Genomic DNA, 72,089 nt, shown 5'->3' with positions numbered 1-72,089 from the left:
GTTCTCTTCCTACATTATTGTGATATTATTATGCACTGCTTTATATTAAAACCAATATATTCACTCCCTTATATTGACCTTTAAACAAACAACAAAAGTTATTTGTATTTGATTGATTGGATGATGGATAAGATGCAGTTGATTGATTTCACATATATACCGTAGGATCAATCAATACCACCACGGCTGCTTCACTCATACTGGATTGACTGCAATCCAATTACTCAGAAGTATAATAAAATCACTGCATACTGTGTTTAGATATTGAAATATAGAATATTTTGCATTCGTATATAAATACTTGTTTCTAGGTTCTCCTTAAATTAAGCATAGAGAGGATTAACAGATGTAATTTATGATTATATTTCTATTAATGCACCAACATAACTACCTCAATCTTTTTAATCCTGTCTGTTGACTAAACAGGGTTTCAGTCCCGTTGTTTATTTATGCAAAGGTGTCATTAATCCTCCAGCAGTTTTGCTGTGTTTGTATTAATCAGTCAGATTAATCAGGTCGTGCTTGTGGGTACAGTTCAATCAATTAATTATCTTTTTGCAATGGTGACGAGCATATAAACAACAAAGACAGTACAGACTGTCTAAATAACCACAGCCACGTCAACAAACAGCTGTTCGATATGATGCAGAGGCAGCTGGAAGTGAAGCAGCCATGGAAACTTAAATACACTATTTTCAGTCAGTAATTTCTACATACAAGCTCTTTGTCAGTTCGTATTATATCTTAGATAAAAGATGACTTCTTATTTTTAATTCAGCAACACGTGTCAATTTCCACTCGTTACACATACAGCCATTTCAAAATAATTTTCAGTCCTCACAGGAAACAACTAAGACAAAACTACTTAGTTAGGTTTAGTAAAAGATGGTGAAATACTTAATTAGGTTTAGTGAAAAGATGGTGAAATACTTAGTTAGGTTTAGTAAAAATGGTGAAATCGTGAAATACCTAGTTAAAATACTAAGTTAGGGTTAGGAAAGATTGTGAAATACTGCAGAAGAGCCGTTACTTATATACGTAAGTAAACGACAAATAAATCAACATTTACTTCTTGTTTCCCACGGACCATGTAAAAAAACAGTTTTCTTTTTTAAATATTTGCAGTATTTTGCATTTTTCATGTTGTTTATTTGTCATTGTCCCAGTGTGTAAAGGCCTTAAGAAGCTGAATACTGTTTCTGAATGAGAATAATTACAATATTTATTGCAGTGAAGCTTACACAAAGCCTCACCAGTTACAATGACTATAAGTGTCCAAATTAGGTTTGCAGCATTTATGCAATAACATTAAATGACGGCCCATCAAAAGAGAAGCAGTGAAGCCGCAAATATCTGTGATGACAAGTTCAGGAAAAGTAAAACAGAACAGCGATGAAACGTGTCAGACAGGAAGGAAAGAGCAGAACGAGGAGGAAGTAACACCTTTCTCTCCGTCTCCTCCTTTTTTCCTCCCTCTTGTTGCTCTCTCTGCACATAACAACACCCTCCGGCGTTTTTATCATCACTGCTCTCCTCTTATCATGAATTGTACACAAAACCCTTTTTCCTGGATTTCCTCTGCAGCTTCAGCATGTGTGAAGAGTCTCCCGCTGAACATGTCCTGTATACTGATAACGAGCATTTTTCAGCTCAAACGATGCATTCAGGGACTCGTAATACAAATCTGGTTCCGTTTTCAGTGAATTCAACATTTTCAGAAATGGATTTTTATTTTATAGGCAGCAAGAGCTAGAGACATTTTAATCTAGTTTTCCTGAGGGAAAACTTTTGTCTTATTTGATCATTCAGAAACTAATCACCTCTCTGTTCAGTAGAATACTAATCACTTTCTGGGTTTAGCTTGAGATGAAAAGCTTAAACATTAACACAGTCGTATTCCTTTATCTGACATCTAGAGGAAGATTTAGAAGGTTGACCTTTGACATTAAATCCTGCATTCATTCCTACCAATAGCAACATGAAAGACCACCGACTGAAAGTAACGTGAGCATAACATTAACGTTAAAACAACAATGTGCTGGTCTGTCTGATTTGTTCTGTGTTTTGTTGCCGCTTATTGTCTATTTTTTTAAACTGACTGCAGATAAATAAAGCCCATAAATCTTTTACTACCCTCCAAAAAACAGTAACGTTAGCTAATGTTACCCATTACGTCAGCTAACATTACTGGTTACGTTAGTCCAGATTACTGGTTACGTTAGCTAACATTACTTGTTATGTTAAATAATATTACTGGTTATGTTAGGCAACATTAGTTATGTTAGCTAATAATACTTTTTTTATTAAGTTATTGGTTTAATCAGCTAACATTAGATACGTTAACTAATATTACTTGTTTAGTTAATTAAGATTACTGGTTACGTTAGCTAAACAAAATTTAAGTTAGCTAACATTTGTAATGTTACGTTAGCTAAATTGGTTACATCAGCTTACATTAGTAACATTAGCTAACATTACTGGTTACGTTAGCTAATTGACGAAAGGTAAACGTTACTGAATAAAAAATAGATATAGTTTTTTGCGGCGGAGGAATCAGTTATTCTCAGGATGCATGCAGGTTCTTTAATTTGCATTAAAACACTAATTGTTTTTTATGTCCATTTGTCTGTATTTCACATTATCTTTAAGTTTTAAATCATTGATGAAATCTGTAATACATTTTCCTGTAGCTCTTGTTTTCAAAGCTACTTTTTATATGATTTACCCTTTTTTCTGTCACTAAACAACAGGTAAGAAGATTAACAAATGGTATATACACGTATATATTTTTCAATTTTTTTCGTACAGGACTTGGTTTTGTGTGTATGTGCGTAGTTACTGTATATTCCTACAGTGACAACTCAATCTCTAGCATCCAATTTTCACAGGAAATACATCAAATGAAGGAGGCATAATGGTGTTTCATGAAGTCGGGGGAGAAATATAATGGACTCAAACATAGATTACAACAATTATCTTTTCATCTCTGGAATTCATTTGCATCATTCAAAGCTGGAGGAAGGATGTCATGCAGCTGTTTCTCACATGACCCAACGGTGTTTCAGCACAAACCACCATGCTAACATCAGGCCTCGTACTACCCATCTTCACCTCCATCACTCCTCCTTCCTCACTGCATTATTCATCCATCATGGCTGCTGTCACGCTTCCTCTCCCTCAGTGACACACCGGGCAACGTGAATGTAACAAACACAAAGGAGTGGCGCTTCTCTCAAGGACACACACACACACACACACACACACACACACACACACACACACACACACACACACACACACACACACACACACACACACACACACACAGTCACACAGTCACACATCCACTTAGAGCACTTCCGTAACCCAATAGTGTCAGACAAAATGATCATCTGATAGCAGGCAGCAAAATGAATCACAAAGGTCTGTGTGTGTGTGTGTGTGTGTGTGTGTGTGTGTGTGTGTGTGTGTGTGTGTGTGTGTGAGCATGCACACACTTCTACTCTAATCGTCACTATTTGCGCAGTGTGTTCCACGTGAGATGATTCCTATGTGTGTGTGTGTGTGTGTGTGTGTGTGTGTGTGTGTGTGTGTGTGTGTGTGTGTGTGTGTGTGTGTGTGTGTGTGTCGTACCGTCTTGGGGCAGTGGACGTATCGCGCCAGGCTGATGATCAGGTCGTGCGTGATGGGGTCGACAAGGTTTCTGAAGCTGGCGTAGCGATACAACACGTCATCCAGAGATGTTGACTCCATGCCCAGGTCCTACACACACACACACACACACACATAAACACACACATTAAATAAGATCATCATATTCTCACTTATGCAACTGTGCATCAGTACTTACACAATTATATACAGTTATATGAAAGGCAAACCATTTATACACCAGTTTGCATGCACATAAACTAACAAAAAGAGATGAAAAAAGACAAATTTAAACATTTAATTACACAATACTGATACAATAATTATTTAACACACTATGTTTGTTTTCCTTTATAAGCAAACATAAAAAGGTACACATTAATTAATGCACATAGGAATCCCTGCATTGACATAAATCTCTCTTGTGTGTGGGTGCAAGTTAAAATTTGAAGTGCTGCAGAAAAAAGCCTTCACATGGCTGTAAAGCAAGTCTAATGATGAAATTGTGAAAATGTTCATTTTAATGTGGGACTTATCTTGCATTAAAAATCAGACACACACTCACATGCGCCCCCCTCAAAGGTAACCCTTCCAGCGCTGCCTGATGTTCTCTGAAAGCCCCCCCCCATGGTGTGCAGTTAAACCCCCGTTAAGAAACGCCACCCTAAAGCATTAAATTAAAGCCTGTTGCATTGCTTCCCGCTTGTCTGTCCGCTTGCTGCCGAGGGGAAAATGAAAACGTCACATCTGGAGCGCCATCAGAGCGTAGAAATCGTTAACCTGCTGGCAGAGAGCTTCATGCATGAACGGCGGCCTCGTTAAATCTTCTAAACATGAAGGACAACTCTGTTTAATAGACATTTTGGGGAGCTGAAAATAAAAGCAAAGCCTCACACCATTTGTTTGACATTAATCATTTAGATTATTATTATTATAAGCATCTTGAAAACGTTCTTTGTTTGAAAACAAGATAAAAGTTTTCCCTCAGGAAAACTAGATTAAAATGTCTTTAGCTCTTACTGCCCATAAAATAAAAATTCCATTTCTGAAAATGTTGAATTCACTGAAAATGGAACCAGATTTGTATTACGAGTCCCTGAATGCATCGTTTGAGCTGAAAAATGCTCTTTTATCAGTATACAGGACATGTTCTGCGAGAGACTCTTCACACATGCTGAAGCTGCAGAGGAAATCCAGGTTAAACCATTAGCACCTTCTAAAAGCTGTTCCTTCATCTCACAATTAAATAAAAAGGCTGGACACAATGAATGACAGCATGACATCATGGCCTTAATCATTGTACGACCAAAAAATAAAATTTGTCCTGCGTGTGTGAGTTAAGAAAAAGGTCATGAGCTCCCTCGGTAGTATGAATGTGCTCATTCATGGCAGCTGCCCAATTAGATAAAGAGAAATCCTGACATTTAGCCCGAGCTCACACAGAGCGCAAAAATGGAAATGTAGGGTTTGAATGTGGTCAGTAAAAGTCTGAGTAATCTGCTCATTACACGCTGACATTTATACAAATACAAGTGGAAGCTATAGCTGGATTGTAGGAATACAGGAAACCAAAATAATTGGCATTCACCTCACTGAGGTTTTAAAAAACCTCCTGAACAGGCGGCAACCTCCAGTTCTGAAAAGTGAAGCCAATGTTGAAGTGTCTTAAAGCTGCATTCTCTCTACTGTCCATCAGGGGGCGACTCCTCTGGTTGTATAGAAGTCTATGACAAAATGACTCTACTTCTCTCTTGATTTATTCCCTCAGTAAACATTGTAAACATGAGTTTATGGTCTCAATCTCTAGTTTCAAGTCTTCTTCAATACAGCATGATGTTCATTTAGTAAATGATGCTCCATTTAGAGTCAAACAGACCATAAAGCAGGGGATGCTTTAGGGCGGGGCTACACACTGATTGACAGGTCGACACCAGAGACGTATACGGCGTCTCTACGTCACTTCCAAATATAGTCACTTTGGTTCTCTGGTTGCAGAAAACCAAGATGGCTACGTCCAAAATCCAATATGGCGACAGCCCAAAAGCCGAAATCAAGACTTCCAAAAATCAGTCCACAAACCAATAGGTGACATCACGGCAACTACGTCCACTTCTTTTATACGGCCTATGGGTTGAATATCAAGTATTCCTAATTTCTGATATCCAATGTTAGGATAAAGTCCAGCAATATCCTGTCAATCTTTACACAAATGGAAAAGCTGGATAATTTAGTTTTATATTAGAATGAAATCAGCGTTTCGCAAACATTTAGCTATATGCGATCGATTAACTAGTGGATATTGTTAAGTTATTACTGCTACATCTTCCCCTTTGGTGAAAAGAACTACAAAATGTCAACAAACCTGTAATAATATGGCCTCTTTTTGTAGCATTTAAATCTAAATAAAATACAATACTATCACCAATACAAAAGACGCAATATACTATTTGTTAGTTTCAGGTTTTGCATGTCAGTTGAAACTTGTATTTTGATTTTCTTTGTTTGTTTCCAAGGTCCAGAATAAATGTTCAATTATAACACTGAAATAAACGAGATTCTGACTCATGCTTTCTTTATTTCCTCCTTTTATCACAAAGACAACAGCCATTGAACGCTGATCCGCCACAAACGCTCTCTAATAGGTCTCCTTTTCTATCTACACCACTGTTTTTGTATTTGTGAATGCACAATGATAATTGTGTCTGCATATATATTTTTGTTTGTGTTCGGGGGTTGGGTTTTTTTGCAGACAGTTAAGTGGCAACGAGGCCAACAACGGTCAGAAAGAGAGAGAGAGAGAGGAGGGGGAGAGACGCTCGCTCTCCCACAAAAAGGTATGACTCACTGAGGTTTCCATGCTGCCTATTGTTTTGCGTAGGAGGCGCTTTGACTGAATGACACACACACACACACACACACACACACACACACACACACACACACACACACACACACACACACACACACACACACACACAAATCAGTATTTTCCGAAGGGAGCGACATTAATAGCAACACAGCGGATGAGACAAACCTATGATTAGAGCGTCAACAGGTGTATGCTATGTCCCATTGGGGACGCCAGGGGACTCGCACCGTCACACAAGATGCATTGTGGGACTTTTTAATTGTTTTTCCGACGATGAAAGACCACCGACTAGTTATTTCTATCGGCTGCAGTTTCATGTGAATGCTTGAGGTGACGTGAGGTGAAGAGGCGGTCTGAACAGTCAGATGGATTTGAGTTTTAGAAATCTGATATTGGGCCAAAAGGGTGATAGATTCAGATTAAAATGAGGGTTAGATTGATATATTACACATTAGAATTGTATTATCAGCTAAATTGATTCTCTTTTTGATCCCTTTTAATGTTAAAATTGTGCTTGATATTTAGTGAATTTGGTGAAGAGTTAAAGGAAGATAGATACTACTCTTAGATCTGTGCATTAAAGCTACTACAGAAGACTTTCATTTTGTGTTGGTTTTGGCGGTCCCTGTGGACAAAAGTGGTAGTGTTCCCGAGCACCAGAGTCCCTTTAGAAAGCCTCTCATTTTACTGCAGCAGGGTCTGACAGTCTGCCCTAGCCAGATTAGCTATTAATAGCAATAGCAGTTGCTGAAAACACATTACAGCAACAGTAAATATGGGTCATAATAAACTGTGTGTCAGAACGACCTAAAAAGGTTCAATTTGGGGGCCGTCTCTGAAATAACGGAATACAGATTCTGAGAATACAAATGTGAGGGCGGTATCAATCTCCTCATGTCACTCTCGGTAAGAAAGCAGATACACTTTTTTCCTGAATTGTAAAACTGTTCCCTTAAATGGCTGGTGACAAATTGTAGAAATAAATCATTACAATCATTACATTTCCTTGGTGGAAACGTATATATAACAAAATATAGGATTATAAGGATTTGAGGCTCTGTGTAAATAAGTGTGAATGGAAATTAATCTTCCAACTCTCATCTAAATATGTTTGAACAGGTTAACCAACCAGCAATTCATGTATTAACAACCAAGTGCTGACAATGTACAGTCTCGAAGTGGATGGCGACACACCACCTGAAGCTCAACCTGGACAAAACCGAGCTACTGTTCCTCCCGGGGAAGGGTTGCCCGCACCGAGACCTGTCCATCACCATTGATGATGCCGTGGTGACGCCAACTCGGACTGTGAGGAATCTGGGTGTGACCCTGGACGACCAACTGTCGTTCTCAGCAAACATTGCATCGGTCACACGCTCCTGCAGATTCCTCCTCTACAACATCAGGAGGATTCTCCCCTTCCTCACTGAGGAGACGGCGCAGGTGCTCATCCAGGCTCTGGTCATCTCCCGCCTGGACTACTGCAACTCACTACTTGCTGGAGCCCCGGCGTCGGCCATCAGACCTCTGGAGCTTGTCCAGAAAGCTGCAGCACGTCTGGTGTTCAATCGCCCCAAGTTCTCCCACACAACTTCCCTTCTCCGTTCTCTACACTGGCAGTTTAAGACCCTACAGGGCAGTAAGAGCTCGCATCCAGTTTAAGACTCTGGCCTGCTCACAGCTTCTTACAGTCCTGGCAGTGAAAAGGAACAGAGTCCTTCCTCGTAGCACTTATTGCATTCGCATTAGTCTGTTGCACTTATTGTTTTCGTATTAGTTCGTTGCACTTATTGTATTCGTATTCGTTTATTGCACTTATCCTATTCGTAGTGGTTTGTAGCACTTATTGTATTCGTATTAGTCTGTTGCAATTATTGTTTTCGTAGTAATTTGCTTCTGCACTATACTTTTGCTCTGGTTTATGCTTTTAGATGCTTGTTTAAGAAAGGAGATGCACTTATGACTTCTGGTGACTAGTAGTTCTCTTGAATACCTATGTTGAATACACTTATTGTAAGTCGCTTTGGATAAAAGCGTCTGCTAAATGACTGTAATGTAATGTAATGTAATGTGTGTGTTTGGTGATAAGGTCTGCAATGGTAAAAAGCAAAAAACAGCAATGTGTTCATAAATGGTATTCACTCTCCAGAGGAGCCATACAATATTAACGGCTGCTCCCTCATGAAATAAACATGAGAAGGACAAAATAGAAACGTCCACTTCTTGAACTCTAACGTAAGAGTGTGTACACACACACACACACACACACACACACACACACACACACACACACACACACACACACACACACACACACACACACACACGGGGAGAACATAAACAGTGTGGACTTTTCTTTCATTAGGAAGCTCCGCCCACACTAATGAATGCCGGTCGGCATCAAAGCGTTTGGTCCGAGTCCAGATGAACAAAGACGGAGCTGGAGACAAAAACACGAGGGCTCTTGGGTAAATTGGATGAAAAGACCATATATAATATATATATATATATATATGAAGCTGGTATTGACCTTTATTAAAGATCACATACTGACCCAACAGACTCGTCCACCTTTGACATGATAAAGGACTGAAGTAGCTGAATAATTATTATTGATATTCATATTTCCATATTAAAAGGTCTGGGATTACTCTGACTGATTAAACCTTTTTTCAGTTTGACATTTTGATGTTCTGCATGGTGTCACTGACATGGATCTCTTAGCCCATAATAAATGTTATTAGTTTCACTTAAAATAATATGACAAATGAAAATGTCTGCAATGAAAAAGGTCGGTATCCGTCTCTGAGATGACATTGTGGAAAAAAAGCTTTAGTTTTTATGAATATTAATACTTTTTTAATGAAGTTTTATTTATTCAATTGAAGTATCGCATTAAGGCTTAATATTGGTAATAAAATGTATCTGGCGATCAAATACATATGATTGTGTTACGATATATTGCGACACTGTATGCAAGGTGGTTCATTAAATTAGTGTAAAGAACACATCGCCATATGCATAAAAACTAATTAAGAAGAAGTGGACGGTGCATATCTGTGCAAATGAAATAAAGTAATGACTGAGTGACTATTACTTTTTCCTTTCACCATCAAATAAGAAGCATCTATCCAATGCAGCAAAAAAGCCAAGGAGCAATACAGAAATCAATCAGAGTCAAGGGTGAATATTAGTGAAGATATTGGTTTTACACTATAGAAGCAACTTATGAAATAAAAATCGAGGCTAGCTCAGCGAAATAACAAGTTGTGTGAGTCAGATCCAATAGCCTCATATAGCCTAGCCTATACTTGTAGTAACACCATATACATTGTTTAAAGATACTACAAGGAACTTTCTCTCATTTTTATTTTGGCGGTCCATGTGGAAAAAAGTGGTAGTGTTTCTGAACACCAGAGTCCCTTTGGAAAACCACTCATTTAACTGCAGCAGGGTCTGACAAGCATTTATTTAACAAAATGTTGTATATTCAACAACTTGAGATAACATAATAATTCTAAAGCAGAGAATGCTTTAGGGCGGGGCTTCATAGTGATTGACATGTCTCTACAAGAGGCGTTAAAAAGACAACACGGCAATGGTTGTGATCCAAGATGACGACGAACTAAATCGTCGATCTTGAGGCTTCAAAACGTCAATCCACAACCCAATGGGTGACAATGACTACGTCCACTTATATACAGCCTATGGTGGCAACGTAGGTTCAATATCAATACAATGGCTCTGATACTTTTATACTTTTTACCGTCTCAACATCATAATAAGTGACAGCACACAGAAACTGTCTCATCGTTGAATATATCTCCATATTAAAAACTGTTCTTGAAGGAACTTGAATCAGCTGGTGGTGGAACAGACTGTACAGACTGCAGGCAGAACTCGATTCCCAGCTGAGATTCAAAGTGCAGCATTAAACCAAAGCTGAATCAATCAAACGGCACCATGTTGAGATGCTGCACTTCAAGTGTTGATAGGAACAAAGAAAAAAAAGAGGATGTGCAATTAACAGTACAATGCCACTAGAAGGTTGTAGTCATAACTTTAAACAAAATAAATGTAGTAGTTTAATTAACAAGGAGAGCAAAACCCCAGGAAGGCAAGGTTTTTGAGCTTGAAAACTAAATATATGATGAGAGAAAATAAGACAAACTTTGTGCAAATTAATATTCTTTTGACCTTATCATCACCATCACGGCTTACAGCTTCAGTCTTAAAATATGAATGGAGACCACCACATGTCAGCTTCTCATTTCTCAACAAAACATCTACAGGAACCGCTTCTAAATTGGTAAAAAACGAGTATTGATAAGGTCCGAAGTTAAGGGTTCTGCTATCGATACTTGCAGCAGTTTATCACAACATCTGGACAACAAGCAGAACATCAATCTGCAGAAATGATCATTTTTCTACTGTTTGGAGATCAGCCGTCCATCCTCGTCCACTGCAGGAAACGTTAGTTTGATCAGAAGAACAGGATCATCAATCAAAGATGATCACTGAGATAATTGATTAGCTGAGAATGGACTTTAAAGATTTTGGAACTTCTTGTTTTGCTGCTCAAGAAGGACTATTTGTTTACATACAAGAATAATAAAAAATGTTGATTTCTTTCCTAATTAAATGTATTTTTTCTCACAAAATAATCAAAAAGAACCGATAAGAGTATCGATAAGGAACCAAACCGATAAGCCATACTGATAAGAGTACTAGTATCTATAAAGATCCAAAAGATACCCATCCCTACTGGTCACATACCATTAGATGAGTTAACAAGCCCAAGCACTGTTACAGCAAACAGCGCGGGAACCACTGGGGATACATTTAGCGGCCGTGGAGGTTTCCACCGGCGCTGCTGGTCAAGTGTTCAGAAGTCGGCTGTGAGGGTTGGGGAGTGGTCGAGTTAATTGAAGGGCAGTGATTAAGAAGGTGGCCTCCTCGTTAGCTCTTAACAGAGCTCCTGCCTGTTTAATAAATGTCTATTTGGTCCGAGCCCTCCGGCCATCGCCATGGTTTCCGGGGAAACGGGAGGAGTGCTTGGAAACCGCAAACAAGCTCTTCTTCTTCTTCTTCTGTGTCATTTCCCCTCTTTCCTTTTTTCACAAGTGTCCTCTAAAGTCTCTGTAATCACTCGTTGACGCCGCCTCTCTTCTTCTTCATCAGTGTCTGTTGCAGTTTAACCATCATGGTGTGTGTTTTTTTTCTCCTCATCTTCATCCTCTGTAATTGTCTTCTTCCAATTCATTGTGTGATCTGTTTGTCATGAACTGCTCTGTACCAGGATATGAAGCCTCCGCAATTTGCAATTTTGTTTTCATGACCCAACATGTTGTTTTTCATCCTCCGACTCTCTGAGGCTTCATCCACACTAAGACGTTTCCGCTAAAAACAGGGTTTTAAAACTAAAACAATCTACATCCACACGGGCGGTTCAGTATCATTTTCATAATGATTTCCATCCATACTAAAACGCCTGAAAACGAACATCACATGACGATTCACAAAACTCGGCATGCGGGTGCCAGTGTAAATAGGAAGTACATTGGCTGCTTAGTTACAGAAAATACAACAGGGTATTATTGTACTCTTAAATATAAAAAATTCAGGCTTGATACTTAAGATCTTCCTCTATAATCTTTCTCCATATACGAAAAAGGACCAATTTAGTTGAAAAAAACCAACAAGAAACAACAAAATGAACACTTACAAATCAAAGTTTACTAGATTATGGGTCAATAAATTTGGTCAACACATGTTTCTCACTTGTTTCCTCTCGGTTTCATTCATTCTGTTCTCTCACTCGTAGCTCTGCCGGTTGCTGACGTCTCTGTCGCACTGGGGCATTTATGCTTTTGTTCCTTTACAGTTTCTTTGTGGACTTTACAATAAATGTGCAGAACAAAATGAGCATTAATTAGAAAAGGAAAGTCCTCCGTTTTGTGTCTATAGCCCTCCTCAAAAAATCCTCAAACCGTGACTTGTTTCCTCCGCATGTTGGCAGTAGGAAAATTATGAAATGCAAAATGCAACTACACAACAGCTGCTAGAAGGGAAAACGTTATCCATGTTGAATTAACCTGTTAGTCGATCGATAATCAAGGCTGTTGTAGTTTGTTTTTATTCTGGCGGTGTTACGGAACAGGGAAGGACACGCTAGGACTAAACGTAGCAAGAAATATGCGTTTCAAAACAAAAAGGTAGAAGTGTGGATGTAGCCTTAATGACACTCATTCATCCTCCAATATTAAATATCGTGTCCCTCCATATCGTTAACTTTGACCCAGTTGGAGAGCCTCATGCTCGTGGACGTCTCCCTAATCCCCAGCTCCACAAACAGCAGCTGGGAAATAAACAACAACCTCCAGAGGTCAGAAGAGCTTGACCTCAACCCTTCACCCACTGGATCAAAGCAGGAAAAGTCTCCTCCTTTCTATTCATACTACAGCAACTGCTTTGTTCTTAAATTACTGCGTTTAGAATGGACTCACTGACGAGATGATATTTTAAGTTTGTTTATTGTGTACAAGTCGCCTAATGACATGAGAAGTAGTCCACTAAGTGCTGAGGGAGGCTTTATAGTTCACCACAAATCTCCCAGCAGCTGATACCATAATGGAGGACCAAAGAAGAGAGGGGCTGTTTGCAAATAATGCCTGAATATCTTACAATGAGGCCAGATAAAGTAAGATACTTGAGACTGACAGTTTAAGCTCCTCTCTTCAGATCAGCCAGCAGTAGAATAAAGCTGCTTTTAAAAGGAGAAAATACGACGCCTTTTATGTGGATGTCCAATTAGTGACGATGGTAAATGATGTCGATTGAAGCAAATAATTCCTCACTGCATGCACCTTATTGGCCTTAAAAGCCTGAGTTTGCAGCTCAGAAGTAATTCTTCCTGCATTCGGTGATGTAATTTGATTTGACAGTGACCATAGAAGCATTCTACAAGAACTACAAGATATAGAGAGCAGCAGGAATGAGTCCTAGAACCCAGAAATGATTGTTCACTTGTCTTGAAGGTCAGGTGGTTATACCAAGCTGAAGAGATTTTAACGTTTGAGAACTTGCTGTCTTTTTGCTTAAAACCAAAAGGTTTACTTTGCATTTGCAATAAAAAAATAGTTCATATAATCAAAGATAGATACTTGGTGTCCATGAATAGACACAATACTGCCCGCCCCTAGTCGCTACGATTTATAGCCTCTCTATGTCTTTCACGACATTTGCAGCTCTCGGCTGCAGAGAGACGGGAAACACCAGCAGAAAGAATCTGCTGTGATGCTGAGACACAAATGAGAAGCAGGTAAATACAAAATGAAAAGATGCCACCAGTTGAATTTGTAGAAGCTGTACAGACAGAACAATCATGCAAAGTTAATCTAATATATGATTATCAATGGGATGAGAAAGGAAACTGAGAGAGGACAGACTGAAGGGAAGAAGCTATAAGCTCTCGTCCCTGCAGACAGAACTGCAAACAACGGCTATTTACTGACTTATATTATATCAGAAAACTAAACGTTAAAATCGTTTAGAACGTAGAAGCTTTTAAAGGTCTTAACAAAGTGTCTAAATGAGATGACTAAACGTCCTCACGAGAACACTCGTCCTCCTTCAGCTTGGTGGTGGTGACTCCACGTCTCTCTGGAAAAGAACAAGATAGTGACCTAGCTACCTAGTGGACAGCTGGCTCGCTAGATTGTTAATAATTCTGCCATGCTACACTAGTTACAGAAAATGAGCCGAACCACGGACAGCTGGTCCAGCGGTTCCTCCGCCTTACTCCTCGTCTCTCTGGAGAAGGACAAGTTAGTTACCTGAAACCAGTTTGTCTTTTACACTTAAAAGACTTTGCTTAATCTTCTCTTGATTGACTAAGTGATGAATTGTACAACCTGGTTGTATTTCTAACCTGGACATCATCAGAGACTGTGACTCTCCTCCTCTGGAGTATCTTAATCGAGCAGCGTCACAGACGGTAACCCCCCCGCCCCGCCCTGCTTCTTATTACGGTGAAGGATGAACAAGGTGTCCTTCATCTTTCATCCTGTTGCTGCCATTGATTCTAGGATTAACATGCTAAATGGTAAGAAAACTGAGAACACAAAAAAACATGCTGCTGCAAACCACCGAAGCCCCGAACAATAAACTGTGAAATCATTGTGTGTGTGTGTTTATAAGGCGGGAGGCTCTGAGGTTGAGTCATAGGGGGATAAACACAGGCAGCGTATGGATTGTGTGCAGTTCTGTCTGCAGGGATGAGAGCTTACAGCTGCTTCACCCATTCACTCTGTCCTCTCTACGTTTCCTTCACATCCCATTGATGATCATATATTAGATTAACTTTGTATGATTGCTGTCCTCTTACGCTCGGATCCTCCTTTCCTTTACGGCTTCCACAAATCCTGCAATTCACCTGGTGGCATCTTTAAATTTATATTTATTTACCTGCTTCTCTTTTCACAGCAGATTCCCCGTCTCTCTGCAGCAGAGAGCTACAAATGTCTTGAAAGACATAGAGAGGCTATAAATCGTAGCAACTAAGGGTGGGGAGAAAGATCTAAAGCGATATTTTACGTGTCTATAAATGGACACCAAGTATATATATATTTTTATCTACATTATTTATATTGCAAATGCAAATTAAACCTTTTAGTGACAATTGCTTTCTCGGTCTACTGGATGGTGGTTTTCTTTTCTGGTACAGTCAGCGAGAATTTGGCTGGAGGTTCAGAAAACAAAGATGGATGACTGCCAAACCCATTCTGTTGCAATAAAATGATTGAAGTGAGCTGAACCAAGTGAAAACTTGGCAACCTCCAGTTCTGCTGAGTGAAGCCGATGCAGAAGTGTCTTAATCCTGCATTCTCTCTCCTGTCCACCAGGTGGCGACTCCTCTGGTTGTATAGAAGTCTATGAGAAAATGACTCTACTTCTCTCTTGATTTATTCCCTCAGTAAACATTGTAAACATGAGTTTATGGTCTCAATCTCTAGTTTCAAGTCTTCTTCAATACAGCATGATGTTCATTTAGTAAATGATGCTCCATTTAGAGTCAAACAGACCATAAAGCAGGGTATGCTTTAGGGCGGGGCTACACACTGATTGACAGGTCGACACCAGAGACGTATACGGCGTCTCTACGTCACTCCTCCTCAGTCCAAATATGGTCACTTCCTGTTCACTGGTTGTGAAAAAACAACAACATGGCAACGGCTGTAATCCAAGATGGCGACAGAGAAATCAAGAAACTTGAGGCTTCAAAACATCAGTCCACAAACCAATGGGTGACGTCACAAGGACTGCGTCCACTTCTTATATTCAGTCTGTGCTACAGAGATATTCATCGGTGCCACCTGGTCGGATTCGGCGCAAAACCAAATGATGTATTGTTGGGCCTGCTAGAGGGACGAGAAGCAAGGGAGAACCAGAACCAGGACTGTCAGACCCTACCGCAGTAAAACGCGAGGTTTTCTAAAGGGACTCTGGTGTGCGTAAACACTACCACTTTAGTCCACAGGGACCGCCAAAATCAACACTAAATGAAAGTTCCTAGTAGTAGCTTTAAGTATCAAACCTCCACATGTGCAGCAGAGACCAGCAGAGCACCCAGTCCATCAGCGTGACAACAGGCAGTCTGAGTCTGGCTTCTGTTTCCGCATCAGCGATGACATCAACCAGCATGCAGAAAGAAATGAATAGAGGAAGGGATGTTGTGGTGACCTTATGACCCCTGAGAGCTTCACACACACACTCACACACACACACATATCCGCTACCTGTCGGAGTGTCCTGAGCATCTCCGTGGCCTCGTCGTGCTTGCCCTGCTTGGCCATCAGCATCATCTCCTGGATCATGCCGATGCGGCGCTGGTAGGGCGGCGGCGGCGTCGTGGTCGTCCCGCCTCGGCTCAGCCGGTCCCCCGACTTCAGCATGAGGGAGGCCAGGATGTCGCCCCGCTCTTTGGTGGGCGTCCGTCTCCAGCCGTGCTGGGGGCTGGCCCCTCCGGCCTCCTGGCCCTTGGTCTGCTTGGCACCCATTAGGGGGCGCTGCGTTGACGTAACAACAAAACGGTGCAAAACCAAAGCAGTCACGCACATTCAGGACTGGTTAATGTTTGAGATACTTTGAGTCTGCAGCTGAAAAACAAATCCAAACTGCTCGTGAAGAATTCTCATTATCACCCAGTTATAGAAGATTAAATGGCTCCAGAACACATTTATAATAAGTAGAAGTAGGAAGAAGGAACTTGTTAATCCCAGAGAGTGCAGCTCAGGTTGGGAACAGATCTGAGGATGCTTCGTGCAGCATGTCCGCAACACAAAACCCCCCACTGGACACAGCAAAGTCTGGATGCAGGACTCCTACTGCGTGGCCCGCCCGCTGCCTCCTATCCCGGCACAACTTCACCACATCCCCCAGAAAACATGCACCTCCAGACAGCAGCTCTGCTCTCTCACTTATCCTCTGCTGTCCTCCTCTAGAGCACCAAAGAGGAGGAGGAGAGGCATCTGAGGAGGTGGTGCATGCAGCAGGGCATGGCAATGTTTACCTCTCCTGCAGGATCACTGCTGCTGCCCCCACCCCATCACCACCACCTCCTCCATCACCTCCACCACCGCTCTGCCCTGCATCCAAACACCTCGCATTCGTCCTTCTCCAAGGTGTGAATCCTCCATCAGCTGCCGTCTCAGAGAGCCTTTAGGGCGGGTTGGAAGCTCCACAGTGCCGGGGAGGGGAGTGAGAGAGAGAGTGAGAGAGAGTGTCTCCCTTTGCTGGGACTGAATTATGTGTTTGCAAACCCTCAACTGGATGATGGTGGGCGCGCACCGAGCGCACGTGATGGAATAAGGGAGGGGAAGGGCACGAGGAGCGCGAGCACCACCAAAGATGTTAATTATTAATAAAAAATCAATTGTTTATGCAGTCTTGTTCTATTTGCAATAAAGCACTTATTTTAAAATTCCTTTTGCATAAAAGAAAGAAAGTCACTGAGACTTAAAATACTTTATGAGTCATATGATGAAATATCATGTGAGGCTGTTTTAAATGTGAAAGTGAAAGAATGTATTCAGGCATCATTTCCATTTGGAGAAGTCTATTTTTTTTTTTAAAAAGGAGACAAACTTTTCATGTAATCAGCTTTCAGTGTAGTGAATGTGGTCACATGCTGCATACACTAGTGTTCATGGTGGAATAAAGGAAGGTGTTGTACTGCCCTCTGGTGGAGGCTGGTTGGAGCTCATAAACTAATATTTCTTTATTTAAACAAAACATTTTTGTAGCAGCAGTACAGTATATAAAAGAGGAAGAGGATATACTGTCTTTATTAATAATCATGCAACAAAAACAAAGCACATCAACAGATAAAACACCATTTTCTGCTTCTTTACATGTGAGGACAACACTTGTTTGAGTGGCAGCGACATAAATAAAATCAAGATGTACTTTTCAAAAAAGTTTATTATTCATTTGTTTTGCCTTTAATTACATCTCTATTTACAGTAGCATTTCAACCATCATAGGTGCTTCAAATCACCCATCAAAACATTTTATTTTCTCACATTAACCAGAAAGAATTTCTCGACTCGTAACATCCAGCGTGTGCGTACATGAAGTAGTGACTGAACACACACACACTCCTCTCTCCTTTTTGGGCACCGACACCGGCGGCCAACGGCTTCGTTTAATTACTTTATGTTGTGCTGCATTCGTTATTCAAAGACAACCAAGAGCTGAACTTCACCTTCTCTCCGGCAAACTAAGAAAAGGAAGAGACTTTAAACTAAGATGTGCAAAGCTGACAGACCCTGTAGAAGGTTATCGCTGCTCCCAGAGATGAAGCTACTCTTTTCTGTTGATCTGTGTCAAACTGATTCCATCCACTGTGCTTCAATGCTGTAAAACTCTAACTTCAGCCCAAAAAAACAGCTAATATTCAATCTGATTTCCCACAGATCTCTGACATAACTAAACCGTGATAGAGAGAAGTCTGATAAAAACATAAAAGGAAAAACAGGGATTAGTCGTTTGCAGGTTTTTTATAAATTCAAATGAGAAAATGTAGGAAGATTTAGTCGCGTTTGTAGCTCAGTTGCAGGAAAAACTCCCACGACAATAAAAATACAACCTGCTCAATACACCCCCCTCCCTTCCTCCCAATGCTCTTCCACTTCACTGTGGAGTCGCACATAATACGGCCAATAATTATCTACGAGTTATCGGATGTATTTCTGTTGTGTTCACTCTCACAGGAAAGAAAGGAGCGATGTTGGTCTGCATTTTGATTATCTAAAAAATGCCAAATCTTCCCTTTGCATCTTCTGACTCTTGCTAGTCTCATGCTGAAGGCTGAGGCGACATTAACGGAGGTGTGGGGTTGGGGGGGGCAGATCTACACGACGAAAGCCGGGGGCCTCTCAGGTGGGAGGCGACTCCTCGCAGTTAGAACGTGTAGCCAGCAGGGGGCGCTTTGTCGTCCTTGTTGCTCTCCAGGGAGAACGGGGGAATGCGAACGTCGAAGTGGGAGCCGTCGGTCCTCTCGATGCGGAACGTCCCCCTAAAAACAGAAGAGAACACGGTGACGTTGAGACTCTGGAGGGTTGTAGAAATACGGAGCAGGGATGTGATTTGTGAGACAGTGAACGCACCACATGTGGCCGCTCGGGGCTTGTAGAGAAACATGGCTGCTGTACTGGAAGGCTGGTTGTTCTTTAGACAACACCGGCTCCTGAGAGAGGAAACAGAGACGGGAACAACAGGTTAGAAAGAAATCTGTGTATTCCCACGCCATTAGAATAAATAATAATCATGTTTTGAACAGATTTTTTAATTCCTCTGTGTTCATTGCTCATCAACTATGTACAAATTAAAATATATTTTCTAACTAATTAAAATGGAAGTTTTAAATAAAGTAGTTTTTAAGCTGAGTTATTAATATGACCTAATGTACATACACAGCAAGTTTTCTGCTCTTTTTTTAACACTTTCAGTAAAAAATATATATATTTTGAGTATTGCAATATATTGTGGTATATTGCAATGTGATAAATATTGTATTATGAGGTGCTTGTAAATAAACAGACATAAAAATCAAATGCAGGTTTCTTTTGCAGAAGTTTGGATACTACTTGGTAGTGCGTTGTTTCGGTCGCTTCGGTAACTCTAAAGTTATCAAATACAGACACCCAGCCCTGTTTGAAACACAACTAACAGCTTTTTAACAGTAACCTTATACGTGTTCTCATTCAAGTAAAAGAGTGTTTGTGGTGCACTAACCCGGCCTACGACTCCTCGTCCTCGGACCGTCTCCAGGGTTCCCGACAGGCTGAAGATCCTCCAGTGTCTCTCTCTCAGCTGAACCACCTCGCTGCCCATGTTCTCCAGACGGATACAGTACCGCCACTGCAGGAACACAACACAACACACACACACACACACAGACAGACAGACAGACAGACAGACAGACAGACAGACAGACAGAGACAGAGAGACAGACAGACAGAGAGAGAGAGAGAGAGAGAGAGAGAGAGAGAGGTTAATACACATGGTTTACAGTCACCATGACATATACAGCAGGGCCTGGTTTGCAGCTGGTGTTATCTTCCCACAGTGATGTTCCTTGTGGACCTCTCCACATGAGGTTCCCCACAGATAATAAAATCTGCTACTCACCCAGTAAACATGGGAGTTCTGGGCCTCCTGAGAACAAGAGAGAATTTCTATTAGCACTTACAGAACGAACAGAAAACAGCTACAAGACGCCAACAGGGCAAATCCAAAACATGGTCAATGCACTGCAGAGTTCCTCCGGTGATTTACCCTCATGCCCATGTAGAAGGGGATGACGGTGACCCGGATGTTCTCGGTGGTCTCCCTGTGGACGTCTGAGAGCTCCAGCCAGGGGTGGTTCTTCTCCTGCCACGCCTTCAGGGTGTCTCTGGGGGTGAAGGGAGGAGCTACAGGAGGACGACAGAGCATGAATGACACGGTTGTTATTTTTTTTTTTTTTAAATCAATAAAAATACAATCTTCTAATTCATCATTATTTAAAAATGTGCCGTTGGAAGGATGAAGAGGAGTGTTTACATTTGGCCGGGTTGAACATGAGGAAGCGCTCAAACAGCTCGTGCTGGATGGGGATCTGCTCTGCAGAGTTGTAGGGCAGGATGTCCTCGTGGCTCACGTAGTCCAGACCTGAAGGGAAGGAAACAGAAGCATACTAAATCACACAGGGAGGAAACGGAGAAGGATTAGAAACACATCAAAAGGGAAAGTTTCATATACTTTTTTATGAACTGAGGTCAAATGATTTGAGAGACCGGAATCTAAATGTTCTATACTGAAGTGGAATTAAAGACAGTAGGATGATAATGTCCTCTTTCTCTTATTATTCATCATGAATGCCTGATTAAAGCTGTTAGAACTGTGACAAACATGTGGCAGTGTTATGTCAGCAGTGTGTCGGTGACGGCAGCGTACCTGGGATGGCGTACAGGGCTCTGCTGTCGTCATGGTTGGCCAGAAACGTCACCGCCTCCGTCTGAGACCTCTGAGACTGTAAAAAACAAATTCAAGTGAAAAGGTTTAGAGTTTAGTCTGGCTCAGGACCAGCCCTTAGTTATGCTTCTATTGACAACTGCTAGGACTTCTTATGGTACACTGAGCTCTTTTCTGCTCCTCTTCCTCCATCTGTAATAATCATGTCCCATTAATGCACAATATTCACTTCATTTCTTCCCCTGAGGCTTTGTGCTTTGTCACCTCGTAGGATGTGAGGGTCCAAGAACAGAGGATGCAGTGTGCTGTACAGACTGTTAAGCCCTCTGCCTATCTGTGATTTATCTGTGAGTTTGGGCTACATAAATATATTAAATTGAATTTTTTTAATTGAAAAAGGGACACATTACCCCAAAATCAACTCGGCAGTCTCTTTCCAGAAATCCTGACCCGGTGACTCAAGACAACCTTGTCGTGAGCAGTTTTGAGTCCTCTCTACGACAGATATATCTTTCTTTACACGGCTTTTAAAGTCAATAAAGTAGTCCATGAATATGAGATATGAGTTTACAGTAATTTCAAATTCCTCCTCTGCATTGTGGGGGATGGTTTTTAAGGCGTCTTGCCAGTTACACTCGTTGTTTTCTAGCTTCTTAACAGAACATTTAGACTGGCATTTTTAGTATAAAAGCCTTTGTGCTGCTCGTAGTTAGAGTGTAAACAAAGCTTAAAGGAAGAACAAGCTGTACAGTGACTGTACAGTGACTTACTATGTGAGGACAGTCCCTCGTGTCAATCAGGACTTGGTAGTAGGTGTGAGTCTTCCCCTTCACCTCCTTGGAGCCGTGAGCTCCTGGAGGCTCAGGTTTACTGAAGGACGAAAGACAGACACTCAGTTAAACAACAACAAAAAAAACCCCAAAACAAGCCAGTCTTCAGCCATAGACGGTGTTTACCTCTCCGTCATGGGAGGGGTGATGTCTCTGTCGTAGAGTCGGGCGTGCCACGGGAACAAGACGATGCCTCTGTAGCCGAACACGCTGTGGAGAAACAGCTGAGGGGAGAACAAACAACAAGCAGACCTGGTGATGAGCTGCTGTGAGGTTTATTAAAGCAGAACATTAGATTACATTCACTTGACAGGATCACACTGATGTGCTATCATAACAATACCCACACACTGATTTATCAAAGCTTGAAAACAGAGCAGACAAAGCAGGACGGTTTTAAAGAATATGAATAATATTGACCTGGGAGTCAGACCAGCAGACATGTGATGGTGTTTGTGTGTGTTTGGTGACTCACCTGTCCCGTTTCATATTTTCCGTGCTGCTTCAAGGCCTCAAACATTCCCACCGTCTCCAGAATCTTCCCTTCAGGCCTGCTCCTGCCAAACACAGGCAACACCATTACACACTGGACCCTGTGCACTTTGTGTGTGTGAAACAAACTTCAAAATAAAAGCACCAAAGACTGCATATAAGACTTGGACGTAGTCAATGTAACATCACTCATTGGTTTGTGCAGTTTTGAGGCATCGAGTTTCACGTTTTGGCCGTTGCATCTTGTTTTTTTTTTTCTTCAAACAATGAACAGAAGTGTCCATATTAGGACCGAGGAGGAGTGACGTGGAGACGCCGTATACGTATATGTATATCTTCACATTTCGGGACAGAGTTTGACGCAGGTCTGTAAACAAAACAGTGGGACTGAGATCAAAACAACTTTCTATATGGACAACAGTCCATAAGTCCCTGAGGAGCCTCAACGGGAGATTTTCTCTCCTATGGAGACGATTTACATTCATCCCTTTAAGGAAAATCCCTCCGGCGTAATCTCAATCTCACAACTTTGACAAGATTCAATAAAACACCTCGACTTGTCAGACGTCAACAAACAGGAATATCATTCTAATCTCTGCACACACACACACAGTACACGTTACCGCTGACAACAACAGCTGGTCACTTCAAATAAATAACAGGCATACTTGTGTGTGCTCCCTGCTAAAGCTAATCTTCATGACAGAAGATGAAGAGTGGGGGATTAATGAGGTGGATATATGGACAGTGGGATTTAATATTACACTGTAAATTAAGTTACGGTTATTCTCTTATCGTGGCTGTATTGTGTAAGAATAATAACCTGAGGTAACCTCATTTTTATAAGGTTTATAGCTGAAATTGCTTTTTTTCTGTCTGCTACAGAATATACATCTGCTCTGTGAATCACTCGTGTTCAGGACATTCAGCCACCAACTGGGAGATATTTATATTCCAGATTTTTAGTTTCATAATGGTGAACCTCTAGTTTTGCATTGACGTTCAGTATCTTTGGATACAGCCAATAACATTTGCAAAGCAGGTTTTTTACAAATACTTTCATTCGCCCATTCTTTACGCTTTACGTTTCCTTGCTAGCTGTAGTTTTTTAAACTGCTGTTATTGGAGGATGCAATGTTTGTTTGTGCATAAACTGTAAATCAGCAGACTAGTTTGAAACAGACAGAATGTACAACCTGGTATGTTTGCAACATAGAGTTAAAAAACACTAACAAAACAAACAAAGAAAGCATACCCAAGGTTAAAAATCTAGTGGAAACTTGTGATGGAACAAACCCCCCTCAGGTATGTGGTTTAATAATTTAGATAATAAAAGTTTCCTCTAAGGATTGCAAACATGTTTAAAGCAACCCTGCTGGTAAGATCACACAAAACCGCAATCAAATATCTTGCCCGTTTCCTTCTGGCGTTTCTGTATCATTGCACTTCTTGTGAAATTAATCCACAGCGTCCAACATTCCCTGAATGCAGCATTATGATCTTTTGTGTGCGCGTCTATTCATAGGACGTCAAGTTAGACTGTGCGGTCGCCTGAGGCCGTGCTGGCACTCATTTCAATGTGGCTGAATAAAGACGGTTTTGTTTGAGGCAACAAATCTCAATTATAGCAATATAAAAATGAGATGGTGTGGAGATATAAATAAAAAAAGAAACTTTGTTCAGACTTTGTCTGTGCACTTTGAGTAAAACAAACACACACACACTTGTTTTGTACTTTTTTAAGGGTTCTTGTATTTTCTTTAATTATATTTGTTGTATTATAGTGCATACGTCTTATTATATGTACTATTTATTTTCTTTCTTTTATGGAGCCTCCCTGCAAAAGCATTTTACATGATCGTACTTGTATAACGGGAGTGACGATAAACATCTTGATTCTTTCATAGTTTTTTTTTGTAAATATATATATATATATATATATCATGCTGAAGTGAGTTCACATGGAGTCAGGCAGACGGCACAGGAAAAAAAAACATGCATGATATGTTGCTACAGTGATGGAATAAAATACACTATAGAAATTAATTTCATGTAATTATTCTAGTAATGCATGTAGCTTTCTCTTTAAAATCTATTCCAAACCTTAGCTACCTCATACAAGGAGAAAGTCAAGTAACATCTGGTGGTGAGTTCCTTGGCAGTGGACGGCAAAAAGTTAAAAAACATTTTAAACTTGGCCGACACTGGAGTCTACAGTTATTTATTGGCTGCAGCCCTCAACTAATGTTACTGCCTGCTCTCATCCAATAACATGATCTCTGGTTTTCATGATTTCATGTGAATGCAGCATAAATAATACTTTAATCCCCAGAAATATCCTGATGTTTTCAGAACATGTGGCCTTCGCAGCTCTTTGAACACGTTTTTAACTTTGCCTCTTCTCTTGCTTCTACCTCTGAATCAACCTGAGAAATGTCAATACACAGTGTGGCCAGAGAGATAATCAGATCTAAATATAGCCACCGAACCGTAAACCCCTGAAAGCAGCCTCAGCCGGCAGATCGCCCTGTTCAACAACTCGCTCTGCCAACAAACAGAGGAACGGTTTGACATGGCTCGTCTCCTTCAGAGTGAAGCCGGGTCATTGAGCAACAGAGCTGTCGTCATGTAGGGGAAAGGTTGTCAGCAACAGAAATAAGACAGGAGATGTGATTACACAATGAAAAAACAGTTACATAAACTAAAGAGAGACACAAGCTGGTGCTGAATCACTGCTGTAATTCAACCCACCTGCACTTCCTCTCACAGAGGTTATGTTTTACACATAAACTCTCCGACATCATACCACCACATTTCATACAGCATCTTTTTTTCCAGGTCAATCCGACAGAGGCAGTTACAGAAACACAAAGACCCACTTGGTTTCTCTCTGCACTGATTTACAGCAATGCTCCTTTTATTCTGCAACAAGTCAGTTCTGCTGGTCTGAACAAGCAGAAAAGAGAGCAGCTGACACACACTGCTGCTGCTGCACCACCCACAACAACAACAAAGAAATGTCAGAGAAGCTAGAAAATGTCTGGACGTAATCACTAAATTATCATTAGTAATGTGCAGAGTCAACATACCAGCCCCCATGATACTAAAAACAGCACTAAGTCAGTGAACTACGGCCACGTTTCCAGGCTGAGCGAGGGGGAAAAAACAGCTTTGTCATTGTGTGTGAGGTCGGTTTCATTCATGCAGCAATCTGAGTGAAAACTACGGCATCCCACAATAAGTCTGATGCATTAAGTAAAGAAATATAAAAAGTGTGCATCTGCATGGTGCAAAAACACAAGCAGAAAGGTCACTTTTGTCCATTTTTTTCATGCCAATCACAATAACTGTCACTAATAACATTAGTAAGGACTGCTGTGCATTGTGGGTGTTCTAGCTCCGATGTCCTGGTATTGGTCCCATGTTTGCACACTTATGGCTGGGAGAATTTATGATTTATAGTTTTTCCTGTACCATTTATACCAAGTAGCTCTGGCTTTAATATCTCTGGTCATATTGGGAAGTTAATGAGCAGGAGTGATTTGTGGCATTAAGGGATTGTCGCATCTGTTTTTCACTGACGAGGCAAAAACAGAGAGATTGATGTTAAAGAAATGATGCTGCAAATATATTCTTAATTTTTCTTTGTTGATTATAACAAGCTTAGGCTATAAATAGTTTGACATTTGCAGGACAGTCTTCTCTTCATTAGCAGCAGGATGTGATATCTAAAAATCTGCTTTATTCCTTATTTATTTAATGGATAACACAAGTGTAAGAAAACACATCACAGCCAAGAAAAGAAGTAAATAAGTGTTTTGGTAAAAAGCGGTTACTGTTTACTCTGCTGAACCAGTTCCATTGTTTACTATGTTATATGTTGTCTTGCACTACATTATCAAAATACTCTGTCGAGTCTCTGACAGACTCAGGCTTTGTTTAATCTGAGGCCATTGATTGATTGATTGATTGATTCTGAGAGGAAGATTGTCATTTCTACAACCACATCAATGACTGTAATCAATACATTTTAATATAAACTCAGTGGTAATCAGCAAATGTTCATGTTGCAGAATTTAACTGTAAACAAAGTGTCAAAAAGACAAGTTTGAATCTTTCTTAACAAATATTTAGGAACATTTGATCAGTGTCTATTCAATTCAGAGATGTAGATCGGTGAAATAAAATCACCTCTTTTTAGTATTACATGGTTTTTTTTTTTTTACATATACACTACTTTGAGCTTTATAGTATGATGGGATGTGCTATAGAAATAAGACTATTATTATTATCTAATGTTATATACACACACACACACACACATATATATATATATATATATATATATATATATATATATATATATATATATATATACATATATACATATATATATATTATATATATATATATAAATATATATATATATAATATATATATATATATATATATATATTATATATATATATATAAAATATATATATATATATATATATATATATATATATATAAATATATATAATATATATATATATATATGTGTGTGTTATATATAATATATATATTATATATATATAAATATATATAAACAACAAATATCTTTTAAACAGTTGTTACAGTAACATGTCATTTATAAAGAACCAAAAGTGCTATTTAGTTAGTAAAAAGTGATTAAATACTGCAACCTTCAGACAATAACAAACATTAATTCACCTTATATAACGTTTACTTATTTAATATAATATGCATTAACACATTATAATACCTGAATAAAGTTAAAGTTACTTAAAACAGGTTAAATAATTACATAAACAAACATGGCGGCTGCTTTAAGCCGCACTGACAGGGTCAACGTGGACCACGTGGTCACGGCGCCATCTTGGATTCCTGTTAGCATGTTAGCATGTTAGCACGGACAGAGCAGCGTGCCTCACCGTGACGACATGAACCGCCTCTGCTGGACGCCGCTGGGCAGCCCGCAGGCTCGGCATTGAACCCGCGGCCTGAACACCTCGAACCCGCTGGTGCCGTCCACGACGCCCAGGATCCTGTTGTATCTACTGACGGCGCTCAGCAAGCCTCGGCGTATCGCGCAGGCCGCCATCTTTGCTCTGGCTTGGCCTCACATACGGGCATTTACAGGCGTAATAACGCTGCGTTCATGCCACGTTGTATTTTACGAACACTGTGTTATAAACATGATTTTCTCTAATTTTTTAAAGGACGCAGCTTACAAATTATTATTATTACAACACAAAATATTTAATTATATTTTATTCTCACAGCGCAATTTTCATTAATCTTGTTAAAAAGTGAGCAACAAGCATCAAACTCACATTTATGGCAAATTAACGTTTTTTTTAAGCGCACCGATCTTAATAGAAGGTCAGATGTGATTAATCATAATTTAGACATTAAAACAAGTTTTAAAAACGACTTTTGTTTAACACCAAACATATGTTTATTGCACGTAAATCCAGTTAAATCCCCTCCACTCTTGGCTTTACGAGCCTAAAAAGGAGACCGTGAAGGCACCTGGAGAGCTCCCGTGTTACGTAGCAACATTTTATTTGAAAATGAAATAAAACATTATTTTCTTCTTGTAATTAAATATTATACGTTTACAAAGATATTAAAAAAAATGGTTGAAATCAAAAAATTAATTCGCAATAATAATAATAATAAATATTCGCGAAGTCGGTCACATGAGCCACTACGTCATCGTGTCACATGATAAACAACATGGCGGCCTTCTTGGCTGCAGCGAAGATTCTCCTCTAGCTGCTTTTAGCCTTTTAAACGCCGAATTTCAGCTTTTTAACGACTTAAACTGTTATGGATCGTCTTGAATCTCTTTCTTGAAGACATATGAACACTTACACCTCTAACATCACCGAGAATAAGCTTGTTATATTCATTAAAACAGCTGCTTCGCTTTAAAATCCGACTTCCGGTTTGAGTCAAAACATGGCTTCTGCATTTGTGGTTGGGGGTAAATTCAGGAATAAAGTGACAGAGCTGTTAGAAAATACTGACTCATGTCTGCCCAAGAGACTGAGAGGAGAACTGGAGGAGATCCTAGGAGAACCAGAACCAAGAACCCTGTCCTTCAGCACAGCGAGGACACTGAAGCAGTACCTCCAGGACAAAGGTAACATCTAATAATGATTAATACTAGCTGTGCCATTAATAATGTTAATATGACATGTGTCACTTTGGCTGTTCCTTCCTGCAGGGCATCCCTTCTACCTGCATGAGTTGTTGGAGGACGGCTCGCTGCACCTCCCTGAGGTGGTGAAGCCTCCCAGAGTGAGTGAAACCTCTAACACGTGCATTAGTGTTGGTTGCATTCAAAGCATTAACTTAAAGTTACTACAAGGAACTTTAATCTGGTTCTGAACCAGTCTCAGTTTAGTCCTGATCCTCTATAGACCTCCATCAGTAAACCAGACCATCAGAGAGAAGATCGTCTGTTTCTATAAAGTTATTCTTAAAGCTCGTCATCGGAGCCACCGGGTCGGATTCTGGAGAAACCAGATGAAATCATGAAGGTTCACCAGAAACTCCTTCAGACCAGACTCCAGCAGAGACCAGTCCACCGTGGACAGACCCAGATCCAGCAGAGACCAGTCCACCGTGGACAGACCCAGATCCACTAGAGACCAGTCCACCGTGGACAGACCCAGATCCAGCAGAGACCAGTCCACCGTGGACAGACCCAGATCCAGCAGAGACCAGTTCACCGTGGACAGACCCAGATCCAGAGACCAGTCCACCGTGGACAGCAGCCTTCCACCTGCAGTCGGAGCTCCAGAGGGAGGAGGAGAGTCCCCGCTGGGAGCCAACACCACGCTGCTGGAGACCCAGGCCGTATTACTGGGCCTACTGTAGTGAAGGGGGGCATGGGAGAACCAGAACCAGAACTGAGCGGGTCAGACTCTTAGACCCTGCTGCAGTAAAATTAGAGGTTTTTTGAAGGGACTCTGGTGCTCGGAAACACTACCACAAAATGAAAGTTCTTTGCAGTAACTTTAAGCTTTAATGTGATAAAAACTTCCTTAAAGATGGAGCCCAGTTTCTGGAACTTATCCTCCCAATTAGAGTGCAGTATTCTCATTTTCAAAGGAGGTATAAATTACCTTAATACAGGTTGCAAACAACTGTAATCAAACTGTTGACTCTTCTCTCTCAGAATCCTGAGCTAGTCGCACGTCTGGAGAGAATCAAAGCCAAACTGGCCAACGAGGAATACAGCAGAATCACACGTAATGTCAACACTCAGGTAGGTTTTTTATTTACATTAAAAATATCTTTATCAAGGTCAAGGTGTGATTTCATGCTATGAGATTATACAGTCTTACTGCATCTGTTAAACCTAACATTGGAGGAATGCATGTCTGTTTTAGTCTAGATCTGCACATATATTTTATTTTTATTTGATAAATATTTCTCTTTGTCTTCAGGAAATCTGCCGTAAAGGAACATTAGCTGATTTTGGACGGGAAGGTGAGAGTTGTACCGTTTTAATCATCTCATTACAGGTTTCAATGCTTGTTATATAACCTCCATGGCAGCAATCAGAGGCTGAATTATAAACTTATTCTGAAAATGAACTCCTTCTTCTCTCTCCAGTGCGGTCGGTCAAAGCCGTGGTGGCGACCGTGTTCAACTTCCTGGTCACGGTGGTCGCCGCTTTTGCCTGTTCGTACATGGGGAGTCAGTACCTGTTCACCGACACCGGGGCGGTAAGAGAACATTTAATCAAACAACAGATTCTAAATGCGAAGATGTCGGCCATATTATCTGACCAGAGAATTGTTCTTGTTGCTGCTGATGCAAATTTAAGAAATAATGCACTCCTGTTTTTGTTTATTTTTGTCAGGTTTTTCTTGTGTTGCTTCAACTGTCTTTATTTGTGCATCTCTGTGGTGCAGAATGACAATAAATGATCCTTTTAATCCTTAAATGCTATAAACGTAGCGTCTCTGTGTCCTGCTCCGGACAGTTTTCAGCTAACATTCCAATAAAATCCACTTATAATACTGATATAAATACTCTTGTAATGTTTTTACTTTATTTAATTGTGTTAAACTTCCGGCCTTTCTTCTTTTTTTTTTTTATTGTGTAGAAAATTGTATACAGACAAATGTAGACAAGTACATGAACACATATATACGACCCAAGAAATTATACTAAGTAAGACAGGGAGAAACAAAGGGGACTATATATATAAATATATATATATATAAATATAAAAAGATTGTCACCTGAGCGCAACTCAAGTGTTCTTAATGCTTTCTCTCATCAAAGTCACTTTCCTAAAGTAATTAGACATTTTAACGTTTATATATATTCAAGAAATTTGACTCTTTGATATCTATAAATTAACATTACTTTAATTTAACTTCTGTGCAGAAAGCAAAAAGACTGGAAAGTGCCTCTTACCCAATGCGTCTGAACCAGGACACAGAGACCATAGTTTTGCTCCATGTCCCTAACTTTCTCTCTTTTTCTTTTGTTTCTGTCACTCTGTTTTCCAGAGAGTGATAGCGGCCGTGATCGCTGCCTCTGTGGTCGGGCTCGCTGAGCTGTACGTTCTGGTTCGGACCATGGAGGGAGAACTAGGGGAACCGTAGCAGCTGCTCCAAAAGAAACGAGGACTTTCTGCTTTTATTTAACAGGACAGTTTGTTAGAAGATACCGAGGATTCACAAAGTGATGCTGAAGGGAAGCTGGAACATTACAGGAGAGCAATGTTCTTTGACTTCTGCTTTATCTCACATTCTGCCTTTTTTATAGACAATTATTTGGGAATTGAACCGCCAACCATGTGGTTAAAGGAGCTGCAGCCGGCCCTTTTTATTTCAATGAAAAATGAATATTTCTTATTTATTCACAGTTATTTTCTATGTTCATTTACTTATAATTCCTTCCATTCAAGTAGAGCTAGTTCATACAGTTTGGTGTTAACTTCCCCATGAAGAACATTTGCATTTTGTTTATGTTTATGCAGGAGATGATGGAAATAATGTCGAGTACACTCTGGAACTGATGTTGTAATGGGAAATCTGCAAGTTGCTGTTTTTGTTTGTGAGCTTAAATGTTCCATAAATGTAGATGTATAAAAGGATAACGCTCGTGTTATTCTATGTTTTTGTTATTGTCAACAAATTAAATAAAAAAAACAGGAAAATACGTCTATTTTAAAATTCATACCTGTTATTTTCTAGTCTGAGACATTCCATAAATATTAATAAACATGAACAACTCCCTCCCAAATCCTATAACAAGAGAAAAACAACAAAAAAAACAACATCTTAGTGTCAAATTAAAATGGAGCCGCTCCAAACTTTGATGACTTGTTTAATTAATATTCACAGAGCCTCCTCTCTCGCTCTGATGAATCTTCTGCATCACAAAAGAATACAGTTACATCAAAGAAACACCAAAGAGATGATAGAACAATGGCCAAGCGTCAGGGAGAAGAAAACACTGAATTAGTCAGAAAAGAAGCCTATTTATTATGTATGACTGTTAAAAATCTAATAAAAAAATTCAAAATTCAGGACGAGAATTGTATTAAAAGTTCCTAAAATAAGAGGAAAACTGCACAAAATGTTCCCAAAATACTCGTTTAACACAAAATTCCTGTAGTTTAGTTCACTGTTTGGGTTAATTGTATAATTTATCAGTTATGTCCTCTTACTCTTATGCTTTTAATATGACATGAAATATCCATCAAATATGTTACTTAGTTGGAGGGTATCCCTCAAGGAGAAACGTTGAATAAGATATATCAGGGCTTAAAGTATTCAGTGTTGGAAATAAACAAAATATACTTTATTACCACCTTTATCCTTTAAGATTTATGATTTAATACTCTGTCCTTTCAAGGAAATAATCCACTTTCTTTTACTGAAACTGCAAAAGTTCTCGAGAGAACAAACTCCATCAACAGATGAAGACCATGAGATCAGGCTCGAAAGCTCTGGAACAAAAATCATGAACCAAACTATTTTGTCAAGTTTTTATTTCGCCTTTGTTTTGCTTAAATAACCCGCCAGCTGTGGCATCAGATAATATTAATGTTTACTGAATTATTCTATCATGCAGCTCCACCTGACAGATGTGCTAATCATCCATTTCTGTTGGTTCTCGCTGCTTTGACGTGAATCATGGAGACGAAAAACAAACGATTATGCAGAAGCCGTGATATGAAGACTTACAGAACAATAACACCGTCTGTCTTATTTCATATCTGATCCCTTCTCCACATAGGAATTCATATTTATTTTTTGGTAAACTATCCCATCCTCCTCTTCATATCAGATTAAAAGATGTAACTACATCTGGAATACAAAAAATAAAAAAAAGGATCTTCCTAAGATCTGAGATTTGACACCCGGATTAAAGGTTTATTGAAAGATTATTCGGTATTAAAGATGATTATGATATGCAGAGATCTCTGTCATATTTCCCCCTTGTATTATACCGCTCATGTAATATTTCAGAAACTTAAATCCAGGCAGAATTACAGAGCCTGTAAGCTGATAGACCCTGAGCTCTGGCTTTAATTTACTTCTTATTTTTCATTTTTTGTCCTCCTCCTCCTGATACTTACAGTATCAGAAATATATTTTGATTATTTCTGTCATGGTATCTTTCCACAAAGGAATCATTTTAATCAGGATGTTTTGGAGGGATAATACTCGCGGTGGACGTAAAGCATTAAACGTGCCTCAGAGCAGGAAAAACAGGAGCCGACATCTGTGAGAAGAATCCATGTCGAGAACATCATGTCGGTTATGAATCCTTCAGTTGGTCTGGTTTATTTAGAAAAACATCAAAACGAGACGAGAAACACATCTGGAACGAATCCTGAGCTTTTAGAAACTCACAACTTTCAACATATTTTGCATTTTTTTGGGCTCAGTTTTCACAACAAGAGTTTCCTTTTGCAAAAAAATTGAACACACGCAGAATGAGCTTTATATATTTCTTGTATGTGTTCTTTCTTGTACTTTGTATTTTGTTATTTTTGTATTTTGTTGTCGTGTTCTCTTTGGTTCAATCTGCCAAGAGAATAGATGCAATTTATCTTAAAGCTATAATCTTATAAGGTGCATTAAATTGTGACGTTTAAAAAAAAAAAAACACTGTACATGGTAACTTTTTAAATACAATAAATCAATATTTTTTAAAAATGATCTCACATTGCACACAAGTAAAATTAAGTAATACAACACACGGGACATTTATCAGAGCATTAAAACACTTTATGATCACTGAATTTTTTATAATTAAAAAATAAAACAGTGCAGCCAATTCTCATGAAAACACCTCCTGCAGTGGTTTCTTCTTCAGCATTAAAGGAAAATGTGCAATTTCAGCAGAAGTTAGTAATTTCCTTTTCAAAGCTTTAATTTAATGTGCAAAATTGCCGTATATAAACAAAAGATAATTTCGTCTAAAGTCTGATTTTATACTACATTAGGCCTACATCTAAAATTCATCAAAGATAAAATGATTGTAGTTTCTTTTCTGTATCGACCACAATTGTTTCTATTCAAGACACTAAATGTTTAAATCTTTTTTAAAACTGTAATGCTTGAAATATTGAAAAAACTATTTACACAAACATGAAATCAATTCATTACAACATTTGACATTTATAAAAACATTTCTTCCACACATTTGATACTGGGTAAAGTCCTTATGTTGTAATGCTGCTCACCTGCCAATCTTAAAGGGACAGTTCACCATAAAATCAGAAAAACATATTGTTCCTCAAGTTATTTACCAATCTGGAATGTTTTGATGTGAGCTGTTCTGGAGATATAATCTAGAAACTATTTTCTTTGGAGAACAGTTCCTACATAAAACTGCTAACAATAGAGTCTGTGGATTAATGCTGCAATCCCATTACATCGGAGTCCCGACTTCCAATCTAAATGCCTCCCTGTGGATCTGCAGGCGAAAACATGGACGTCTGCAGTTTACATCACTTACCACCGCACGATTAAAGAAAGATAAACCGTGTTTAAAGTAACAATCTTTAAATAAACAACTAGAGAATCCTGCAGGGAAAATATTCCTGAGCTCACAAAGAAGCACAAATGAAGTAATTGGAAATGGAAATGGAAGCTTCAACGTTATAAAAGCACGTTTCACAACACAAATGCTCCATAAAACACTACATAGAGAAAAAAATATATGAAAAGGTGATTCACTGCGTGAGCGACTACGTTGCCATGACGTTATTATACATTATTATTAGAAACCGGTTCATGATGAACAAATGTATTTTTTGAGCTATTTAGTTCCATTATATTGGAGAGATCTTCAAAAGATCGCACAATAAAACAACCTAGATTGATATTAGCAGTACAGGACAAAGAAGAGAAATCCCTATTTTTGATTTTGTGGTGAACTATCCCTTTAAATTAAGAAAGAATGGTTGCAAACACACATTGCATTAATTCAGTGATCTGACTCTTTAGTACACTAATAACTACTGAGCAATCTGACTTTGAAAATATGTTAAATAGAAGTTTATTATATGTTTATTTCTCTGTTTAAATTAAGGTTATTCAAGTTTGAAAAGTGAATGTTTACATTTAGTCTTAGCCTTCGAATTATATGTAAAAAAAACAACAATAACAAAAATAAGTAATGATGTTTTAAAATATGGTCTTTACGTAGCCAATAAATCCTGGTCTTTAGTAGAGCTAAAACACGGAGGCAATGTTCAAATTATGTCTATTGCGCAACCAAAAGCATTGAAATATTTGCCGTTTGTGTCTAAAATGAAGATTATTTGCTATTATCTGGAAGGGTTTGTTGTGAAAACTGAGCCAGAAATTCACGTATTCAAAGCACAACTTTAACACACAAAGAGACAAACCAGGAACAACAGGAGAACATCTCTATACAGATGTTTGAGGAACAATCATCTCTGGTAACAAACAGGACAGATGTAGACATGGAGAACATAAATGAGTCAGTTTAAAGGAGTTATCAGGTATTCATAGTTTCCACATCTGGACTGATCAAAACTCCAGGAAGTTGGTGACGATGGCGGCGTTGTAGATCAGGTCTGAGATGTAGCCCATGGAGGTCTGCGGTCCCATTTGCGGGTGATGGTGGTGGTGATGGTGTCCCTGGCCCTGAGCTACCTCCCAGTACACCGGCTGAGGGTGTGAAGGAACCACCTGGTCTACAGAGGCGTGACCTCCACCTGCAGCGCCGCCGGCACCACCGTACACGGCCTGATGGGCCCCAGAAGAAGCCGCGGTCTGGGGTTTAAAGTTCCTGAAGGTCTGGTAGGAACGGGTGGAGGATGAGTGGTGAGCCTGAGGGTAAGAACCAGGGAGGAACCCGGTAAGCGCTGGTCCAAGGTGCTGCCGCTGCTGGAGGTGCTGGTGGTGGTGCTGGTGCTGGTGGTGGTGCTCCTCCTCCCAAAGACGAGGCTCCGAGGGTTTTGAGGAGCCCTGGAGGGATGAAGAAGAAGGCGGCGATGAAACGGGGTTTCCGTAGATTTGGATCCAGTCGGAGTAGATCTGCGGGACGTCCTCGCAGGAGTGGTTCTGCTCCGGTCTGAAAATGTCCGCCAGGGTGGTGGAGGTAAGGTAAGTGGAGGTCACAGGACCAGAGGAGGGGTCAACCACGCCTCTACCTCCGAGGGGGGTCTTGGTGGACTTGGGGAGCCTCACAGTCTTGATACTTCTGGCTCTTCTGTTCTGGAACCACACCTGTAGAAAACAAAAAGACATCGTCATTCCTGTCATTTAGTGGTGGTTTCGTCTGTCCATAAGTGGTAGTGTTTCTGAGCACCAGAGTCCCTTTAGAAAACCTCTTATTTTACTGCAGCAGGGTCTGACAGTCTGCACCACTCAGTCCTGGTTCTGGTTCTCCCCTGCCTCCCTTCCCTCCAGCTTATCCAGCAATACGGCCTGGGTCTCCCAGCAGGACCGGAGGATCAGAGAGGAGAAGCTCTGCTGCCGGGAGCTGAGCTCTCCTCCTCCCTCCCGGAGCTCCGACTGCAGGTCAAAGGCTGTCCAGTGAAGTCTCGGATCTGGGTCTGTCCACGGTGGACTGGACTGGATCTGGGTCTGTCCACGGTGGACTGGTCTCTGCTGGATCTGGGTCTGTCCACGGTGGACTGGTCTCTGCTGGAGTCTGAGCTGAAGGAGTTTCTGGTGAACCTTCATGATTTCATCTGGTTTCTCCAGAATCCGACCCGGTGGCTCCGATGACGAGCTTTAAGAATAACTTTATAGAAACAGACGATCTTCTCTCTGATGGTCTGGTTTACTGATGGAGGTCTATAGAGGATCAGGACTAAACTGAGACTGGATCAGAACCAGATTAAAGTTCCTCACTGTGACTTTAAATCTAGTTTATTATTGTTTTCTAATGAGATTTAGTCTAACACAGACTCACCTGTATCTTGCTCTCAGGCAGGTGTGTGTGGGCGGCCAGCCTCTCCCTCAGGGTGATGTCCGGGTAGGGGGTCACAGCAAAGGCCTGCTCCAGCTCTGACAGCTGGGCCCGGCTGAAGATGGTCCTCTTCCTCTTCCTCTGGCCCTCCATCACACCGGGGTTGACGGCGGCGGCTCTGTCCGGATCCGGGGACGACACCGCCCTCTCACTCCGGGCTTCTTATAATAAAATCAATCAAGGGAGGAAAAAACAACAAAAAAAATTAAATTCTAAATAATACAATTAATTCTAAATAAATCAATAATAAATAATATAACATCAAGAAAGAGGGAGATATTTTTTATTTATTTATTTAATTGTTTTAAATGGAAGCGCGTTGAATTGTGCGTACGATTAAATAAATAAATAAATCATAAGCTACATATGATGATAAAAAACAAAACTTACACTGTAAACAAAAGTTTGTTTTTCTAATTTTACAGATACATCTTCGGACAATTTGCTATTTTTTTTAAATTGTCGTGTAGCTTACTTGCGCAATTGTTTTTATTCATTTTTTAATTTATTTTGATAATAATTAGTAATTTCTGCTGTGATTTTTTTAAACGGTCCATTTTTTTTCCATTAAACATGTCATATTAGTTAAAGTTACTTAAAAAAAAAAACACAAATTATTCCAGTTATTCCAATTATTAATCTACTTTTGCTGTGGCATCTCGAGTGGAGGCAAAACATCAAACTGATCAATAAAATCTTATATTATTATATTCCTTTATTGATCCCCATGGGGGAAATTCAAGTGTTGCAGCAGCTCAACGACACAGACACAGACAATAAATACACATACTATACAACTACACAGACAATAAATACACATACTATACAACTACACAGACAATAAATACACATACTATACAACTACACAGACAATAAATACACATACTATACAACAACTACACAGACAATAAATACACATACTATACAACTACACAGACAATAAATACACATACTATACAACTACACAGACAATAAATACACATACTATACAACTACACAGACAATAAATACACATACTATACAACTACACAGACACAGACAATAAATACACTTAATAAATACACAATAAATAAACTTATATTCTCACCTTTGCAGCGGTCCGGTTCTTCTTCAAATAACGCCTTGAAATCCATCAGGTCTCTGTTCTGGTTCTGCTTCAGCACAGAGAGGTCTGAGTCCATGAACAGGGCCATGACTCCACACAGAGTCCGACCAGAGGAGGAGACACCGCCTCTTATACCCACACCAGATCAGGAGCCACCAACCAGGAGCCACCAGGTGTTGTTCATGCTGCACTGCATCATTCATTTAACTATACCTGTATATGAAGCGTTTTGGGAGATTTGGCGTCTTTGTTAATCGATCTAGAACTCAATAAATATGTGTATTGTTGTTATAACAGATACAAATGCATACATTGTGCAATAATAGTTAAAATAGTTTTTTTCTGTCTGTAAATATTATATTTCAGTTATTGTGTTTTTCTACTGTTTTTATTGCTTATTTATAATACTTGTTTTTTTTTTTTAAATTTTTGTTTTTTTTATTTTTATCTTGTCTTTCTTTACTATGTCTCTTGTGTGCACTTTACTCTATGCTGCTGTAAGCCTGCAAATTTCCCCGCTGCGGGACTAATAAAGGTTTATTTTATCTTATCTTATCTTATTCCAGAAATAATATTATTATGCATATTATATTGTTATGTATTTAGATAATTAATTAGACGATAATGATCAAACCTTATGTGACAAATTGTTTAGAAATTAATAAAAAAAATTAATCAAATTGACCAAATAAAAAGGAGCTCATGCACACTGAGCCAAACGTGCACGTATTATACAATATAATAATCCAAAAGTTTTAAAATATATATATTTAAAAAAAAAAAAAAACTTTCTTTCAGACTCACTTAAAAAAAAATTATGTTTAGAAATTTGGCATCGAATAATTCCAATAAAAGTTTTAAAGTAGGTCAACTTTAATCCGCCGGAGTGAAAACAGCTCAGCGGTGTGAGATAATAACCTGATTCTGATAAATCATCTTTGTATGGAGGGAGATCTGACTTATTCTACTTCTAAGAGGCGTTTACTGTGAAACCAGATGTATAAAACAACTGGAGATTTACTGTTAAATAACAGTCTAATGCCAAAATCTAATTATATTCATGCAGCAGTTAAAAAGTGGAAATAGATAGTTCAGACAGAAGAAGTGTAGATTATCCATGAGGATCTATCTATATCTATCTATCTATCTATCTATCTATCTATCTATCTATCTATCTATCTATCTATCTATCTATCTATCTATCCATCCATCCATCCATCCATCCATCCATCCATCCATCCATCCATCTATCTATCTTATATATATTGAGTTTACCTACAAAATCCCAATATCTGCCAACTAAATTGAATTTACAATAAATATAATTGCAATAATGAGAATAATTCAATTTTCATGTGAAAGTAGAAAAATAAAAACTTAAAAACTATATATAGCGTTTAAGAGTTTATTTATATACATATATATATTTATTTATATACATATAAATATATATATACATTTATATATTAACATATATATATTATATATATTTTTGTTTTATTTTAGTCATCTTTATTTATATATATTTGTTCAATTATATGTATAAATATATAGGGTATGTATATATAAACACAATAATATATAATATATTTAATTATATTGTTAATTTATATGCTATATATGTCATAGTATTTAACTAATTAATAATAACATTATAATGATATATTATTTAATATATTATTATATAATTATGTATATATTTATATATGGATATATATATACACATGATATAATTATACATCTAATAATATATATAATTATATTTGTATCATATAATAGTTTATATATATAACATTATGATATATTATTAAATATTATTATGTATAAAAATATTATATCATTTTGTATATATATATATATATATATATGTTTGTATGTACTGACTATATAGTCAGTTTTTATACATCTTTTATATATATATTAGTTCAAGTATATATATGAAATTCGGTAGTGATTTGGGATGTTCTCTTTGATGCCCATTAAGGAAGACAACGTCCACATTTAGGTTTCAAACTGTACAATTTATTGATTTCATTTTCCATACCTCTCAACTCATCATCTCAATATCACAGCATACGTGGATGTAAATATCAGTCAGCAACATATATATCATTTTATTTAGTCAGACAATCCCACCGTGTTCTCTGCTTCAACACAAACAGTTCAGTTATACATTTGTGAAACACACTTCCTCTCTTCCTGCAACATTAAAGGTTAATACTCACTTTCAAACAGGTGTGGTGATAATAAAGACGTACACAACACAGCAATAGTTGCACTCTTATCTCAACTACACACAGAAAAAAAAAAAAACTAGTGTTGACAAACCAAACCCCTGATGTTTGTGTGTAAATTCATCTTCTTCATTACAGCTTACATCACAAGACAAACAGCATTATCACCACCAGTCAACATCCAACGTCCACTGTGCATGTGTGCACTGAGCTGAGAGCTCTTCTCCTGCAGTGTGTGGACGGCATGTTCTCTAATCCACCACCAGGGGTCAGTGTAGTTTTTATAAATTGTCCCCGATGCCTCTTCTGGAGCTCCAATCAGCTCAAAGTCTGGTTTGTAAAGAAATGAAGAAGGTTGAAAAGCTGTCGAGGTCTTCACTCAAACTTGCGCAGGTGGTTGTAGAGCGACTGGACGTAGGTGAAGACACACATGGGGTCCGGTTTGCGGCCCATGATCATCATGTCCTCCACCTCGATCAGACGGTCGCAGCCGGCCTTCACTCTGCAGACACAGACAAAAGAAACAAGTCAGAAGTGGAAGACTTTTATGCTGTAAGAATATATGTCAAACAGGATTTATTCAGAATTTAAAAAATAATTTAAATGCTACTTTGCTGCATTGATTGGTCATGAAATGGTGGAAAAATCACGATTACTTTAAGCCGAGTAGTCCTAAAATCAGCCGTCCAAATTGTAAAAATATTCCTTTTATGATACAGAACAATAAAAAAAAATAAGCAAATCCTCACATTTAAGAAGCAGTAACTGCAAAATGTTTAGTATTTGTCTTTAAAAAATGACTTAAATAATTGGTTGATTATCTAAAATGTCTTTTCTATTGATCAACTTATCAGTTTAACATGATGTGAGCGGTGAAACAGCCACTATCTGCTTTATATATCAGTCTAAGCAATATTCTGCATTTAACATAAAGTCTGATGAAAACACAAACTTTCCCTTTAAACAAACATGTTTTAAAGTCGTTAAAAAACAACTTTATCTATATAATCAATCATCCACATTTATTGTTATATAAGTCTCTCCTCTGTGATCTCTTTAAGAGGTCAAATGTAAAGCTGTGACTGTATATGAAGGATTGACGCTGCAACAAAGAGAATTGTGTTTTTTTCTGTCAAATCAGCTTAATTCTGAAGTGTAGAATAACAGATTGTTAAATGGAGTGTTTCAACCCTGATGTGCATTGTGTGTAATGTCTAAATCTATAGGAGCAGCCTTTATGTACAGTTTCTGTCTGTTGACATTTTTTGTACTTAATTTGCCATGTCTTGTTTATGATTTTTTTCCACATGCTATATTATCACTTTTTTCAGACTTTTTTCGATATACTATACAATAACTTTTTATATTTTTTTCCAATATACAATACAACTTCTTTCAATTGTTTTTTCGACATAAAGCCGTACCACGAAACATGCAAAAGAAAGAAAGCATGGTGTAATAGACGTCATACAGGCAGGATAATCACCAATTAAAATGTGTGTTCTGGCGTTTTAATTATTACTTTGTAGACTGCTATTAAACAAAAACAACAAAGAATCTAATTAAGAGACATTCAGCCACATTAAAGTTAAGACTTTGAGGCTGATGCAGCAAAGAAATCTGAAAACCACAACGGACACAAAGTGTTCCTGCTGCTACATAATGAGAACGTTTAGTTAAGCTGGAGGCAGTTTTAAGTTGTGTTGTGGCTTTAAAGGAATAGTTCAACATTTTGGGTGGAAATGTGCAGTACAGATGTGGCTAGCTTAGCTTAAAAAGAATGGAAGCAGGGGGAAAACATGTTAGCAAAATTAGAGGAAGTTTTGTGCCATTTCCCCGAGCCTTTGTGTCCTCCACAGTCCAAATATGCTCACTTCTGTTCAATGGTTGCAAAAAACAAGATGGAGACGGCCAAAACTCTGAACTCTAGGCTTCAAAACGTCAGTTCACAAACCAATGGGAGACGTCAAGATGACTACATCCACTTCTTATACACAGTCTAAGTTTGTTTGAAACTAGAGATTGAGACCATGAACTCATGTTTACAATGTTTACTGAGGGAATAAATCAAGAGAGAAGTAGAGTCATTTTCTCATAGACTTCTATACAACCAGAGGAGTCGCCCCCTGGTGGACATTAGAGAGAATGCAGCTTTAAGACATGAAGCATTGACTTCACTTTTCAGAAACAGAGGTTGGTAAAACATGGAATAAAACTTCAACCGTAACCGTAAAATAAGCACTACTAATATCCTTTTACCGTAATAGTAGAAAAAATACTTTTTTACTACGTTTTTTTTACCCTGAAAAAATCAGTTAAAAAAAATCCACGATATATGGTTATGTCTAGTTAAATAGAAAGAAATATATATATAAGCAGACTTTTATTCTTGTCAGGTTGGTAAATCACCTCAAAGATAAAAATGTGTCATCTGATGTTAGCTCTTAATGCTAACCCTTAACAAGCATGATATATGTTTTTTTACTTATGAATTAAACTGCATCATATCAGAAACATTTCTTTATATATTCAGATATCGCCGTCACTCACTCTGCAGTGCCGAACGCCAGCTCAAAGTTGTGTTTGCGGTCGGCGGGCGACAGCGAGTTGTAGTCGAACTCGGTGGGGAAGAAGGAGTGCACCAGAGCGCAGAACGCCATCCCATCGCTCCAGCTGGACGAGAAGTTCTGGAGCTCGATGTTCTACAGAAAAAAAGATTGAAAGATCGATGGCGGTAAAATAACACGGCTTATAAAACTTCTTAAAGACATCTAACCCGTTCACTGTCTAGCCCATAATTGTAATGGATAAAACAGACATCATCCTCCACTCTCGTCAACTTTTCCTCTCCTTCTGTCGGTCTACTACGTTCTTTTGAAATCATGTCATTCCAAGGCTTTGCTTTATTGGTCTGGACTTTTATTTGAAAGAAATGCAACATGTCAAGTCGTCTTATTGCCATCTTTCTTTCTCTCTCGTGTGTGTGTGTGAGCTTTTGCTCCCAGTTAATAAGAGTCTTGGCTTTGCCCGGCTCGGCTTTAACCGAAGCCACATGGAGCAGCTGGAACAGAAAAGGCTGCTGGGAGTAAAGCGGTACCAGAGGGTGACGGCGTTCTCAACCATGACTTAAACTAAACCTCTAATCACAGGGGACCTTGCTTTACATACACCTCTACGGATGAGAGGTGGATAATTAGCATATTAGCACGGCAGTGTGTGCTGACAGGGTTAAAGTTATATGAAAAACAGACAGGAAGTGGGCTCATTTAAAACTGATTACTTTTATTTCTCGTCACATACTCCAAAAAGACCATGCTGGAGATTTCAAATTCTGAGCCAATTTACAACAAATTGTTTAAAAATGTAATTAACGCTGGCCTTCTTAAATCCTTCTGAATGTTTTTAATCCTATAATATATATAATTATGTGCTCAAGATTATGGGAAAAACACTTGATTTCTTGACTGTTCAGTAAATAAGTAAGTGGGCTCATTTAAAAAAGTTAAAATGTATTTATCATCAAATACTCCAAAGGACCATGATAAGCTCACTTAAGATAAATTATAAAATAATAAAATAATGCTGGCTAGCTTAAATCTTTTAAATGTTTTTCTACCTTGGCTATAATATAATTTATATAATTATGTGCTCAACATTATGGAAAACACGCTTATTTGCTTTCTTGTTTGTCCAGTAAGTAAAAACCTGGAGCCATTAGCCTAGCTTAGCATAAGGAACAGCTGGCTTGGCTGTCTCCAAATGCACTTATCAACACATCAAACGCTCGCTTATTTGCATTTATCTCTGTTCTTTAACTTGCAGAGAAATGTAAAATGAACATGTGGTTTCAGGGGGAGTAACATGGTGTATTTCTTGGCAAAAAACAATCGGGCGTACAATCGTATCGATCCGGGTCATATTTTTATGATACAAAGATTTGCACGTGGTTGAGGTAGTGAAATGGTCATGGTTAATGTTGCAACAAATATTTTCTATAACTAAGAAGCCTCATTTCAAGCTTCCCCAATGGTTTGACATGGTATTCACTTCCTGTCTCCGTAGTGGGCGTGGTCATGGTGTGTTTGCATTGTGTTGTGAACGTCATGTGGATGGATGAAAGCAGATTGGGTTATATTTGCATAATGTATTGATGTATTTCCATTTGCTTACATTAGATATTTACACAGCTAATAGCCATATTTAGCATTAGGAAAATTTGTTAGCTGCAAGATCATGTTGTGAGAGGTTGTTGCTGAGACGAAGAAATACCTCAAACAAAGTTAATTTTCTCTGGATTTGTTATCATATTTTTAAACTTTATATAAAGCCAGGTTAGTTGTTTCCATCTGTGTCCAGTCTTTATGCTAAGCTAGGCTAATAATGCCCCAGCTCCAGCTTCCTTTTCTCATCTATCTGGAAGAAATGAATCAGTACCTTCAAAATCATTTCTGTATACTCAAATCAACATGCCAAGTTCTGGTCAACAAAGGCTATACATTACATATATATGGTTCCTTCTCTGGCTGTCTCTTTGTGTTAAAAGTAACATTATTATTTGAAGAGACTGCAGTTGAAAGCCTGTGTGGATATCAGAAGTCAGCTGATGTGGTGTGTTTATATGCTGTTATTTGTAACACAAGTTTGAGGAGTTTGGGAATCACATTCCCAAGTTATGTTGCCTGAGAAGTCAAACCCAAGAGACTACCAGCTGGAAAGAATATTGGAAAGGATATTGGAGTTTATTAGCGTCTTGACTTTACAATGCTGCTGCTGATGATCTGCTGCCGACTCTGAAGATCAGACGTTCAAACTTTCCCCCACGGGACATGCAACTAAGTCAGTTTTCCACGACGTAACTGTGCAACAATAACGTAACTTTGACAATAATAGAACAATACACACTTGATGACCTATCTCAAGCAAGTCAGTAGATTTATCATCCTACAGTGAAATAAACTGATGTCATTGATTGTCTGGGAGGTAGGAAAAATATTTAACTAGAATAATGACTATGATCTGCTTTGGAAAAATAAAAAGCAGTGATGTAATGTTTGTGCAATTTGAAGCTGAACAAAAAAAAAGTTTTAGCTTATAACCAAATGTTGGAAAATATGGCTCCTAATAGGCTGACGACATTGGATTACATTGCCAGGCAGGAATTGCGTCTACGAAACTTTGTAGTTGCTGATTTACCTGGTAGCCGATGGTCTTGGAGCGGCACCACTCCAGAAGGATCTGCTTGATGCTGCTGGCGCTGGACACCCCAAAACTCTGAGACCGCTTCAGTGTGGGTTTGGAGTCCACCGGTTTGGGGCGACTGTAAATAAGCAGAAGCAGAACAAGGAAACATGAGGGAGTTTATATATTTAAGGAAACTTCATCTACCGTTACTGCAGCATGACATTGCTTTTACCTGTTACTGGCTTCAGAGTCCAGTCTCTCAAAGATAGATCGACGAGCCTGAGCGCCGATGTTACGCGGCAGAGTCTGCGACCTCACCAGCTCCCGCCTCTTCTCGACCACATGGCCGAAGGATCTGTCGCTGCTAACGTCACCGTCTCTGCAGGAAAAGAGGAGCACGGAAAGGTTCAGAACACATTTTACTCTATCGGACAAAGATTTCATGAGTCACCTTTTACTCACCGGTCATGCTGCAATAACCCTGAGTAGGTCACAGTCTTAGCCGGGGCTGAGTAAGCTTTCTCTGCAAAAGACAAACAGTCAGTTAATCTTATACATGCAACTTATCCTCACAACGGTTTGTATGATATGTTACGAAAAAGTTACAAAGATTGAGAAATTCTTAGTTAGGTTTAGGAAAAGATGGTGAAATACTTAGTTAGGTTTAGGAAAAGATGGTGAAATACTTAGTTAGGTTTAGTAAAAGATGGTGAAATACTTAGTTAGATTGCATAACATGTGTCGTTGAAAGCGTGTCTCACCTTGAAGGCGGGGGATCCCAGAGCTCTGATAGGTGTAGGAGTCCATGTTGACGATACTAACAGCAATAAAGAAAAAGGAAATGGAAAGTTGTAAGTACATTATGCTGCAAAGTGGATGACCACTCTGGCGCCATTTTGGCAGTGACTTCATTTACCATCACTGGAGGTTGCTGCTAGGGAGAATCTAGCAAATGTATGTGGAAAATGACTGATGTATTGTTTGATGTGATTGCAGGTATGAATTAGGACATTATGGTTCAAAACCAAAGCCTCACTCATTACCTGAACAATTATATAATACAAAAAGAAAGTTGTCTTGACAACTTGAGGTAGAGTTAAGGGGAAAATTCACCTGGTTGAATCGGAAACTCGTCTATTGGTTGGGTCTGGTTGGTGCTAGCAGCTGATTGGCCGGCAGGTGAGGCCTCAGAGACCGGAGAGGAACGAGAACTAACGGGGCTGCTGGGAGAGTCGGGGCCTTTCATTTCTGCCGTCTTGGTTGTGGCGGTGATGGGGAGGTGGGGCATCCTCATGGCGACGGGGGCAGTGTGCTCGTGTGGGAAGTCAATGGGTGGAGAAATCTTTCCGTGTACCAACTCTGAATGTTCTGGTTGGATGAAAAAGATGTAAAATGATCACACTGATGATATGTGTTATGCTTACAATGGCTTTAATGACTGTGTGTAACGAAAAAGGGGTTGCTCATACTAACAAACCCACAGAGAATTATCACCAGACTCCGCAGTTTCTTTAATTTCATTGGAGCGTTTGACCCTTTTAACAGCTCATTGTTTTGGTTGTCCAGCCCAAAAAAACGGCTGATTTCAGTAAAAAATAACAGAAAAAACGGACAAACTGCCAACTTTACTCTACCTGACCATCACCAAATGTAAGACTGACAAAGTTAGCAACTAGCTGGTGAACAAAGTGGAACAACAAGTAGTGTAAAGCTATATCTTTCCCTCAGGAGGTGGTGGAGACCAAAAACGAGCTAAAAAGGGAGTGATTATTGGACTTACATTCATCAGTTGCACACAAACACAATTTAAAAATGGATGCTTATGTTGCTCCTTCTCTGCTGTATGTGAAAAATAAGCAACCTGTGCCATATCAACTGTGTAAGGTAATACAACATGGTCATGAATGGGTCTTTTCTTTTGTGTCGCTCCGAACAACTTCTTTTTCAGGACGACATAACGCTATTAAACAAAAGTTAAGTTTAAGCATCAAAATAAGTTAGTGTGGTTTAGGAAAACTTCACAACACATTACCTAACCACTTCTCCAGAGCCACAGAAGAATTATACAACTGTTTTCACAGGCTGAGTAGTAACAACCCTGACCTTTATGTGTAAAATCAGTTTTAGGAGTCCCCACTTTAAAACCCCTTTTTTTCTCAGAGCTTCCAGGACTGCAAACAACAGTTACCTGTAGTAGCAGCGTGTCCGTTCTCCAGTCCAGTATGTGTCGGGGTGGGGTCCACCTCTATTGGCTCCTCTCGCTCAATACTCTGAAACACATGAAATCATAGAAAACATTAACGCCTTTCATTGCTTTTAAAAGGTGCATGAAGTCATATTTGACCTATTGCTAACACACAAAAAGTACACATAAAGCACAATTATTATTATAGAGAGCAAAACCTCAGCTCAACTCTACAAAACTCCAAACACATCTTCTGCTTTGCAAACATTTTCCAATTCAACGAGGCAAACAGGGCTCTACATAAGAACATGAATCTATATCTGAAAACAAGAAGTCATTTGTTTGCCATTTCAAAACACTGCAAATCAAAATGCCCATTGAGCAAATGTGCCAGTACATGTGCCAACTGGCCAAAGACCTAATTGCTTGATTTTTGAGTCATCAATTTAAATGTAACCTCTATAAAAACACCACTTTTTACGACAACAATAGAGGCCAACAGAGCAGCAAGAGGCTTCTTTTCAAAAACGTGTAAAAAAAGTCATGTTTTTTTTCCCAACAAATGGTTTTGCCTTATTTCAGACCAAATACAGCCACTGCCCTTTAAATGACGGCTCTGGTTACAAAATGCAGTCAGAGCCTCTTCTTAATCAAATCATACTTTAATGCACCCCTCAAGTGCTTTGATGTATTGATTGATTTTACATTGTGGAGAGAAAGAAATATTTCCATAAGTGTGCAATACTGCTAGTCTTGTTTGTTGTGTTTGGTCAATATATTCATATACTTCACCTTAACAATATCGCTAAAAAAATCAAACCCAGACTATATTATTAGATAAATAGAAATGTTGAAAGTGTGTAAATGGTTCAAAAGTAAATCTGATTGTATAAACTGTCTGTGTGCTACATTGGGTTTTTATAAATAACTGTATAGTTTGAATGAAGTGTTTCATTTTGCAAAACATCTGAGTTTTTCCACTACTTGTGTGTGTGGTTGTGTGGATTTTGAGTAGTGTTTTGACAAAATGAGCCCCGTTTTCAGAGCCGTGCTTAAGCAATCATAAAAAAACCTGTAATAAATGTGGTATTAATCAGATGTATAGATTGATTGCCCACTGTCTTTTTTCCATTTGTTGGTTTCCCCTGTATATCTGTTGGGATTCGTTCATAAACCAATATGTTCCGTTTGAGTCAAGGCATAATGTTCCTCTTGTTTCAACAACAAATAAAAAAGGAAACCCAGAGGTCCGCTGCTCATTGAGTCATTGTTGGACCACTTTTACTCTTTTCAGGTTTTTGGACTTCTTCTCCAACATGTGTCCTTCTTTTGAAACAACTTCTGAGTAAAACGAAACGAACCAATAACTACAGAAAGCCACGACACGACTCGCCACACTTCAAAGTCAGCCTGATAAAAGGTTGTAGGCGTGCGAGGCTGTTCCTGTTCAGCGTGTCTGCCTCTCCTCCACTGATAAGACTTCAGAAGTCTTTTGTTTTAAATCAGGCGCCGCTGTCACAACGAACTCATTGATGGGAGAGCTGCCAAAAAATATATTCGCTGATCTGGCAGCGTGACCGCCCGAAGTGATTACGATCAAACTTTTGTGAGGTCTAAAACATCATCAGGATCTCGAGTTCACATCTTAACGTCTATTTCCACCGACTCTCCAAACACATGGAAACGGCTAATCACAACCCTGAGCAGATACTTCTATCTCAAACTCTTTACCGCATGGTGCCGCTGACCCACATTGGTTCTGGTTCAAGCTGTCAGTTTCCATGTGGCCCCATCGGACAGATAGATGGAGCTTAGTGTTGTGATAGTCGGCCCCTTTGGCACAGAACAACACTACTCAGGTCAAAAGTGCAGCGCTGATAGCTGTGCAGGTTTTCTCAAGGTCAGTATCAAACCACATGTCATTTATTATCTCCAACTGACCCTGAAAGAGGCTTTTTGGGAGACGTACCGAAACCCTCCAGCAGCCCAATGTTGGACATCTTCAGCTCTTTGGCAGCAAACATCCCTGAACAGCTGGTTGTGTTTCAAACTTGGCTGTCACAGTTGAATTAAACAGACGAGGCTGATTTCTTGTTTGACCGAGAACATTATATGACCACTGATGCATCAGTTCTGTGTTTAGATTACGTCAGCGTGTTTGGAAGCAGAGAAGCAGCATCTGGTCGGCTTTTTCTCTGCTGTCAGAAAACCACAACAACATGAAGGGGTTGGAGGACGTGACCGTACAGAAAAACAACCTATCACGATTACACATTATTTAACCTTGACTAGTTCGATATGCACTAAACCAGCCTGAAAATCTTAAATGATTACATCGAGCAGAGCCCTAATAGTTGGCTGATGCTACGCTATGATTGGCCAGGCTGCATTTGAGGGGCGGGACTTAGCGAAAGGTGAATTATCCCTCCAGGCTCTCTTACAGTCAAGATAGCGCTGAAGATTACAAAAAAGGGATTTATTCATCTCATATTGTGCCTAACTTTATGGATCATAACATCTCAGGTATGAAATTATCTGCAGATTCAAAGTGACCAAACTTTTCTACGAATGTCTAGTTTTTGAGACACGCCAAAGGCCAAAATGTGCTCTACAATAGACTAGGTGAGGCTTGTTTTTAACATAACTGATTGCCATCAATAATTCCTTTTACTACTGAAGCATTTGTTGACTTGTGGTTGATAACGGCCGGTTAAGAAGACTGAGAAATGAAAGGAGCAGTCAATGACGGTATAAAGCAGTAAATAAAATATTTTTCATGACCATAAGAGGACCTTGAGCATACAGTCATAAATGCATAAATATGCACAAAAATATATAGGGTCTTGTATCCAGTAGTATGGAGATTAGCCGTGGACAGACAGACACACATACGCACTCACAAACTCACATGATCGCTTGGCATAGATAATAACCGTTGGTTTACTTTGATAATCCACAGACTTAATTGTGAACAGTTTGCATTGGAGTTACACAAAGTCTATGCAGCCTTAGCTTTAGCATAGCTTAGCTAAGAAAAGTATTGAGAGAATATCACTGTGAACCGTTCACACTGGATCTACTATGTATTTAAGATTACAGTCCCAATTAAAGGTGAAAGGGACTCTCTTACTGGAAGAGATGCTGTCTGTTGTTCATTTCCATTTACCTCCATTGTTTTTGTTTGGAGGCACGAAATGTCAGAGACGGATATCTCAAAACCTCTACAAATGAAACCAATCTGAAATCTGCAGCCACATGTCGTCTGCAATTTTCGTGAATCAACCTGTTAGGAATTGAAGAAAGGAACAAGTTTTTTTGCCAGCAAAAAGATAAGGTCTCTAGCGAGGCAGAAACCTAAAACCCCAACTGTTTCTCCTCCTGCTTCTCACACGCATAAAGAACAATATACTGTTCTTTTGCGAGATAGCACACTGTGCATGTGTGTGTTTGGCTGAGCTCACCATATAGGAATGCTGGTGGTGTGTGTGTTAAAACGAGGCATGATGGAGAGTGTGTGTGTGTGGGGGGGTGGTCACTTCTTAAAGAGTGAGGGGGTGACACACCTAGAAAGGTGACGTCCATCCTCATTCGGGACCTTACTTTGTAAAAAATATGTATGAAAGTCAATGGCGAGAGACAAATAATGTTTTTAATCCCGCATGAATTGTGCCATGAATTATACATATGATGTTTGTCAATGTTAAAGATAGAAGTTTGTCATAGTTCCATTTAGTTTGGTGTAAAACCATAATGTACGTCACCAATACCAACGCGGCCGCTAGCCAGCTATGTTCCACGCACAAAAGTAACGTTATTTTACACGATGTGATTTATCCAGCGACTCTTTTTATCAGCCAGGAAGAGAAAGAAAAAGTGAGGCCTTGTTGTCGGTGTTAGAACATCCTTGTACTTAACAAACAGGCATCGTAGCCTCAGAGAGACTTAACGACACTCTTGGGTATATAGTGATCCTGAATAACTACTTTTTTACAGTCTTATACTTCGACAGTTTTATGACAAAATCAGACTTTCTTGACGTGTAAAGTTCATTCATGGCACAATTCAAACAGGATCAAAAAATGGCACAATTCAATGTTTGTTTTAGGACTGATTGAGACCATAAACTCATGTTTACAATGTTTACTGAGGGAATAAATCAACTGAGGAGATAAGTAGGTCTTTGGTAGAGATCTGTTTTCTAAATGAACATCATGCTGTATTGAAGAAGACTTGAAACTAGAGATTGAGACCATAAACTCATGTTTACAATGTTTACTGAGGGAATAAATCAAGAGAGAAGAAGTCATTTTCTCATAGTTTGAAGACACTTGGACAGGAGAGAGAATGCAAGTTTGAAGACACTTCACTCTTCAGAAGTGGAGGTTGCCGCCTGGTGAAGACTTTATATGTAAAAAGGTGAGGAAGTCAGAGGGGGGCAGTTGCATATTGCATGATGGGAAGTGAGGCAGATGGTACGTAGTAGCGAGGTGGAAACAGCTGGTTATCCAGCAGGAGGAGGGAGACAAATTGCAGAATGTCTGCTTCGGGGAAGGGGAGCTTTTCCCCGGCTCAAGTGCTCAGATCATCAGACGTCCACGGTGGAGGGTCAGAGGGGGGAAACATGATAGCGGAGCTGCTGAGGTTCATGTAAACTCTTTGGTATCTCGAGGTCTTTCTTTTGCTGGCAGAACATACTGGTACTCAACACTTTAACGTACTGACCGGAAACCCGAGGACAAGCTGCACTCGTCACATTTACATAAAACATCATACGCACAAACACCAACTGATATCTGTCGGATTTACTCTGCAGCTGACGGACTGATTTATTGTTTTGAGGATTATCACCTTTCATTAAAATACCAGCAGGACATTGCTGACACTGTTGATATTTTTGCATTTCAACATCCATGCTTTATCATTTCATCCATCTGTTCTTTTTTGTGCTAAATGTGTGATTTTAAGACCATATCGTCATTAGAGATTGATTGGAGAAATAAAAACATAATTTATTACTTTTTTCTTACCAACTGATACAAAACATCAGCATCACTGTTGTTATATCGTAGCCGGGAAGCGTTCAAGAGCAATGAACTCACAAGAGGTCAATACTGCTGCTAGCAGCTGCTTCACTGCAAATATTTATACATTGAGTAGGTGTGGATATATAAGTCCTCACCAGCAATGAAAACCTGTGTAAATATACTGTACAGCTGCTCCATAGGGACTGCTATCTGCATCCGTTTGTCTTTCGAAATTGTGCACTCTTACACAACTGGATCAATCTTTTCAAATTTCCCATGTTACACAAAGTCTACGTAGCTTTAGCTTTAACATAGTTTAGATAAAAAACTTATTGAGAGAATATCACAGTTCAATTCAAGCGTCTTTGGTGACCTGAAGACACTAAAAAGTTAAATATATTGTTTGCTCCATAACCCATGATAGTCCCAAAAATGACACACCAAGAATACCAGAATATCCTTGAAAATTAGGAATCAAATTTATAGATATATCTTCAAATGGACCCATCAGCTTCACAAACCGTTATCAGTCAGTAATGTACAAGCCACGTTTGTCTTTATTGGCAGACACATGTGTATTTAAGTGCAGCTGCCTACAGATAAGTGGCTAAAAGTAGAAACAATCATGTGAAGATGACACTTAAATAGACTCAGTTGAGCTGTGTACTGTATAGGGACCCTGGAAGGACATACAGGAGGGTGTGTTTACATTTAACTTCATCCTTATTTGTCCCTGACTTCTATAAAGTAAATCAGACAAAGCTGATCGACCAGATGTTTAGTCTGAGCTGCCGTTAGCGGCCCTCACCCTCTTACTGAACAACCTGGAAGAGGAACAGGCCATGACTGTACCGGTACGAAGGCCTATAAACAATCTCTCATATTGGAGTGACACAAGTGTAAGCAGACTAAAGCTCCCCTTTACAAATTTCAGGGAAAAACAAATCCCTCATGTATCAGTGCATCATGAGGGGGGAAAATGTTTGGATGAAATAAGTGAAACGGAGAAGGAATGTGGAGATGTATTAGAGCAGAGACCGAGGATGAAGAAGATGATGAAGAGGGAGCTGAGGAAGGAGAATAAAGAGTTTGATCACAGAGTTTTTGCCATCTTTACTGGGCATCTCACTCTGTACTTCTTGTTTGATCCCATTGAGGTCAACACTGGACAAAATAAAAATCTAGGAAAATGACCACAGGCAAGAATTTAGCCTTCATGAAAGAGGAATAGATAGAAGTAGAAATAATCAAATGGCGAAAATGTTAGATGTTCCCTCACATTTTGTGTTGTAGCCTGAATTCTTTAAGTGAGTGTTTTCATACTAAAACTTAAGATTACCACTCTTCTTCCGGTGTTAACTCAGTGGAAGTTCGCTGCAATATTGTCTGTTTTGCTTTTGGACAACATGCTTAATTGCCTAAATAAAATTCTGGCGATATGTCCACTGGTTTACCCTCACCAAACAGGAAAAGATGAATAAATGTGTCCCAAACAGCCTTTAGCTAACTTTCCATGTGGAGTAAAACATTATTTAGTTTTTTTGTACTGTTTTTTGAGTTAGCTTCAAGTTAATGGAAGTACAACACATCAAATATTTTACATGTTCCCTCTCAGTCTGTCGTGAGACATAATAATGTATTGTAGCCTGCATTCTCTAAGTGAGTGTTTCCAGACTAAAACTAAAGATTCCCACACCTCTTCTCAATGGAAGGTAGCCACAATATTTGTGCTGTTTGCTTTTGGACAACGTGCCCGGGGAAACCCGACTATTCAAACAGGAGGAGGTATGAGGGTGCTGCTGGAAGAGCGCCCTGTGTTTAGGCGTAAGATATTGTTTAGCTGTCAGAGGCGTCTTCATCACTGACACTTTGATAAAGACTTTGCAGGAGTGGGGGGGTTGAGGTGTGGACGGGACGACTCGGCTGCTGGAGGGTGAAAATGTGAGGAGGGTACACTGTCGTCTGCTGGGATAATATAATATCAAGACATGCATAAGCCCACAGAAGCTGAAAGCAATAACACGGCTGAATGAGTTAGGTGAAAGGCTTACAAAAGGCTTTGTTACACATTTTGAAATATCACAAAGCTTGTGAACTGTCATTCATCCCTGTCGACTACAATAAAAGACAGACAGCCAAATACTTGGCATTTTACCGAAGGACGGATTTTAAAAAAGCACAGCAGCAGTATAAAGCAGATGTAACATATGGAGCAAAAGCATGCTGGTGTACTACTTTAAAGACATCAGCTGGGTTCTACTCAACTATCAGAGGAAACATTTATTGACAAGGAACTCCTGCTCTGTAATTTCCTCCTGGGAGTCTACAGAGGAATCCTCTAGGAAGAAGAAAGACACAGTAAAAACACCTGTTCTTCAAATACATTCACACAGTGTGCAATTTCTCTGTGAGAAAATTCCCAGGGAATACCACTTTGGGTTGAGAGTGGAAATCATGCCCAGCCTTTGAACTGAGAGGATATAAAAACCTAATTGCAGGCGAGAGAAACTGTACAGAGAAAAGTTCTCTTCATAAACACAGTGCTGCTGAACGTTAGCTTAATGGCTAATCCAGTAACTTTGGCACAAAGACTAACCCAGTAACGTAAATACAAAGACTAACTTACAAAGTAACCCAAACGTAAGTACAAAGACTAACCCAGTAACGTAAGTACAAAGACTAACCCAGTAACGTAAGTACAAAGACTAACCCAGTAACTCTAGCTTAAAGGCTAACCCAGTAACGTAAGTACAAAGACTAACCCAGTAACCCAAAGTAAAGCACAAAGACTAAAGACTAACAGTAACCAGCACAAAGACTAACCCAGTAACGTAAGTACAAAGACTAACCCAGTAACATCAGCACAAAGCAAACAGAGTTACGTTAGCACCACTAACCCGGTACCATTAGCAAATGGCTAACCCAGCTGCGAATGCCAAAACGTCTATTGGGATTTTTGTTATTGCCCAACTTCTCCCACTTGTGTGACTCTGTTTTTGGTTAAATCACTGTTAAAATGTTGTTATCTATGAAAAATAGGTCCTGCTAGCTGTGGGGGGGAAGATGATTTTTCACTTTTGTACTCCCTCCTCCGAAAGTCTAGCTCCAACATATGGCAACGATAGAGAGGGACTCCCCCTGTCCTTCCATACTCCTGTTGTTCCCGGCAGTGAGGAAGAGGAGGATGAGGCGGGGGAGTCTGACATGCTGACCTCTCGTAGTTGAGAGGTCATATCACAGACAGTCTGTATCACCTCTTCCTTCACTCCCATTTCTAAGCTGACACTCAACAGGTGATGTGTGTGTTACGGTCCACACGTGACTGACCTGTGCATCTGATAGGTTTCTACCATGGACTGTATTTAAGAAGTGGACTTGGTCGTCGTGGCTTCACCCATTGGTTTGTGTATATACTGTATATATATATATATATATATATATATAATACATATTTGTCATTGTTGCCTTTCTTTTGCACACTGATAAAGCAACTATTTTATTCTTTTTTTCTGTCGCGTGAAGCCGATGCTTCATGTGTTAAAGCTGCATTCTCTCTACTGTCCATCAGGGGGCGACTCCTCTGGTTGTATAGAAGTCTATGAGAAAATGACTCTACTTCTCTCTTGATTTATTCCCTCAGTAAACATTGTAAACATGAGTTTATGGTCTCAATCTCTAGTTTCAAGTCTTCTTCAATACAGCATGATGTTCATTTAGTAAATGATGCTCCATTTAGAGTCAAATCTCCGCAGTCCAAATATGGTAACTTCTATTCATTGGTTGCGGAAATAAACCAACATGGCGACGGCTGTAATCCAAGATGGTAAACTAAGGCTTTCAAAACAGTCCACCAACCAATGGATGATGTCAGGATGACTTTTTCTTATATACAGTCTATATGCATTTCCCTGCAGGTCTCTTTACTGTTTCATCTTGTTGTGGACACATCTACGTCATCATCCAACCTCTTAAGAATTTAACAATTTGAATTTTCATCCTCTTGGTGATTGACAGGCAGATAAATGACCTCCAAAGTCATGTTCCTACTTCTGCTGAGCCCCTAAAATGCCCAAACTAGCAGTTATATCTGGGTCGCCCTCCCGTGGTGGGAGACTTAATGTCTGACAAACCTAAGAACTTCTCTCTCACCCATGACCCCACACCGTGTCACCCAACCTCTTAAAAAACAATTTTCCCTTAAAAATAAACTTCTGGGCATTCTTCCCAAAAACATTGTATGTGAGTGCAGCTAAATGAGAACGTAAAGTATTCCCAAGAGGCAACCCCTTTAAAATCTACCTTTTAAAGTTGACTTCCAGTAAAGCTTACTGGTTCCAGAGGGCAGCGAGGGGGCCGAGCTCTCCCACCGTCCAGTCAGTTATTAACCTGTTTCCACAGAGATGATGACGGGAACACGGCCTATTGTCTGGAAGTCATTAAGAGAGCCAGGGGTAGCCAGGGAGTGGTTGCATACCTCTGTTAAACCCCCCCAGCATGTGTACACACACACACACACACACACATACACACACACACACACACACACACACACACATACACACACACACACACACATACACACACTTCAGCTGTGCTATGCTTTCAGTTTCTTTCTTCTATACCATATATTTGTTTTACTTCCTAGTAAAAGCATCAGAAAAAGCCCAAAAAATGGTCTTATTAAGTAAGTTTGTATTGCCAAACCAATTAATAATAATGGTGTCAAGCTGATTTTTATATGATATTTGGTGAAATGATAAATTTAGTTTTTCCACATTCAAAAGCCAATTCATATATTTGCCATTTTAGTAAATATTGAGTGCTTTGGAGCTCTGTTTTCTGTTTGGCTCATGGCTGTATTAATAGACACATAGGGGGGGTTGGTGCCAGGAATCCAGCCTTTAAACGCAGCCGAGCTCTGAGGTGGGAGATTGGGGGAGGGGTAAAAAAAGGGTGAGGAAGGGGCCACAGAGAGGCAGGGAGGAGTGCATGGATGGATGGATGGGTGCTGTTAGGATCGAGTACACACAGAGACCAAGATGTATGTCAACACTATCAGAGCTGGCTCGGCCTGGGGAGTCTCCACTGACAGCGTGGAAATGTCAAATGTCTTTGTCATGGAGACAAACAACACAACACTATATCATCTCTACTCTGCAGTGAAACCCTGGTTGAAATACACTCTTACTAATTAAGTTTTAAGTGACAGTGAGGAGCTTCCAACTGGTCCTGATCCAGTCTCAGTTTAGTCCGGATCCTCTAAAGACCTCCATCAGTAAACGAGACCATCAGAGAGAAGATCGTCTGTTTCTATAAAGTTATTCTTAAAGCTCGTCATCGGAGACACCGGGTCGGAAGATAAGTTATGTGACAAATAAATCAACTTTGACTTCTCTTTTCACACATGACAATAACATCGGTCTCCTGGGTGAAAGTCCTGTTTTTTTAGACCCACCCTTTCCCCCGATATTCTCCATATGCAGATTGTCGCTCCACTTCATACTCAACACCTGTCTGGACTCACGATAACCTGGGTAACGTAAAAATTAAAATTCATTATTTATTTGTAGGTATAGGTATCAAAAGTGTATGAGAACCACCTCCGAAACTGATGTGCACCTCGTTGAAAGTGAAGTAGTTCCAAAATGCAATCTATTGGTTTCTTGTACAGGGACACAATTTTTCCCTGACTTCTTTTTTGGGACGACATTAAGATACAAAAAGAAAGTTAGGTTTAGGCAACAAAACCACTCATTTAGGTTTGGGAAAGCATTTTGGTTGGGCTTAAAATAACTACAAACACAACAAAGAAATGGCCAACTCGTGTCTGTGTACACAAACCAATAGATTGCATTGCATCACTCAAACAAGAGAACAGCATCTCTTCATACGGACAAAAACACTCACCAGTCAGCTGCTGCATGCGGGAAAAAGTGTACAAAACCAGTTTGTGCACCAAACATATAATAACAGTTTCACCTTTTCTTATAAGTTTACACTGAATCAAGGTCTGTGAATGTAAACGTGCAGCAGACAGTAATCACAGTGCAATTCCGTTTGGACTGGGATCTACATTCTAGGGAGTAGATTTTAGCGCCATGACCTCACAATCTATCCATCAGATTATTCTCAGACTGTGACTAAACTAAAAGACTGCAGACTCAGAGCTGTAGTGTTTTTCTGCTTGAGTGTGTGAGCAGAAACAGATAGCATCGAGGTGAAGTTGTGTAATGTTGGTGGGAGATGGAGCTGATGGGAGCACAGGAGGGGAAAGGGGGAGGCAGAGTGCTGATTGTGGGAATTTGTACCAACTCACACCGGCTGTTCTCACACAGCGTTCATAGTAATACTTATGGAAATAAATGTGCTTTAACTCCTAGGTCAAAAGTCACACAGGTCGGGCGGGGGTGGAGGTGGATGGGTCAAAACAAAAAACAGACTTTCACCAAGGAGTTGTCACTTAACTTTCTATCATAGGAAATGACTTTTTTTGTCGTTAATTTAATCCAAAATACAATCTTTTCTTAAACTCAACTAAGTAGTGTTGTTGCCTAAACCTAAATAAGTATTTCACATATTTCCCCTTAACGTAACTAAGCATTTTACGATCTTTTCTTAAACCTAACTAAGTATTTCACGATGTTTCCCTAAGACGAACTAAGTATTTCACCAACTTTTTCTAAACCTACATTTTTCACAATCTTTTTCGAAACCTAACTAAGTATTTCACCATCTTTAACTAAATCTAACTAAGTATTTCACCATCTTTAACTAAACCTAACTAAGTATTTCACCATCTTTAACTAAACCTAACTAAGTATTTCACCATCTTTAACTAAATCTAACTAAGTATTTCACCATCTTTTCTAAACCTAATTTAACATTTCACCATCTTTTCCCAAATCTAACTGGATTAACACAGTAATTTCGTAGGAAAACTCGGAGTCAATTTTCATAAGTAATCATACAAACATTTAGATTTGTTGACTCACAAACACACAGATCACCATTCACTTAACTTGCTGGTTCCTCTGTCGGACTAAATCAGTACCTCAAATATCATCTTAAATGTTTAAGACTCAGACTTTTTTTTTATAGTTTGCTTAAAAAATGGGACAAGGGTGGAGACAATGGCTAGCTTCTGTCTCACAGCAGTGGTGTTATGGGTACAGATGTTTATCACAATTACAACCAGATCTCCTATAAATTCTGTTGCTTCCTGCTAGACTCTAGATTTTATTTTTTATGCCAGCAACCACCAACAAAAAATGTGCGTTGGTAACGATTTACCGATGTTGAAGTGCTGCATGTAACACCTTTAAGTGGAAACACCTGCGACATCTATACAGCCTGTACTTTGAGCTCATACGAGAAAAACACACCCTCGACTGCCCCAAAACTCAACTTTTCAACCTCAAGAAATCACCTCTTACATAAACGTGTGATGCAATGGACCCATAAATCAAGAGCACCCAGACTCTGTGCGTTGATAAGGAACAGTAGATAACCCTCTGACCTGACCGAACTAATCTGACCTGTTTATCTGCTAATTGACAGAAAACATGCGGAGAAAGAGGAATGTGTTACTGTCGGCAGTATTGGAGTTGTTTGAAAGGTATTTGTAGGAAAGTGTTTGTCTGTTTGTGCCAGAATCAGTAAAACAATGATAAAAGATGAGGACATGTTACAATTATTATGTGGATTATTTACTTGTGTCTATATCTTTTTTTAATCCGGTCAACCTATGATACTGTAAAGCTTGTAACTGATTAAATTCTGCATAACTATTAATTAGTTTTAGTTTCTTCAGATGAATGTTGCTTCAAAGTTCACCCTGACAAGGAAAAACATTGGCATTATTGGTATTAAACTGTTTCCCACAAACAAAAATCTTAAAGTGGCACTCTAGCATTATATTTTCATAAGTTTAAATGACTCAGAAGAGAGAGATTAAAACAAGAATGGTCGAAATCGAAGCAGCGGAGGTCGAAATATCTCATGTCAGTGTGAAACTAAAAAAACACTAAATCCTACATTTCCCATAATGCAACTCAATGGCATAGGCAAACAGCCACACTGCCCGTTTTGGTGTCCCCATATTAGTGACCATCAGCCATATATATGACCTCCGTGTTATCTGTGTTATATGACCACCAAAGGTACCATAACACATTAAGTCCTGTAATGACAACTGAGCCATCTCCATGGCAACCTGAGCAAACTCTTCCAAAAGACAGTGAGATGTTGTTGAAAGTCATGGAAAAATGTATTAAGTCGACCTTTAAAATGTGTGTTTTTTCAGGGTTTTTTATCATATAGATTCTTTTTTATGATATTTATTGTATTATATTTTACATTTCTTTTTAAATTCTCTATTTCTTTGGAGCCTCCCAGCGAAAGCATTTCATCATCTAGAAATTACAATTTCTATTTTTTCAATTGGAATTTCAGGCTCACTATCCAAACTCAAAATTCATCAAAACAGCTTTCATTTTTTAAAATAAAGCATCAGTCTCTGGTTAAACATTTTTTTGAGGTGAGATGAGGGTGAGAGATGGAGAGGAGGAAGGTTATGAGTCATAGAGGAGGGTTGAATCTGTAATCCTTCACTCAATGTATTCTCAATGATGCACAAGAACCCACACAATGGCTCATTGAGACGGCTGCATTGGCCACTGTAATTGGCAACGGCAGCGTTGTCTGCTGACATGGGTGTGTGTCTGTGTGTGTGTGTGTGTGTGTGTGTGTGTGTGTGTGTGTGTGTGTGTGTGTGTGTGTGTGTGTGTGTGTGTAATGGTAAAGTGTGGAGGCTGGAAAAACAGAGGAGGAAGAGGAGACATTGTTGAGGAGGCTTAGGTCTTTGTCCTAATCCTAATCTTGACTAATTCCTGTTGCCCAGAACCATTAGAGGAGAGAAAAGAGCCACACAGCTGCCTCTTTACAGACCTGAATAAATCTTCCAGATGGGAAACACACACACATAAACACACACACACACACAGACACACACTATTAAATACACAGCTGCGTTTGCATTCAAGTATTTTTATGCGAATTCCGATCTACTGAATCATAAAAGTGGATAAGAGGCGGCACAATGTTTCCCACATTTCCCACATATTGTCAAATATTCATAGTGAATGTTTTTGTCAATAAAGGCAGAGTGAGAGGAATAAACCTACACACCTTTACACACAGTATATATTTACAATGAACAAGCAATAAATCTTTTAATTTGATTTGAAGAGTAGAGAGAGGACGCGGTGGGAAAAAAAGAGACAGACAAATGAGAAAAGAAAGCATTCATAATTCATACAGATGTGAATTATGAATGCTGCAGGTGTGTTTCTAATACAAACGAGATCGTGGTGATATGCTGCAGGTGTGTTTAGGAGGTCTGTGTGTGTGTGTGTGTGTGTGTGTGTGTGTGTGTGTGTGTGTGTGTGTGTGTGTGTGTGTGTACAGATGTGTGTGTGTCCTGTTGGAACAGCACGGTGAAGGTGAACAGTAACAGCTGGAGAACAGGCAGGAAGACAGAGAGCTTTTCTTTGGATTTGATCCATTAACTGTCGGTGTTTTATGTCAATCAGACCTGTTTGAGCTGAACTTTGTTTGTCTTTCTCTGACAGACCAGCACAGTATCACGTCAGTTTGTGAAATAGTCAGTAAATGCAACTTAGTTGTTTCAGGAGAACCACCAAAAAAGTTAGGTTTAGGCAACAAAACCATTTGGTCTGGTGCATGCAACAAAACCACTTAGTTAAGTTTAGGCAACTAAACCACTTAGTTAGTTTAGGCAACTAAACCACTTAGTTAAGTTTAGGCAACTAAATCCACTTAGTTGGGTTTAGGAAAACCACCACAAATGTTAGTTTTGGGCAGTGAAACCACTTCGTGAGGATTGGGGAACCCAGACAGGAACAATAGGTTACTACTTAGTTATGTGTAGGAAAACTGCCAAGGACATTAGGTTTAGGCAACAAAACCAATTAGTTAGGTTTAGGGAAGCTGCCACAAACGTTAGGTTAAGGCATAAAACTTAGTCAGGTTTGGGAAAACCTCCACGATTGTTGGTTTCAAGCAACAAAACCATTTAGTTGGGTTTTGGAAAACCGTCAAAAACACTTAGCCAACCAAAACACTTCCTTAGGTTTAAGGAGGTTCCGGAAAAAACACTTTGGGACAAGTAAAGTTGATAACCAGTCTTGTGTTTGAAAGTTCTGTTTGTTTGATGGACCCATCCAGATCCCCTTCCTGACCACCAAATGACCAGGTCATTAGCTCTTACCGTTGCATAGTAACGTGGATAACTTTAATCTTTGTTGTCATGTCAGTGACTTTCCATTTGCATTCTTTTTTAAACAAAAATGAACAATTTGTGTTATGAAACCAAAAGAGGCATTTCATGACTATCACACGACCCGCCGTGATAAGGTCTGCACAGACAGGAAGGACGAGCTTTAACTATGATTGGAACAGCAGTGTGTCGAGATCTCACTAAATGGGACCAGAAAAAAAATTAATCCAATGAAGCCAATTACCATGATGCAGAGAAGTAACACACAGTGAACCTTTTGAGGCATAATTTCACAGTATTTTCTGGCGTTTGATCCGATATGTGTGTTTCTGCAGCGGTGTGTTTGGCTGACAGCGGGGGATCTCCCACAGCAGAGACACGCAGAGACAAAGGTGCCCTTGTGTTGTTTAGCTCTGACCACATGATTTCATAGAAGATAAAATTCCTCTGTTGTATCCACCACATAGTTTGGTAATTACAAATGCATGACTAACAGCTAATCTGCATAATGTGAGCGTGTACATGCATGCGTTTTTTAAACTATTTTGTGAGACCATGCAACAACTTTTGATATTAAACAGATGCTTGTTGTTGCAGCATGTAGCATTTAGGTAAATCAGGACCTAATTATCTTTAGAACAAGTTCCAAAAATGTGCCACATCTCATTGCGAATGCAACCTCCCGCCTGTTGCAGCCCGTCGAACACACAATCAGAGAAAACAGCTGTGAGTTTACAAAAGAGACAAAATACAGAGCTTCATAAAAGTACAACTCTGCTCTTAATATAAAAAAACACAATCTCAATGGCGGCCTCATAAACCTTCCACAGTGGGACAAAGTGCCCTAGAAGTAAATAACATTTACGTCTCCTGCCATTCAAGTTAACCACTGTGGCTTTGAAGTACTTGTAAAGCAAAACAGTTTGACATGTTTCACATGTCTGTGGTACAACTGTTTACTTTAAGGTAATAAATATAACCCTGCATGCAAAGCCACTGTTGCTTGTGATTGATTGGTCTGGTAGAAAACACCCCAGGCTGACTTACTGGATGATATCAGATTATTTCAGATGTGTCAGCGTATTCATACTGAGAAGAAACAAGTCCTTGCAAACCAAGAAATACCAAACAAGTTTTGCCAGAACCTAGGTAACACTGACCCCGTTTATATGCAACCTCCGGTTCTGCTGAGTGAAGCTGATGTGGAAGTGTTTGAAAACTTGCATTCTCTCTCCTGTCCATCAGGGGGCGACTCCTCTGGTTGTATAGAAGTCTATGAGAAAATGACTCTACTTCTCTCTTGATTTATTCCCTCAGTAAACATTGTAAACATGAGTTTATGGTCTCAATCTCTAGTTTCAAGTCTTCTTCAATACAGCATGATGTTCATTTAGTAAATGATGCTCCATTTAGAGTCAAACAGACCATAAAGCAGGGGATGCTTTAGGGCGGGGCTACACTGATTGACAGGTCGACACCAGAGACGTATACGGCGTCTCTACGTCACTCCTCCTCAGTCCATATATACTTCTGTTCTTTGGTTTAGCCTTTTTGGCTTAAATGCTTCTGTTTTGACCATAAAGAAAAATAAAAAACTTAACGTTGGTTGGATTTTCCTTCTTTCATGTGTTCTTATATCACCTGATAATGGGAAGACAAAAGATAAGAAAAACCTAGATTGTCATCAGCTTGCGTAAACTTCTTTTAAATATTAGGAAAGACAGGACAGAATGTTCTTTCAGTCTTGAAAACAGGATAAATTCATGATCAGAAGAACAAACTGCATTTTATCAGAGTGGATAAAAATGACGAGATTCTCTTTTTGGCAAGTCAGTCTAAAAGAGGAAGTAAATTTAACAACTTGCAACTACTGTCCAATTCTGCTGGACACACTTCCACGAGCAGCATCCCAAGGTGACAGTAAAAAACTTACAGTTATAATAAATCAGAAACCATGAGTAATAAAACACAGACACTGGCCATCTGGTCACCATCGATGTAGTGATTTAATAAAATGTAACCCAGACTCAGTCACACAACATAAAACCAATTTTGACACAACTGTGGTATAAAAAAAATGTCAGCTTTCCAAAAACTGAGACTTTTTTTAGCTTGATCCCTCAGTTTCTTATTTATTTATTCATTCAGTCAAGTTTAGAAAGAGTTTCCCAAGACCACAGGCTGGAATCTTTTCAAACCAGAACCATGTAATCGTTCACAAAATCACAAAAATGTCCCCAAAAGCTGGACCCACAAGGTTTTGCACTTAGGATGACAGCCCTAATGACTAACCCCGGCCTACATTTCACAATGCTGACTACACATATTTGACTCAGGTCCTGAAAACCACGATAACCACACTAACCTCACCTCCCAGGAGCTGGCTGGACTCATGTTACCGCTCTTCATAAATCCTGAGAGCATCCTGGTGGAGGGTTTGTTGTGCAACCGCAGTGACACGGCCAGCGACTCGTATGACAACAACCACACGGCCACAACGCAACATGGAGTCAGTCAAACTCTGAATTCTGCCTCTTTACCACAATTACTGGATCAGCAAACCTCTTCTGCTATTGTATATGACATTTCCATCCACGTTACAAAGCTAAGTGGTGGCTCAGTGCAAATAAGAGCGTCTGTGTGCATCCAAGGAGGACGCAAACTACAAACTGACTTGGACGAGCGTCCTTGAGACTTGAGGTCTCGGCATTTCTTGACATATGAAACAAGGTGATTTTCAACAAGGGGTACCTGTACTTCAGGGGGTGCAGTGTCCATGGGATGCATGACAAAATGTGTCTGAACTAATTTGAGAAAAGATAAATTATTCAACAACTAATTAACAGTTAGCATTAACGGTTAGATTATATAACTAAAGGTAAAGAATAAGCAGTTATGTTGGTTAAAAGTAATGGATGAATAGTTCAAATAGTGACATGTAATGACAGTTGACACGGTGAGTTAATAGTTACAGATAAATAATTGAAACAGCTAAAAGTTATAGGTGGTGAAACAGTTAGCTAAGATGACGGATAAATGGTTGAAGTATACACCATGTTGATTTTTTCAAAACCAATGAACCGAAGTGACCATATTTGGAATGCGGAGGAGTGACGTAGAGACGCCGGATACGTCTCTGGTGTCGACCTGTCAATCAGTGTGTAGCCCCGCCCTAAAGCATCCCCTGCTTTATGGTCTGTTTGACTCTAAATGGAGCATCATTTACTAAATGAACATCATGCTGTATTGTAGAAGACTTGAAACTAGAGATTGAGACCATAAACTCATGTTTACAATGTTTACTGAGGGAATAAATCAAGAGAGAAGTAGAGTCATTTTCTCATAGACTTCTATACAACCAGAGGAGTCGCCCCCTGATGGACAGGAGAGAGAATGCAGCTTTAAGACATGAAGCGTTGGCTTCACTCGGCAGAAGAGGAGGTTGCCGCTTGACTACATCAGATAAATACCACTGTTGTAAAGGGACCTCCAATGAAAGCGTCCACCATCTTTACTCTAATAACTTATGCATTGGGTTACTCACGTTGGTCTTGCTGGACACAGAGAATGTGGCTCGGCTGGAGAAGCGAGCCGTGGACGGGCTGCCGCTTGACACCGGGCCCGTCACCATGGAGGAAACTCTGGAGCCAACGGGAGGACTGCTGGAGCTCGGGGAGGACGAGAAGGAGACGGGCGGAGACGCCGGACCGGACTGACCTCCGAGGCCACCGTAGGTCTGAGTGTGGGCCTGACCCTTCCCGTAGACCACCTCCCTTATCTCCTGATGGTTCTCCTGAATGTCACCGAGGTGGTTCTTGTGATTCTGACCGTGGTTGTGATTGTTGTTGTTGTTCAGCAGGGCGCTCCTGTCACACGCCATCCCGCTCAGGAGCTCCACCTGCAGGGCGAGGGCCTCCAGCTGACCCCGGAGCTGCCGGTTCTCCTGCTGCAGCTGCACCACGGCTCGACCCAGAGGCCCACTCAGGTTGACCGCCTCCTCCAGCCGGCGCTCCATGCCCAGCTTGAAGGCGCTGACGTCCACCTGGATCTCCCTGATGGCGTCACGGAGGGTGCTCTCGTAGCGGGCTAAAGCCTCACAGACTGTCTCACCCTCTGGAGAGCAAGAGCGGGGGTGACACAGGTCTCCCATCTCAGCCAGGGTCGGGGCTTCCATCGGTGGGTCCAGACGGACTCTAACGTCTGAGATCCTCAGAGGGGTTGAGAGGTGAAGGTTTGCAGAGAGAAGGGGCCAAAGGTCTGGTCTGTTTCTATCCCCTCTCCTTCAACGCTGTCCTGGGACGTCTCCTTTAATTAGCTTTGCTTTTCAGGTACAGATGTCTCACTCTTTCTGAGAGAACACAAAAATGAAAAGACTTCACCTTGAAGGTTCTGAACAGCTGTCAAACTCTTAAAAAAGTCACATAAAACCAAAGCAAACATGAAGTTCTGTGCAAGAAAATGCAGCTAAAAATGCAAAACTCTGCAATGAAATAAAGGCTTGTGCTTCAATGATTTCCTAGAAAATATCACAAACTTCAGTCAAACACAACTGCAGCTGTATTTAAGGAGTCAGAAAGAGAAAGCACACATATTTTCCAGCCAGATATGTTTCATTAAAACACAAACCTACCTCGGCTTCTCTCTGGTGAAAGCTCAGTAGAGTTTCCCTCAAGCGCTGAACAGCTGTATGAAAGTGTGTGTGTGTTGAGTGTGTTGAGTGTGTTGAGTGTGTTGAGTGTGTGAGCTCTGCTCTGCCGGCGTCCTCTGGTTTGTTTAAACTTTCAGGTCGATCACTCCTCTTCTCTTCTGGCCCGGAGGAGGGAGGAGGAAAAAAAGGGAGTGATAAAAGGGAGGAGGGGAGTGGTGGTGGTGGAGGGAAGAAACAACATGGAAAGAGTAGTAAATGTGAGGGGAGGAGGAGGAGGAAGGAGGAGGAAGGAGGAAGGAGGGGGGAGCTTTAAGATCGGTGCGTTGTGTAAACTGTCTGAAGGAGAACTCACTGCACCTCCTCCTCTACTCTCTATCAAAGTATCATAGGTTAATGTCTTTTTCTTTCATTCATTTTCCTTTTTGGACTTTTATTTTGAAAGAAATTCATAACTAAACACAGGATCATAATCTGATTAGTTTAATTCATGTCTCATCGGATTGTTTCACGTCACCAATCCAAACACACTAAACCTTTTTCCTCTGTCTCTCTCTGCTCTGTAGTTCTTTCTCTCTTTCTCTTTCTATCCTCTCGCTTTAATGGTATTTTCTTAAGATAAGGACTTTGACTAGTCAAGAGTAAATAGAAGCTCCTAAATTATCTTTTTCATTTCAGTAAAGCATTATGATCCAATTCCCACACAGACTGTATATGTTCATGTTTAAAACTACTTATTGTAACGTAAACTTAAAGTTACTGTGAGGAACTTCTAACTGGTCCTGATCCAGTCTCAGTTTAGTCCTGATCCTCTATAGACCTCCATCAGTAAACCAGACCATCAGAGAGAAGATCGTCTGTTTCTATAAAGTTATTCTTAAAGCTCGTCATCGGAGCCACCGGGTCGGATTCTGGAGAAACCAGATGAAATCATGAAGGTTCAGAAACTCCTTCAGAAACTCCAGTTGGACAGACCCAGATCCACTCCAGTCCACCGTGGACAGACCCAGATCCAGCAGAGACCAGTCCACCGTGGACAGACCCAGATCCAGCAGAGACCAGTCCACCGTGGACAGACCCAGATCCAGCAGAGACCAGTCCACCATAGACTCAATTTTCTATTATCTTCTATTTTCTATTATATTCTACTGTAGTTCTGTGCTTTATGGACGAGACAAACTCACAGACAGACAATCTGGCTGTTGAGGACCACCACCCTCCCCCTCGTAACTGGACCCCAACCGAGCAAACATTCAGATAGCAAGTGTGTGTGTGTGTGTGTGTGTGTGTGTGTGTGTGTGTGTGTGTGTGTGTGTGTGTGTGTGTGTGTGTGTGCAACAGACAGACTCATGCAAATACTTAGACATTCCACCCTCCTGCTTACTGTCAACAGTGTGTGTGTGTGTGTGTGTGTGTGTGTGTGTGTGTGTGTGTGTGTGTTACGGAGTGTGCAACAGGGAGCGTTTAGGAGATGAGGAGGGGTCTTGGTTGAGGTGATTTACCAGAAGATTGTCCCCCCCCACCGTCTCTTTTTTTCTCACACACTTACTCAACACCCCCTTCAGGGTTTTTATGTGAGTCTGCTGGGGGCAGTACAAGACACAGACGGCTACAAACCACTGTAGAGGTCAGAGGTCACGGGTTTTGGCTTCATCTGAGGTTTTTACAGAACATACTCTAACGTTGTGTCTGATTATGTCAACATTAAATGTGTCTTTTTTATTTGTCACGTAACTTGCTTACTTGAGTAATAAAACTTTCAGATTTATTTTAACCGAATCCACGATCTTCCCCTAAACCTGACTTAATAGTTTTATTCCCTTTTTAAAAAAAGACTATATTCAGGTAACAAGTGGAAACTGACACGTGTTGTTGGACTTTTGTAGGATGTGCCTAAAAAATTAGGAGTATCTTTTTGTAAGATATCAAATGCATCGTTCTAAGATATCTCACAATAGTAATTCTTTGATCCAGTTCAGCAGCAGGTAGCTTTGGTTGACAGGTACAATTTATGACCTATAATTAAATGACATTAAAATACATTAGTGCAATCATTAGGAGAAACAGAAAGACTGCACTGAGTGATTCTCCTTTGAGAAACATAGACGTAACAGAGAGTCATGTTTGATGAAACACCTGAGTCACTTTTCTGTCACAACAGCAGTCTGACAAAGCCTTTCAACACACTGTAACATGGCTGAATACATAACTTATAAAGTAACAAATCACCAAAACTAAGGCTCATTCACAGCTAGCAACGTCCACATCTTATATACAGTCTATGGTCATAATATTTAATCAAAGGTGAATAATACGAGATTGGGAGCATTTCGATTGCCTATCAAAGGCTCCCAACATGGCAACACCTGGACAGGTGGCTCGTAGCTAACAGTACAAACTACGCCAAAAACGTTGACCCAGCTAACAGTGCTTACCCGAGAGGGAACTGGAACCGGTTGTTTGCTGCTATATAAATGCTCTTAAATTCATATATTCCTCCTTTAAGCCTAAATACAGTCAAAAGAAACTGATCTACGTTTTTGCTTAAGGCCCCCTGAAAGTCCCTGCTGCCCCCCCGATTTGAAAACTGCTGCTTTCCATTAACAATGAGTCAGCAGATAACGTGGTGTGACCTGCTTGAGTCAGAGTGGTATGAAATTGAAAAAATTCCAGTTGTCGTCACAACAATAGATCTCTTGCTCCGTCCCTGATCTCCCTCCCACATTCCGGCTTTTCATTGTTTTCATAATGACTGAATATGTTTTTCTTCTGTGACGCTGCCTCCCTCTGTGCAGCGCCTCGGTTGTAAACGTCCAGCGTGAGAGGTCGAACACTTTTCATTCTCATCTGGTCTTCAACCAGTGAAACTATTTGTTGATATTGGAGAGACATTTGCAAACACACGTCTTCCTCTGTGTGAGGTGGTTAAGTGTGGATCTGGTCACGTAGGAGGCCGGAGGACATTTGGGGTTTGCGATATATAGCACACTTATGGACAAACATATATCACGGCTGTCAGTAGCCAAACATCTGCAAAAAGTAAAGAAAGCCACTATTGTTTCCTCATTTATGCCTTTATATAACCTCCTAACAGTTCAGGGAGGAAACAGGTTTAAAGAATACAGAAGCAGGTAACTATTTTGAATTTATTCAAAAACGTTGTTCATTTACGTTAAAATTAGCATGCAGAGAGTGCTGTAGTTTTGTTTTCTTCCTGTGACATTTGTGTTTTATATTTCACATGCAATGTAAAGCTAGAAAGCCGGTTGGCAGATAACTTAAAGCTTCTAATAACATATTTTCACAGTCTTATACTTCAACAGTTTTCGGACAAAATGACTTTCCTGACATGCAAAAGTTGTCAAATCTTTTAAATTGACAAACATCATTTGTTTGCTACTGAAAGATGCAACCTTTGTGATATTTATGAAGTTATTAAGAAATTATTAATTTGCAATTTCAATTGTAGGTTTTGTGGAAAGTGACATGAAAATGATGCCACAAAATATGGTAAAAAGCGTTTATAATAATGATATTGTAAAAGTTTGGCTTAATTTATATCGGGTTCAATACAATTTTTGTTAAACTTCAGATGTACCTCTGTGATTCTCCCTCACACATTTTTCACTGGCTCGTCTGTGACTGCGGTCGAACATTACAACAGTGAAACAAAACTGAAAGACCAGAGATCTAATCAGCTCAAGCCGTAATCTGATGATGCCTTCAGGTGCACGAAATGTTGCACAACAATAGCAGACAAAAACACAGGTCAAATGGATGACGCATTCTGATGTGGCTTTTACAGGAAACATGATGACTGTACGATACAGTTCATAACATGTGAAACCTTGAAGACAAAACAAATCCAAGACATCTTTTTTGCATTTACAGGAAAATGGGATTATAGAATATTCATCTTTTTATGATTCAGCATCATCACAAATTATTCTCTGATCAATTAAAGAAAGAAAGCTCATAATGATTGTCTTTTTATTTAAGATATTCCATCTCTTGTGTGTGCATTTTGAGTTGTCATTGAACTGACTTACAACAGGCTGTTTTCCCTGTTTTTCACTATTCTCTCGGCCTCTTTCTGGTTTCTGTTTTTTTTCTTTTCCGTGTTGCCAATGGTTTTATCATAACACGTTTCTTTGGCATCAGTTCACATGTGGCAACATGAAAGGAGAAGTCGGTCCTGCATTTAAGTGAATTATGTTCGATACAGGGCCATCAGGGAATTAGCTGTTTATAATTAAGCTGTTAATTATAGGTATGCTAGCATGAACATCATGAAACTGTGCAGCTAACGATGCCAAACTCAACCACATTCTGAGTTGGTTCTCTCTAATTTCCTCTACGTCATTATCCACATTCCCCTATACAGTATCTCTTAAAGGGGGTTAGGGTACACACTAAAAAAAACAAACACACACACACACACACACACACACACACACACACACACACACACACACACACACAGAGTCCTGTTTTCATGACTTTTGGGGACATTACATTGACTTGCATTCATTTCCTGGAGACCCACCTTAATCCTAACCT

At 39.7% G+C, this 72,089-nt stretch overlaps 5 protein-coding genes across 6 annotated transcripts in view; 1 reads left to right on the top strand and 4 right to left on the bottom strand.

Annotated features, from left to right (window-relative positions):
• The window catches only part of lrrc75a (leucine rich repeat containing 75A), a 44,349-nt gene extending 27,771 nt beyond the window's left edge, over positions 1-16,578 (bottom strand). Inside the window, exons 1-2 of the mRNA XM_054596903.1 lie at positions 16,318-16,578; positions 3,634-3,762 (exon numbers count right to left, since the gene is read on the bottom strand). Coding sequence (XP_054452878.1) covers positions 3,634-3,762; positions 16,318-16,578 — 390 coding nt within the window. The remainder of the gene's footprint in view (positions 1-3,633; positions 3,763-16,317) is intronic.
• A 1,405-nt stretch (positions 16,579-17,983) lies between these two features.
• On the bottom strand, positions 17,984-27,495 carry poldip2 (polymerase (DNA-directed), delta interacting protein 2). 2 transcript variants are annotated; one of them, XM_054598760.1, is made up of 11 exons: positions 27,294-27,495; positions 22,343-22,424; positions 21,994-22,091; positions 21,808-21,907; positions 21,020-21,095; positions 20,627-20,734; positions 20,360-20,496; positions 20,213-20,239; positions 19,817-19,942; positions 19,189-19,268; positions 17,984-19,097 (listed from the first exon to the last, which is right to left on the bottom strand). In XM_054598760.1, exons 1-11 carry the CDS (start codon positions 27,461-27,463, stop codon positions 18,983-18,985), a joined length of 1,119 nt encoding a protein of 372 aa, XP_054454735.1. In that variant the 5' UTR covers positions 27,464-27,495; the 3' UTR covers positions 17,984-18,982. The 2 variants fall into 2 exon arrangements, with proteins under 2 accessions (XP_054454735.1, XP_054454744.1); XM_054598769.1 differs by having other exon boundaries at positions 22,343-22,418; positions 27,294-27,494.
• Positions 27,496-28,078: 583 nt separating this feature from the next.
• Positions 28,079-31,554, top strand: tmem199 (transmembrane protein 199). Its single transcript, XM_054602061.1, has 6 exons — positions 28,079-28,510; positions 28,595-28,668; positions 29,552-29,641; positions 29,823-29,865; positions 29,992-30,104; positions 30,900-31,554. Exons 1-6 carry the CDS (start codon positions 28,327-28,329, stop codon positions 30,993-30,995), a joined length of 600 nt encoding a protein of 199 aa, XP_054458036.1. The 5' UTR covers positions 28,079-28,326; the 3' UTR covers positions 30,996-31,554.
• Positions 31,555-35,408: 3,854 nt separating this feature from the next.
• sebox (SEBOX homeobox) lies at positions 35,409-38,051 on the bottom strand. The gene is made up of 3 exons (XM_054599302.1): positions 37,946-38,051; positions 36,802-37,019; positions 35,409-36,110 (listed from the first exon to the last, which is right to left on the bottom strand). The coding sequence occupies exons 1-3, from the start codon at positions 38,049-38,051 to the stop codon at positions 35,409-35,411; spliced, it is 1,026 nt and encodes a 341-aa protein (XP_054455277.1).
• A 1,961-nt stretch (positions 38,052-40,012) lies between these two features.
• On the bottom strand, positions 40,013-67,568 carry smtnl (smoothelin, like). Its single transcript, XM_054602609.1, has 10 exons — positions 67,515-67,568; positions 66,429-67,232; positions 47,567-47,648; positions 46,492-46,746; positions 46,140-46,195; positions 45,841-45,899; positions 45,611-45,757; positions 45,391-45,514; positions 42,748-42,899; positions 40,013-40,699 (listed from the first exon to the last, which is right to left on the bottom strand). The coding sequence occupies exons 2-10, from the start codon at positions 67,056-67,058 to the stop codon at positions 40,573-40,575; spliced, it is 1,632 nt and encodes a 543-aa protein (XP_054458584.1). The 5' UTR covers positions 67,059-67,232; positions 67,515-67,568; the 3' UTR covers positions 40,013-40,572.
• Between the last annotated feature and the right edge of the window lie 4,521 nt (positions 67,569-72,089).

Source organism: Anoplopoma fimbria, chromosome 1, assembly GCF_027596085.1.
Source record: "Anoplopoma fimbria isolate UVic2021 breed Golden Eagle Sablefish chromosome 1, Afim_UVic_2022, whole genome shotgun sequence".
In the NCBI taxonomy this organism is placed as follows: Eukaryota; Metazoa; Chordata; class Actinopteri; order Perciformes; family Anoplopomatidae; genus Anoplopoma; species Anoplopoma fimbria.
The sequence above is the reverse complement of the archived record's forward strand: the minus strand, read 5'-3'. Positions and strand labels throughout refer to the sequence as shown.

Coding starts and splice junctions, on each gene's coding strand:
- sebox (XM_054599302.1), bottom strand. CDS start 38,051: ATGGCCCTGTTCATGGACTCAGACCTCTCTGTGCTGAAGCAGAACCAG. Junction 37,020..37,945: donor AGAACCGGACCGCTGCAAAG/GTGAGAATATAA, acceptor TTTTATTATAAG/AAGCCCGGAGTGAGAGGGCG. Junction 36,111..36,801: donor TGCCTGAGAGCAAGATACAG/GTGAGTCTGTGT, acceptor TGTTTTCTACAG/GTGTGGTTCCAGAACAGAAG.
- poldip2 (XM_054598760.1), bottom strand. CDS start 27,463: ATGGCGGCCTGCGCGATACGCCGAGGCTTGCTGAGCGCCGTCAGTAGA. Junction 22,425..27,293: donor AGGCGGTTCATGTCGTCACG/GTGAGGCACGCT, acceptor TGTGTTTGGCAG/GAGCAGGCCTGAAGGGAAGA. Junction 20,735..21,019: donor AGCCCTGTACGCCATCCCAG/GTACGCTGCCGT, acceptor CCTTCCCTTCAG/GTCTGGACTACGTGAGCCAC.
- tmem199 (XM_054602061.1), top strand. CDS start 28,327: ATGGCTTCTGCATTTGTGGTTGGGGGTAAATTCAGGAATAAAGTGACA. Junction 28,511..28,594: donor GCAGTACCTCCAGGACAAAG/GTAACATCTAAT, acceptor TCCTTCCTGCAG/GGCATCCCTTCTACCTGCAT. Junction 30,105..30,899: donor TGTTCACCGACACCGGGGCG/GTAAGAGAACAT, acceptor TCTGTTTTCCAG/AGAGTGATAGCGGCCGTGAT.
- smtnl (XM_054602609.1), bottom strand. CDS start 67,058: ATGGAAGCCCCGACCCTGGCTGAGATGGGAGACCTGTGTCACCCCCGC. Junction 46,196..46,491: donor CGAGTTTCCGATTCAACCAG/GTGAATTTTCCC, acceptor TATTGCTGTTAG/TATCGTCAACATGGACTCCT. Junction 40,700..42,747: donor CTGGCGTTCGGCACTGCAGA/GTGAGTGACGGC, acceptor CTGTGTCTGCAG/AGTGAAGGCCGGCTGCGACC.